This window comes from Chiroxiphia lanceolata, chromosome 5 (genome assembly GCF_009829145.1).
Source record: "Chiroxiphia lanceolata isolate bChiLan1 chromosome 5, bChiLan1.pri, whole genome shotgun sequence".
In the NCBI taxonomy this organism is placed as follows: Eukaryota; Metazoa; Chordata; class Aves; order Passeriformes; family Pipridae; genus Chiroxiphia; species Chiroxiphia lanceolata.
In genome coordinates, this window is record NC_045641.1 from 6,289,200 (window position 1) to 6,355,997 (window position 66,798).

General features: G+C 44.4%; 3 protein-coding genes across 6 annotated transcripts; 2 read left to right on the forward strand and 1 right to left on the reverse strand.

Annotated features, from left to right (window-relative positions):
* The first annotated feature begins 3,630 nt into the window (after window positions 1–3,630).
* ECHDC3 (enoyl-CoA hydratase domain containing 3) lies at window positions 3,631–13,552 on the forward strand. 3 transcript variants are annotated; one of them, XM_032687164.1, is made up of 7 exons: window positions 3,631–3,683; window positions 6,189–6,318; window positions 6,952–7,031; window positions 8,214–8,335; window positions 10,448–10,545; window positions 11,365–11,565; window positions 13,054–13,552. In XM_032687164.1, the coding sequence occupies exons 1-7, from the start codon at window positions 3,646–3,648 to the stop codon at window positions 13,381–13,383; spliced, it is 999 nt and encodes a 332-aa protein (XP_032543055.1). In that variant the 5' UTR covers window positions 3,631–3,645; the 3' UTR covers window positions 13,384–13,552. The 3 variants fall into 3 exon arrangements, with proteins under 3 accessions (XP_032543055.1, XP_032543056.1, XP_032543057.1); XM_032687165.1 differs by lacking the exons at window positions 6,189–6,318; window positions 6,952–7,031 and having other exon boundaries at window positions 13,054–13,538; XM_032687166.1 differs by lacking the exons at window positions 3,631–3,683; window positions 6,189–6,318; window positions 6,952–7,031 and adding an exon at window positions 8,003–8,121 and having other exon boundaries at window positions 13,054–13,538.
* A 15,414-nt stretch (window positions 13,553–28,966) lies between these two features.
* Window positions 28,967–41,540, reverse strand: LOC116786783. Its single transcript, XM_032687752.1, has 3 exons — window positions 41,390–41,540; window positions 32,961–33,321; window positions 28,967–29,829 (listed from the first exon to the last, which is right to left on the reverse strand). The coding sequence occupies exons 1-3, from the start codon at window positions 41,538–41,540 to the stop codon at window positions 29,595–29,597; spliced, it is 747 nt and encodes a 248-aa protein (XP_032543643.1). The 3' UTR covers window positions 28,967–29,594.
* On the forward strand, window positions 33,457–57,663 carry PROSER2 (proline and serine rich 2). 2 transcript variants are annotated; one of them, XM_032687162.1, is made up of 4 exons: window positions 33,457–33,550; window positions 42,849–43,064; window positions 52,806–53,061; window positions 53,880–57,663. In XM_032687162.1, the coding sequence occupies exons 2-4, from the start codon at window positions 42,930–42,932 to the stop codon at window positions 54,866–54,868; spliced, it is 1,380 nt and encodes a 459-aa protein (XP_032543053.1). In that variant the 5' UTR covers window positions 33,457–33,550; window positions 42,849–42,929; the 3' UTR covers window positions 54,869–57,663. The 2 variants fall into 2 exon arrangements, with proteins under 2 accessions (XP_032543053.1, XP_032543054.1); XM_032687163.1 differs by having other exon boundaries at window positions 52,806–53,058.
* Window positions 57,664–66,798: the final 9,135 nt, after the last annotated feature.

Consider the following 66,798-nt stretch of genomic DNA (forward strand, 5'->3'; position numbering starts at 1 on the left):
TGACAAGGGAGGTGGAAATTGGCTTGCACATTTCTCTTCTGCTGCCTTGTGAAACCCAAGCAAAAGTTTCTATCACAAGTGGTGTGAAAAAGTGAAAATAAAAACAAAGATAAACTAGTCAGTTGGCTGTTTAAAATAAATGGAAGTCTAAAAATTCACTAATGGGATTAGTTCATTAAAATATTCACTGGTAATTTGTAAGTCCATTGCCATGTTATGAATTTTTGCAGTACTAATTGGTTCAGCTCTCAATAAAACAGATGAATAATGATGAAAATCTCTAGGTTACTGTAGTTGTTTTTGTGCAGGAGGCTATTCATAAAAACAGCAGTGTAATTTTAAATGTAGGAGTTTAACATGATCGTGAGGGTTATTTTAGCCTGGTTTCCTGTGGAAATGTGATCAGACTGTTCCTCTCCTGCTCCATTTGACAGCAGGTTGGGGTTCTCAGTCATCTTCAGAATCCACCTCTCCTAAGAACAGTGATGGCTGGATACAAACTGGAGACCCAAATTACCACCTCGAATAAGAGAAGAGCCACAGACTTTGCTGGGCACTCAAGTGTTGTGTTCGACCTGCAAAACCCCAACCTCCCCACACCACAGCACGTGTGCTCTGTGAATGGTGGGGAGGAACGGGAGGAAGGTGGGGGAGTGAGAGGGTTGGTGACACGTGTTGTGTTAGGGGTGTAGCAACACGGGTTCTTTCTCCAATTACAGAACTAGCAAAGACTGTTTACTGCTAATTTGAATTCTGCCATGCACTGTCACAGTAACCCGAAGTTCCCCTTATATGTAATCCCTCTCTCTCAGTGTGTCTGTTTGGCACATACACAAACACCCTGTGTCTCAGCTTCCTTCCACCCCCCCATAACTCCTCTCTGAGCGAAAGGCAGGGCTGGGTCTGGCTCCAGGAGATGAGGATCGATGGACACACACGTGCTGATGGATCGGTCAGCAGGTCACACAAGAGAGATGATCCCTGAGCTTCTGCTGCAGCCTTTCCCTCAGGGTAAGCATTTGTTTCTGTCTTTTTTTCTCCTCAGCAATAATTTTTCCTGCAACCTTTAACATCTCTTCCAATCTCCTTGACAGATCTGGGGGACTGGCAGACATAATTTGCCGAAGCTTCTTTTTTCCTTCAGAAGTAAAATAATTCTTTATTATAAAAATGCCCCTTTTAATGTGTGGGTTAGCATTCCCTAAATACAGAACAATTTTCTTTCCTTGTTGTGTATTAATGTTTCCTCTGCCTGGAAACAGGAACCACAAGCACTTTGACACAGAGAGTGACAGGATGTTTCTCCACAATATGGGACAGCTGTGTTGGATCAGGCCATCGCCCCTTCCTTAGTGCCAGCACACTGTGAATTTAACATGGGTGGCCTTGATAAGATAAAAGGGCACTGGAAGAGTATCAGGGCCAGCTGCACACCCTGAGCCCAAACTGCTGCCTGCCATTTCCTACCATAAAGAAAATACACATGAGCACTTGGCAGCTTCCCTGGTGACTCCTGGTCCTGCCTCATGGCTGCCACATCTGTCACAGCACAGGGGAGATAAGATGTAAGGTGAGATAAAGTAAAATATTGAGATAGATAAGTCACTGCCAACCCATTAATGAGCGGCATTCTGGGTCAAGCCCCTTCCAAGAAATGTTTCACCTGAGGACACATGAAAGCCTCCTCCTCCTCCTCTTGTCCCAGTCTGCATGGACATGCCAGGCTTCAGCTCCTGACTGAACTAATTTTTTCTGGGACTTTGTAAACCTTTCTACCCGAGGTGGATGTTGTCTGTGTTATCCCTGTGGGCCTTCTGATGGTGATGGTGCCGCTAAGGAACTATTAACTATTAGGGTTCTGTCCTTCTCATGCAGTATTCTTATAGGATAAAAGTCCAATTTCATTGAAAAATAAATATTTTCCCCAGTTTTAATATGATGGTTGTTATGAGATGAAAAGGATTGAAAGAAAATGAAACTAGCTGAAAATTGGCCAAAGGGCAGGAAACAGGTGAACGGGAAGAGTCCAGAAAATTCAACATATTTTGCTACAGAAAAGAAGTTACTTACAGAGGGAAGGACAAGGTGGGTAGAGAGTGAGAATTGTCATTTGCAGAACGGGCTGGGAGCAAAGCCAGGCCATGATGGCTGTTCACAAGTATAGACAACTTACACCAAATTTTTGCTCTTAGCCCTAAACAGCAGCTACAATTTACCTCTTCGTTCACAGCAATGTTTTTGTCTGTAACCACAGCAGAGAGACACTGACACCTGGAAGTGAATCCTGAGATACACTTGGAGGATTGTCAGGCTGGGAGGATTCTGGCCCTCTGTCCTTCCAGTGAAGTCCCTGGGCTGAGATCAGTGTTTGTACCTTTCTGCACAAATATAACGTACAGAATGTACATTGTGGCTGAGGGGAATGCTCACATCACCTGCAAGAGGTATCTGACCCGTTTGCCTCGGCTCCCAGCTGTGCTGATTTTGGCTGGGACAGGAGTTAGTTTTCTTCGCAGTGGCCTCTATGGGGCTGTGTTTTGGATTTGTGCTGGAATCAGTGTTGATAACACAGGGATGTTTTCATTATTGCTGGACAGAGCTTACACACAGTCAAGGCCTTTACTGCTCCTCGCCCCACCAGCGAGGAGGCTGGGGGTGCACAGGGAGCTGGGAGGGGACACAGATGGGACAGCTGAGCCCAACTGACCCAAGGGATATCCCAGACCTTATGACATCATGGTTGGCACATAAATCTGGGAGAAGAAGGAAGGGGGGAATGTTCAGTGATGGTGTTTGTCTTCCCAAGCCACCATTACAAGCGTTGGAGCCCTGCTTTCCTGAGGGTGGCTGGACACCTGCCTGCCAAGGAATGAATTCCGTGTTTGATTTTTCCTTCTGCGTTTTTTGCTCTACCCATGAACTGTCTGTATCTAACACACAAGTTTCCTCACTTTTACCCCTCCGACCCTCCCCCCAGTCCTCTCGGAGGGAGGGAGCAGGAGCAGCTGCGCGGGGCTGAGTTGCCAGCGGGGGTTAAACCCCGACTCCGGTGCAATCAATAGAGAGCAGGAGAGCAGGAAGCAGCCTGGAGAGGCACCGGGAGCAGGCAGCTAATTTAGACACTCTGACCAGCCCTGCGGGGGAGAGCACGTCCCTATTGATCGTGTAGGGAGCCTTGCAGGATTAACTATCTAAATTGGGAACCTAAGGTTAGATGCTGTGAGGGCAGGAATGAATGTCACCTTTTTTCCATGCCTGTTATAGCCTCACATATAGTTTGTAATTTTGATCATTGTTCGCATCTTAAGAATCTCACAATTGGAAGGCACATACAAAAAAATCTAAAGATAACGCCAGGGAAATATAAATTGCTTTAAAAGTGAGGACAGTGAAGGATAAAAGATGAGTGCGGGGAGGATAAGAGAAAAACAGCAAATAAAGAGGAACAGGGATGGGTGTAGTGACAAAAGGGTTGTTCACCTGGTTCGCAGGCTGAAGGGAAAATAAGTAGCGTCCATTCCACGGAGCAGTGCTGCCACACAGTGACAGAGGAGCAGCATCTGCGAAGATTTGCAGCAGAATTGACACTGGGGCTTTATGTCTAATGTCGAAAGCAAACAGGACACTGGACCGTTTGCCGAAGGAATGCAAAATGTAGTGGCAGGAGGCAGCAGTACTGCCAGGTAAGGACCTCATCTGAGCCTGACTGGCAGGTGTTTAGCCTGGTTCACAGGTTACTAAAAATTCTCAGTAGCAGTCATGGAGTTAAAACTGAATTCAAATCCTTTATTTTATCAGAATAATCAATAATTTCTTTCTAAAAAAATTACTTTTTCATAGAGTACACACTAAACTTCTCTGATAGTCTCCCAGACTTTAATCCTATAACTGGTTTTTAATTACTACTTTTAGTAATTAAAGCCTTTCTAAAGAGAAGGCTGATTTATTACTTAATCTTTCTCTAACTAAAGTATAATAATATCTCTTCAAAGGAGAAAAAAACAAGGCTAGAACCCAAAGGAGGTTTGGTAGCAATGTCTTGTGAATTCCAGGTGTAGACAAAATAAAGTGCCCTTAGCTTCATGCTCTTAGAAAATGCCAGCCCAAGTGGGTATTTTCCTGAAGTTTCTGTGCTATTTCTATCCCAACACGAATACAGAAAACATAAATTGTCTCAGGACACAGTAAAAAATGTTACATGGACAGCACTCATCATGTGGTGCTGGGACTCAGCTCAGAATTCTGGCTAAATAGGAGCAAAAATGTAAAATCTTTTTTCACCTTTTCTTTAGTCAGTGCTGGAGGGTTCCACATCAGAGAGACCATGATGCACTTGTCTATCTCTTTGCTAGCAGAATTCACAAAGCAGGAAAATAAATTATTTTCCTTGGCTTGGGTGCAAGAACAGGGCCCTGCTCTCCCTGTTATCCTGGAACTACTACACACCTGACCAGAATTAAGCAGCACTTAAGTTCTAAAGGTGCTGAACCCCTCTGGCTCCCAGTGGGATTTGAATGCCTTCAGCAGTGTTGAAAAGCAGGTCACAAGATCCTCTGGGAATGCCAATGTTTCATGAGAAATAATTTGCATGAAATTCAGCTAGGGATGTGTCTGCCCATGTTCCTTAGAATAGTCCCAGTTTTTCATCATAGCACTGCAATTGATAGCTAGAAGTGTCTTTATGGATATATTTACCCATTCACATATGTGCATGTGGACATGGTTTACATTTCAGCCACATCCCAACAAGTTCCCTTTGCCCTGGGATGAGCTGCTATTTATAACAGCAGGTGCTCCTGCAAGATGCACGTCCCTTCTGGGATCATTGAAAGCCAAGGAAATAAAAACCCAATTAAATACCTGTGCTTCACAAAGAAAGGGATCCTGTATCTTTATTGTCCATGCAGGCTATTCAGCAACATTATAATGGAGATCCCAGCAGCTGAGCACATTTGAATCTCAAAACATCCTTTCCTGCACAGTGTGATACCCTCAAAGTTTCTGTAAGGATCATATCCCTCCTCATCTCCCTTTTTATTTTATATGAAGGATCAATACAGCTAAAGGTTAGAAAAGCCCTGTCTGGTACTTGCAATCCTGGCTCCTAATTGTCTCCAGTTGGAGCTGTGAGCTCAGCCATAACCACAATGCTGCTGGCAAATGCTATAAAAAGGAAATCTGCCTGAAATTGGAAAAGTTTTTTTTTCAGTACTTTCTCAGAGAAGGCAGCAGCAGGTCTGCTAAATGCGTTGGGGAAGCTGCAGCCAAAAAACAGCCTGTAATGGGGGCGGGTGTGAAAGGAAACATGAGGTTGTCAGTCAAAGTGAAAAAGAACAGAATTTCCAGGGAGCTGGAAACACTATATAAAAATAAGCTTTTTGGAGAAGACCAAAAAAATTCCTTTCCTTGGAGATGGACAGAAAAAGGACAAGCAGATGGAGAAAGAGAAGGCACTGGAAGAAAAAAAAATAAGGTTGTATTCACAAGCTTGAAAGAGATCACTGGTTGGAGTTCCAGGGGATTGGGAACTCTTCCCTGAGTGTTCTCCATGTGATGGCCTTTGCCACACCAAGCAGGGAATTTGAACACTGCTGGGATCTATTTAAGATGATCTCATTTGCTTCTAAATGGATTTTCTTTTTTTTTTTTGGCTACAGATTCCTATCACATATTAAAAGCAAATTTTGGAAAAACTTTTCAGTAACTGACCATGAGGCACGAACAACCATGAGAAAACAAAGATGGGCAAGTGGGGAAAGGCCAGAGCAGAATTAGCTCTCAAGCCTGTCAGTGTCCTTCAACACTGAAACAGGTACACAAACCTACTGTTGCTCTCACATTAGAGCCACAAAGCCCAGTGATCCGAGGGCTTGTGTTAGACAATATAAAATCAGTAAGCAGAAAGTGCATCCCCACATTAAGCTACTGTTTGTATAAGTTAATATATTATTAAACACAAAATTCAAGTGGTTCTTTTATGAGGCTCATGCTCAGAACTGAGAAGCCTCAATTGCCACTAGAGTCAGAAAAACTGCAGGGGTTCAACAGACACTGATGAAAACTGGAGACACATCTGGGAACCTACAAGCACTTGGCAAGAACTCACAAGAATAGGGAGATCAGGAAGCAGGAGCACAGATCTATATTTAAAAGGAACATATGCTGGACATATATCTATTTCATTTTAGGGTACCTGTAACTCCTGGAACAAGGCTGCTTGGTGTTTGGGCCTGTCAGCATCTCTCCTGGCAGATGAGGTTGTTCACCAGCTGCTTCACCAGCACAGCTGCTCCCTTCCCAGGAGGCTGCCTGAGCCAGGTGTGACAGGGAGGGTCATTGCTCTCGGGACTGAACAGAGAACAGAAGAATGAAAGAAATGTGAGAGGTTATATTGCAAAGTGACATTTTCTGGAAGAACTGTTTTGAGTAATTGGGGTCTGCAGAGAGTCGTGTGTTTCTCAAACTAGAAAGACTTACTATGCATCGTGCCAGCAGTTGGCAAAGGAGAGCTTTGGGTTTCAGCAGAAACACCAGTGGAGAGGGACCCACTTCCCCAGATCCAATCCTCTGGTAACCCAGGCAGGGACATCATATAACCCCTTTTAGAAGCCTCCTGAGCTTCCTATTTGTCTTCTCAGATGCAAAATGCTTCTCCTCAAGACAGCAGCCATAAATCCTTTCGTATTTGTCTTGCTGGGCTCAAGGAACAACACTCCCCTCATACCTCATAACAAAGTCTCTGTTCTGTGCTGCTTCTATTCTCTCTGTCCCTCTTTTAGCCTGGCTTCTGGAATGTGGGTGACCAGAAGCATAAGCAATAATTAAGCTGTGAATATATATCCCTAAAATACTTTGAAATTTAAAATCACATTTGAAGTTTAAAATGACCAAATCACCTCTTAAAATCAAATTTGCCTTTTTTTCTTCTTCTGCTTCTTGGATGCATCATAGGGACCACAGACTGACTCTGTGGAATCAATTAGAACACACAAGGTCTATTCCATGACCACGACTATGATGATGAGCTCCCAGTGAGTAAACTACAATCTTATTAATTCCTAAGTATATGACCCCAAGCCCCACAGAACTGAATTTCATCCCATACCAGCTACTCTTGGCCTCAAAGCGATCTTTCACAAGAAGCAGAGCATCCCCCTGTACTTGGCACTGGTGAGGCCACATGTTGAATCCTGTGTTCAGTTTTCAGCCCCTCACGACAAGAAGGACATTGAGGTGCTGGAGCGTGTCTGGAGAAGGGAACGGAGCTGGGGAAGGGTCTGGAGCACAAGTCTGAAGAGGAGCAGCTGAGGGATCTGGGGGTGTTTACCCTTAATAAGAGGAGGCTCGGCCATAAACTAAAACACAAGGAGTTCCACCTCAACATCAGGAAGAACTTCTTTCCATGGAGGGTGGCAGAGCACTGGAACAGGCTGCCCAGGGAGGTTGTGGAATCTCCCTCTCTGGAGACATTCCAAACCCACCCGGGCGTGTTCCTGTGTCAGCTGCCCCAGGTGACCCTGCCTTGGCAGGGGGGTTGGACTGGATGATCTCCAGAGGTCCCTTCCAACCCTAAAAACGCTGTGATTCTGTGAATTCTGTGATTCTGTCGCCTCATCGCTCTCTACAACTCCCTGAAGGGAGGGTGGGGGTCGGTCTCTTCTCCCAGACAACCAGCAACACAACAAGAGGACCGGGGAGGTTTAGGTTGTACATCAGGAGGAACTTCTTCACGGGAAGGGTGATTAGGCATTGGAATGGGCTGTCCGGGGGAGGTGGTGGAGTCACCGTCCCTGGAGGTATTTAAGGAAACACTGGACGCGGCCTGGCGTTTAAGGAAAGACTCGGTGCCCTGCTCTAATTCACATGACGGTGCTCGGTCATGGGGTGGACTCGATGATCCCGGAGGTCTTTTCCAACCCGGCCGCCTCTGTGCCACAGCGCGGCAGCCCCGCCCGCCCCCCTCCGCCCCGCCCGGCGCCCTCCCTCAGCCATGGCGGCCGCGCGGCTCTGCCGCCTGCGGAGGCCCCTCACGGCCGCCTTCGGCAGCGCCGCGGCCGCGGGGCCCGGGCGGGAGCCGCCGGCGGAGCCGCTGACGGTGCGGCGGCAGGCGGGGGGCGTGCGGTGAGCGGGGGCGGCGGGGGGCACCGAGCCGGCGGGGCCCGGGCGCTGTGTCTCTCCCGGTAACCCCGCTGTGTCTCTCCCGGGTTTTGCAGCACCATCGTCCTGAACAACCCGCGGCGGCGGAACGCGCTGTCCCTGCCCATGCTGCGGTGCCTGAGGCAGGACCTGCTGCACGACGTGAAGAGCCGGGAGCTCCGCGTCATCGTCATCGCGGGTACCGCGGGGCACGGGCGGGGATGGGGCGCCCAGCGGGATTTAAACGCGAACCTCCCTCGGAATTGCAGGAGACGGGACGGGAATGTATTGTGTCCCTGCCACCCCCGTGGTCTCCTGCACCCCTCAGACCTCCCCCTATATTCCTGTGTACTCCTCCCACTTCCCGCTCTCATGTACTTAATTCCTCGTTCTCGAACGCAGCATTAACAACTCGCTTGAGTTTTGTTAGGGTTTTGGTTTTAACCAACATGTCTAAGCAGAAACACGTCCCAGGATGTCCATATTTCACAGTCGGGCTGTGCATTGTGCTTACAGTTGGTGAGCTGCTTACTTTTGCAAAAACAATCAGCAGGTGAAATAATTTGTTTTAAAACTACGTCTGAAGAATACTTTAAACGGACCAAAAGCCAAACAGAACAAGAGTTCTAATAGTTACCAAAGTAAAGCAGTGACATTCCCAGATACTGGTTTTGAGCAGGAACAGGCTGAGCTGGGATGACACTTGTTGCCTTTGGTGACAGATACAGACTGGAGTAAACAGGGCTCACAAGGGTTCTGCAGACCAAGTGTTCTGTTCTCCTCAGAGCCAGGATCAGCCAAATTGTTGCCACTGGTTTGTCAGAACTATTTTTAAAACTCTCAGAGGAAGGAGAGACCATAATGTCAATACCACAGTCACTCATAACCCACGGGTGTAAAACAGTCTCTCTCAAAGCCTGTTAGAGTTTCCTTCCATTTAGGTATTAACCTGGAGAGTTCTTGAAGGTAATGGAACTTGAGCCATTCTTATGCCATCTTTCTTCCTCTGCTATTTTAAGATAACCTTCCTCTGCCCCCCCTTCCAAACATCTCAGAGAAATTGGTTATTAATTTAGGATGATGCTGTTTCCTATATATAGGGGAAAACACTTTGTGTTAGTGCACACACACAAGTGGAAGTGAGCTGACTCCACAAGGGTGAGTTTAAATGCACATATTCAGCATTTCCAACAGCAGTTACAGGTTGGGAGTACAATGCTGTGGCAGTTGGTGAGCCCAGTTGCATTTGGGTTTTTTGTTCTAGTTTAAAAAGGAATTGCATGTTCCTGTCGATTGCCAATTCCCTTGCTGAATGGCATGCAAAGGAAGAAATTTCAAGAAAATAAAAGACTTCTCAGGGAATGCTTTGGGTCTTTAATAGAGACTTTGCAGTGGATTCTTCTTCAATGAGGCATAAATGCAGATGGGATTAATTTCCAGATATATATTGCTGATCCCATGAGCTGACTGACAATAATTGTGTGTTTATTTCTGATCCTTAAGAAACAAATCCAGGTTGGGTCTTACATAGTTGTAGCTGGAAATGTCATATCCATGCAAATATCTGAGAAGTCCTGAAGGATTAAAAAGCACCACATTGGTTTATTCTCATAGCACATATCCTCATGACAAAGGAAAACTGTTGTAAGGATTGCATACCAGTAAAGGGTGTTTTGATCTTAGCAAATTCCACAAAAACCTGCTGGTTTGCTGCCCAAACCCTGAACATACTTTTTGGGAATCTCTAGATGACAGTTTTAGCAGTAAAGACACCCCAGCAATCCTTCTGGTTCTCCTCTAGTAGAACAATCTTTTTTTGTTTCTTTTTTTTCCCACTCTGACCCTGAACACCATGACACTAAAAATATTGATGCTTGTTTAGCAAACGTTAATAATTAATTCTGGGTACAATAAATAGGAACTAACTGTATTTATCAGTCTGAGAGCAGAGCACTCCAGCCTTGCTCCAGCTGACCAGTTTGTGTTGTACCAAGGAGCTGTTTTGAACAGTATCCTTACAAGAACTTGGGTTCAGAGCCTTATATATAACTGAGTTAACTGGAATGGAAGTAAAACTAGGCCTTGAAAAGTGTTTATGGGTGTTACTGTGGTTAAATGTTACATTGTGGCAATGTAAAGTTGTCACAAACCCCAGAACACAATATTTTCCAACTCTTGTGCAAAACTCCCTCCCCAAACTCCTTTTTGACCATGGACATCTCACTGACATCCCTTTAGCTGAGGCATTGATGTGCCATTGCCCCTGGTTTCTTGATTAATTCAGACTGACTTTTCCTGAAATTCTTTGCAGCTGAAGGACCTGTATTTTGTTCCGGCCATGATTTAAAGGAACTGTCAACTGAAGATGATGTGAAGCATCATTCCCAAGTGTTTGAATTATGTGCAGAGGTAAGCAGTCCTTTTTGAGTGACACTGGTTGTGTTTGGTATTTAAGAGCAAGCATTGGTGTGAGGAGGGACAGCATTGCTCACTTACTTGCTAAAGCACAGGCTTTTGCTCCAGATTCCTTGCTTTTTGCTGCTCTGCTGTTTTAATGGTGAATTTATGTTTTCCCTGGATTTCTCCACATGTAAATAAAAGGGCTGCAATGACACTATGTATGTCTCCAACAATGGGTACAGTCACAGTGTGTTCCTTAGTTTAGCCAGTGTTCCTTGCAGCTGAGTAGTTGGGCAATGTCATTCCTAGAAATCTGGGGATAAGCACCTTCAAATCACGTGTGATCCAATGTTCTTTCCCAGCATCTAGCAGGAAACTCAAGACCAGCTTAAACATCAAATAGACAGTGTTTAAATAAGATCTGACTCACAGGTTGCCCCATCAGCAGAACATAAAGGTTCTTGTTACAAAGACACAGTCCTGGAGGCTGAGATATTAAAGTGAATCCTGGAGCCTTTGGAGGGAATGGCAAACCCCCCTTTGATTGTGACAGCGCTAGAATTTGATCCCTAATCCTGCTCAGTGTGACAGCAGAAAGTACTTTGAAACCCTTTGTTCTAGTTCCTGCAGTAATAATGATCTCTGTACACGTTGCCAAACCCCTACTTCAGGAATGCTGTAAAAGCCATGTGTGACAGCTACAGCTGAAGGAGCCAAGATCCAACAGTTCTGGGGTTTTTTTTGGTCAGTAGAGAGAGAAAGGTACTTTTGAGGGCTTCCAAAACAGGATTGTGTCTTCAATACTGATCTCTTTCTTTGTACATGCAGGTTATGACTTTAATCCAGAAGCTTCCAGTGCCAGTGATTGCCAAAGTAAATGGCTTGGCCACAGCAGCAGGCTGTCAGCTTGTGGCAAGCTGTGACATCGCGGTGGCAAGTGAGAAATCCAAGTTTGCTACTCCTGGGGTAAACATTGGGCTGTTTTGCTCCACACCAGCTGTGGCCTTGGGCAGATCTCTTCCTAGAAAGGTAGGCTGCCTTCCGAGACATTCTTTGTAATTTTGCAAGAAGTAGGTCCCCATGTCAGGAGTTTTAGTTCCATTGCCTGAACTTTATTTTCCTGCAGTACAACATTCAAAATACTCTATTGCAAAAGGCATCTCCATAACTCTTTGGAGTGGGAAAAATAATAAAGGGATGAACTCAGTTTAGGGAAAGCAGTTTCCCACTGATGCAATTCCAGCCAGCACGAGCTCATCCCAGCAGCACAACAGCTCAGTGATCCCTTTCCTTCCCAACAGACAGCTCTGTGCTTTAGCCCATGATGTTCTCCCCTGAGGAGGAAACCCCTGCAAGTTCAGGATAACAATCCCACCAAGGTATCAATTCTCACCAGGCAGTGACATTTCACTGCCAGCATGATCTGCCTGGCTGTAGATCAAGATGCTCTAAATAGCATCTGAAACCCTCCTGTACTGTCTTCCTGTTTTATGTCCTACTGATTGTGGCTACACATCTCTCACTGCATAAAAAATGGTACGATCTGTAAAGCTTCCGTAACTGAGAACAGGAATTTTAAGTTCTGATCCAACTGGATTTATGCAGACAGACTCTCCAAGCCCAGCAGGGCTCTGCTGAGATGCAGCACAAATCCCATTGCTGGATAAGAGCTTCAGCTTGAAATTTCCCATCTGTAAGGCCATCCTGTTCAAATACAGTGCATAGGGTTTTTTCCAAGTGTGCTGTAGTGTACAGTTGTAACTATTTCTGAATTAGCATTTCTTGGGGGGGTGATTACCTCTTTAAAATGTGTGGGGTATACTTTTCTCTGTGCCACTTTTCAAAGTAGCAAGAGCATTCCCTGCAGTTCCCAGGATTGCCAATTTTACCTTTTAACAAGTGAAATGTTGCCATTGCTTCAAAGATACTAATGAGGATAATCAGCTCTTATGATTCAGGTATTTGCATGAGGAGTCATGGAAAAAAATCCTTATTGATATATAACATTGGACAGTCGCTGAGTATTTGAGGGATTTTTTAATTTGAAACCTCGAGTACCAGATGCTGGAAGCAGCAGGAGACTGAAGTAGCTGTGGCTATGTGAAGTGCATATTTAAAACCATCCAAACCAAACTTAAAACTAAGGCAGGTGATTTCAAAAACTGCACATATGCCCAGCTTAAAATACCAAGTTCAGTCATTTGACATTGTAGATGACCCACATGTCTCTTAATTCCTGGAGCAGTCAGTAGAGATCATGGGCTTTTGAAGAGAAAGCCAGAGGTGTCAGCCTAGGACAGCTGGGCAGGTTTAAAGAGACTAGCTTTAGACTCAGTCCTTCTCTTTGCTGAACCCTCTTAACGTGTCCTTGGCAGTTTAAGAGGCCAGAAGATTTAAATCTTAATGTTTGTTAAAAGAGTGACTTGTACTTGGAGGAGGAGGAGGCTGAAATTCCCCAAACAAAGCAAAGCAGTAAGGCCATTGGATTGACTTAACACAAAATTTTTCCTTGTTCAGGTGGCACTGGAGATGCTTTTCACGGGTGAACCTCTCTCTGCCCACGAAGCACTAATGCACGGGCTCGTCAGCAAGGTGGTACCAGAAGACAAGCTGGAAGAAGAGACCATGAAAATCTCTCACAAGATCTGTGAAAGCAGCAAGTCCGTCCTGGCCCTGGGGAAAGCCACCTTTTACAGACAGATAACCCAGGACCTGGACACTGCTTACAAACTGACTACTCAGGTCATGGTAGACAATCTGACTTTGAGGGATGGGCAGGAGGGGATCGAAGCCTTTATCCAGAAGCGCAGACCAGTCTGGACACACTCTCAGGAAGAGAAGAAATGAGTCCTGTCTCTTAACTAACCTTAGCTGTGCTTTATGATTCTTCACGCAGTTGCCTTTGGGAATTATATTTTTGTTCTTACTGAAAGTTAAATTTGTCTTCTTGCATATGCCAGACACAATAAATTTATTCTAAGTATGTAATAAATGTTAAGAAACATCAAAGAAAAAATGGGTTTTCTCAGCAGTGAATTTAATCTGTGGTTTTAGAAGGAACTCTGTGCTGCAAAAATCAGTTTAAGATGTCCCAGGTTACTTAGGGAGTCACAGGGACTGAGAGAGAGCTCAGATCGTCCTGTTCAGTACTTCTCCCCATAGTTCTGGATGAGAATTTCCATTTATTAATAGAGAATTAAAGGGCTTGGACACATTCCAGAGATGATGGTAGTACATATCATACTGGGTTCCAGGACTGTTTGGGTGTTACAGACAGAAGCCTGTAACAGTGATCCATTGCTCCTTATGGATATATCTGCTTATGTACTGTATGTATCCCACAGCAAATTCTGATTTTCTACTATCAGTTCAAGCACTTCTCCCAGCTCTAGAGAATTTTGCTGTTGACTCCAGGGAGGATGAGCATGGCTTGGGGCAAAAGCCACCCCATGGGCTTCAGCAGAGATCCTCACCTGGCAGTGACTTGACCCAGCTGTAATTTTCAGGCTGTACATCTTCAGTTTATCACAGAATCTTGGATGTATTAGTTGGCAAGTCCATCTTTGTTCTCAGAGCTGGGCTTTTACCAGCACTGGAGCAGTTCAGCTGTGGATTTACGGCCTTGACAACCTCCTACAACAGGGATTCAGGTAATCTCTTACAGTGCTCTGCAACCCTCCTGGTGAAATATTTTTTGTTAATGTCCAGTCTGAGCCTTGAAGCAGAATTTTTTTGTTCATTGCCCCTGGTTACATTATCTGACATTGTTGAGAAAACTCCAACTCCATTATCTGTGTAACTGTCTTCAAGCAGTCACAGGCTGCACTTACACCACACTGATGCTCCTGTGTGCCAGACTGAACAAGCCCTGCTTCCTCCACCCTCCTTGTAGGTCAGGTTCTCTAGGTAACCAGCTTGGCAGCCCTGCAGTGGACCAGTTCCAGTTTCTCCACATCCCTTTTTACTGGTTGTGCCAAAACTGGACTGTAGTCTAAATATGGCCTCACCAGTGCTGAGCAAAGAACAAAATATGCCCTCCATGTGCTGGCCAGTGAGTCCTGCTCAGGGTGCATTTTGTCTGGTCTGGGATGAGAGGGCACTGCTGGCTCTGCTGCAGCCATTCATCCACTGTGAGCCCAGTTCCAGCAGGACTGTGCTCTGCCAGTCCTCTCCTCACCTGTACTGGTGCTGGGGTTATTCTTCCCAGGTGCAGAAACTCACATTTCTCCTTAGATTATGTTTTTGGGGATTGAAGCCAGGCCCTTCAGTGTGTCAGTCACTGCTTCAATTCCATATCACCTGCAAACTTGCTGAGGATCTGTTACCGGTGGTGATACTGAGTGATACAAGTCTTGATATCAATCCACGGTGATCAACATGGGATAGCCTCCCAGCAAAGGCAGTTTTTCTGAAGTTCCACATAGCCAAATCATGAGGCTCATCCATCTCATCCTTAAATAGACATCTAAGCAAGATCAGGTGAATCACTGTATGAATGGACCTTCTATTCTTTGTTGACAGTAAAAGTAGCCCAAAGTGCTAAGCAGTAGATGACTTCAGTTAGATCAAATTAATCCTGCCTATGGCTACTAAAACTCCAAATGTGGAAGCATCATGAATCAGGAAGGATTTTTTAAGGTATGTTGGACCCACATCCTTGGTTCCCTGTCTGTCTGAATGTTAGTTCATTCCTCAGTTCTCCACTGGAGTGAATCAGATCCCCAGTAAAGTTCCAGGACTGTCCCCATAGGCCTTTCATTGAAACCAGTGACATAAATACTTTTACCATTTACACATATCCAGCCCCACAAAGCAATTCTCTTTCCCATCTACAGGTTGCAATGAAAGAAATTTTCAGTTCTGTTGCAATTTTTACTTTGAGGAATGGAAACTTAAACTTGAATTCACCACTGAACATAGTTTGTTTCTATGGAAAAGAGAAAAAAGGGGTATATTGGGACTAGTTGTTTTAAAAATATAAATTTTTATTGTTACCACCAGTAAAGATGGGTAAGTTTATTAAAAACAACTCACACAGTTAATGTAAGTTAGGAACTGTTATGAGCAATTAAGAGATAGAAGAGTTAAATCTGGAGCCCAATAACCTTCATCATGTCCTTTTCAATGCAGTAAGATGCTGCACTTAGACTCTGTTCCCACATGCTGCTCTAAAAGCATTAGGAAAGAGTAAATTGTTTTAAAAAATATTTATATTTAATGGCTATCTTGCAACTACTCAGCAAATCTTAACTGGCTCTTATGTTCCAGGCTTTTAGAAATAAGTACATTATCTGATTTTTGCAGAACAGTGCTCTTTCCAACTAACTGCAGTAATAAAATGGTTTCACTGGCCATCTTCAAGCATAAGTGACAGTTTAGATGAGCACATTCTTTCAGATATTTAGAAATTATTCTACAGCTAATTGCCATCTACACGGGGTGGGGTTTGGCATTATTATTATTATTATTATTATTATTATTATTATTATTATTATTATTATTATTAACTCATGCTTGCAATTTTTGAAGGAAAAAAAATGCATTTTAAAAGAATAATTACTTCATTTGAAATAGTTGTACCACAGTGGAATCAGATTATTCCTGCACATGGATTCATTCAGTTTGAATGGCCTTGTAGGACACTAATATTCCACAGACACATAGGTGTCCTCAGGCTTTTCACTGTGAGCAGAAGTTAATGGAAGTGCTGTGTAAAGTTAAGAACAGGCACACTTGAGCAAGACAAAGTGATGTTGGGAGGGGAAGTTAACTATCAGAAATGGTGTCCTGGTTGGTTATGTGCTAGGGAAAGGTTAGGACTGTTACCTTTATCCTTGGCTTTCCCTGTAGAAGACCGAGCACCATAATGTCTTGAGCTCCTTCACAGTTCAAATCTGTGGAAGCTGAGAAAGTACAGTGCTCTGGGCAACTGAGTTCAGATCCTAAAGAACACTTCTTTTCAAGGCTCGTGGTATTTTTCAGTCTAATTCACAGGTATGACAAATGTTTGTCTTGCACTTTCGGATCTTGAATAGAAAAAATATGTTTTAATTCAGTTTTCACTATATTTGTACTATTTAATGCAATAAAGCAATTATGTAATTATAGAATCATAGAATCATCATAGAATGGTTTGGGCTCGAAGAGACCTTAAAGATCATCTTGTTCCAAGCCCCCTGCCATGGGCAGGGACACCTTCCACTAGACCAGGTTGCTCCAAGCCCCGTCCAACCTGGCCTTGAACACTTCCAAGGATGGGGCAGCCACAGCTTTTCTGAGCAACCTGTGCCAGGGCCTCACCACCCTCACAGTAGAGAATTTCTTCCAGTATCTAATCCAAACCTACTGTCTTTCAGTTTAAAACCATTCCTACTTTTCCTGTCACTACATGCCCTTTTAATTAGTAATCATCAGTTCCACAAATGGTGGCATCCACAGGAGCATTTCTCTCTTGCTTGAACCACTAGACAGAAAAACTTCAGCAGGTTTTATAACATTCCTGCACCGGCCCCTGAAGACTGACAACACAATTTTTCATTTCGGACTTGCGTGGGTTTTTTACTTTTGCCCACATCTGCCTTTATTGTTTAATTTAATGGACTTACAAGCTATTCCTGGGAAACAGAGCAGCTCCAGAATTGTTAAATAAGTTCTACAGCCAAGAAACAGCAAACCAAATGATGGATTGGGAGCCTTACCACCATGGTTATCTGCTGCCTGAGGGAAGAGTTCGTCCCAAAATAGCAAGGAGCCTCTTCCTTGTCACCCCATTCATTTTTATTAAAGGATCTCTCTGCAACAATGTCTGCCAGGTAATTAGCCCAGTTTCAAGTGACCCTAATAGCATGTGGCACACACTTAGCCTTCTCTGGAAACTAAGCACAACCCCATCTTCATACAGCCTCTGGGATGCAGCTTATCCCTGGAAATGTCCCACAGGGACATGTTTTCTGTTCATATGCACAGGAGCAGCTGGAATGGAAACCAGTCAAGAAAATGCAGGCAAGGAATTGCAGGTATGAATGGACTGAACTACCTCAGAGTGCATGGAGGCATTAGAAGAATGGCTCTGAGCCTTTACCAGGAAATCTTAGAAAAGATATATACAGGCAAAATCTAGAGGATATGGTCATGTCACTTGTGATGTAGCTTCAGGCTCCCCTCATGAGCAAGGCAAACCTAAAGCCAGGGACCAGAGACAAGGAGAGTAACACTCAGCACAAGGTTGTTCCTAATTCATGGACCAGGCAATGACCTGCCTCACCACATCACCTGGGGAATATATGCTGAAGACAAACAGAGGACTTGTGTGACGAGCAAGGTATTTGTTCCACAGAGCCAAAGGACAGTTTATCTAAGCTTTTATATGAACTCCATGCAGTTTCCTTAAGGCTGCCCAACCCCAGGATTCATCAACCTGGGTAAGAATTAGTTTCACGTCAGTTTTAAGTAATCTCCTGTAGCTGTGGAGGAGAGAGCTTGAAAATATGAACCACAAAGGCCCCAAAAGCGGGACACAGTCAATATTAAAAATGCCTGACTACCTCACTGGCAGGAGGCAGCATCCGAGTTCTCCCCGTCTAGCTCATGATTCCTGAGCATTTGGATGGCAACACCGTGTCCTTCACAGAAATGCCTCTGGGTAATTCCTGTATTGTCATTCCTGTATTGCAGATGGAGAAATTGAGGCCAAATGAGCTGTGCCTGAGGTCTCACGGTGAGCCCGTGGCACTGGAACAGGGGCACTTGGAATGCTGACACCTGCTCCCTGTAATTCTTCAGCAACAAAGTTTTTGGTAAAATCAGCAGAAATGCAGGGTGACTGTGTGCCCTGAAGTGACTGCAAAGGCTTCTGAACAGGAATTATGAGCCACTGCATCAAAGGCCCCTTGCTTGACATTTATTGGCTTTTTGATGAATGTTGGGGTAATTCTACTGTCAACAGTTTCTCATTAGGAGCCTGGCAATGTACTTTCTGACCATTATCTTGCTCAATATCACACTCGGCTGCTACAAAGAGCAGGGATTTTATGTAAAACCCATCTATCTCTGTAGCTGCAAACTTTTCTAATAATCCTACATTTAAATAATCTCATGGAAATGCTGGCTGCCTTCTCTAAGCAATAAGGAGAAGAGACAAATGGTTAAATTTCCATGAAGACCTAAAGCTATAGGACAAATCTCATACTGCAACGAGTAGGATTCATTTGTCTTGATTCCACTGGCACTGCACCTCAATTATATTAATTCTGAATTTCACTACTGAATAATGCATCCCCATCCTGTTTTACACTCACAAAGGAAGGAAAAATCCATCAGAGATGTACCCTTCTCACTCTCCATAGTATAATGTACCATCTCCTGGCTGCTTGTTGTCAATACTAGCAATTATTTTTGTCAAATCCATAGCTTTTCTAAAAAGAAAATAGCAGACATGTACCCATAATACCACTGTGTATTTGGAAAGGGGAAAAATAGTTTGTTCAACTTCGATGTGGCCAACTGTGGTAATTTTCACACTATGAGTTTTAAAACATTAATACTTATTTTAAATATTTGTATCCTGAAGTCGTGATAAACGGGAGCGTCACAGGGTTATTGTATATTTTATTGATCATGTTAAGAGAAAAAAATTGAAAACAAAACCAGGTGATAAAATAACTAACTGAATTTGTACTACTAAAATTTAAGCCAGATCTATAGGTTTGATTCATGATTATTGTTCCTAGCTGCTTAATATGAGAGACTTTAATCTTCCCTCCAAGTTCACTGAAAATAAACATTCCTGCAGCCTAGGTAAAAACAAAACCAACTCTTTAAAGTAACTTGCACAGCAGTGCAAGTTATCCTGTTGGACTTAACATGGATATAGGTATTGATCTCATCCACTGATTGTGCTGAAGGAACGTCCCCTCCTGCAAAGGTGGAATAGGTATGGATGGCAACATTTTGGCTCCTTTAGAGCCACCTGTCAGGAAGTCTGATGTAATGGGCCATGTCTCGGGGAGTGGAAGCTCCAGCCATAACCTGCTTTCTGAAGGAGCTTTTAAGGACAAATTAACTGCAGTAAGAGAATGTTGACATTCAGGCTGCCTCAGCTGCTGATGACAGAGAAGGCGTCAGGCCTTCCGAAGTGGCACTCGGGTTTTATTCCAGACCTGTCCTCCTATAAACAATTACAGTGGATGAAATCATGTTTGGAAAGATGAGTGATGTTTTCCCTGTCATCTCTGCCCTGTCAGCATCAAGGATAATGTGATAGATATACCTGTTTCCGTCTTCTCCACTTCCTGGCCCAAAATCATTCTCAGGGTAGACATTGAGCGATGCTTCTGGAAGGAAACAATAAAGAATTAGGGAACTGTAGAGAGAACATGGGGGAAAGGAAAAAGCAAGTGAACACGTGAAGTCATCCTCCTAATGTGTTCTTCAGTCCAGAAATTAATATTTTGCTCCCTGTACCTGTTTAATGAAATACAGCTTTCACGCTATTAAAACTTTATCATCTGTTGTTTAAAGGAGTTAATCATGTAACAAAATCCTCAGTTCTGAGTGTTAGGACAGTCTATAAATACAGACATGGTGAATACTTCTCAGCTGATCTCCCTTCTCTTTCAAGACCTCACTAGATTAGGTTATACATATTTTAAATTAGTGTGCTTTTTCTTTTTTTTTTTATTTGTTTGCTGTTGTTGTTGGTTTTGATGGAATTCTTATTCTGCTTTTTCCCTCCCTCCTTGGGGCATGATTTTAATTTTTTTTTTTTTTTAACAAATGCCAAGATTTTTCTACAAGTACACAAATTTGTAAAGCTGTACGAAACACCACATCATACTTTAAAACCTGGTAGCACTGCCATAAATACTGCTGTGGGGGAAAACATCAGGTTTTAATGCAAAACCTGTAAGAAATGAAAGAGATGTAACAGATGAAAGAGCAGAGCAGTGAGAGAATTTGGATCTCTGAAAGGAGGCCCCTCAGGGGAAACACCGAGGTGCTCTCCAGAGCACCCACACAGAGGAGTGGAAAACTGACCTAATTTACCCCTTTTTCATTGGGACCAGCAAGAATATCCATGCAAGGACAGTCAGCCCCTTATTCATTAGCCTGAGGTAATTATTAACTATCAACACTATTATTGTTGCTATTATTCTTGCTATAATCTACTTAATGCAGTGACACCACTACAATTCAGGAATTTAGATTTTGATGTCTCCTCCCCATAGCTGGGCTTGGAAACTGATTTTAACTGCTGAAATCAGAAGCCTTTGCTGCTTGAGTGGGGGAATAGCATTTGTCTGGCAGCAAGAGAAGACTTTCATCCTTTTACAGAGCCTGTGAAAACACACTTAGTCCTTACCACATACTCAGCATGGTAAAATGGAAGTTACCAAAGATAAAAGTCCTTTTTCTTTGCTGTCTGTGGATATTCCTGTAAGCTTTTAGTCTTTTTCCACATGAGCATTTATTCAGAGCAGACAACCCAGGAATATTTCCATGGACAGCCTGAAATCTTTATGAGGCACTGGATGGTTGAAATGCAACACCAATTTATTCAGCACTCACAAGGACCAAACCAGCAGAACCCAAAGAGTAAATTTACCACAGGAAAAGTCCTGGTAAAGAGTTCAATGGCAGTTCATTGGCTGAAAAAACACTTGTCAAAATGTCCTAGACCTTCCCGTCCCATTTCTCACTATAATATTTAATTAAAGATATTCCTATAGCCATTTGTTAGATAATTCTGAAATGTAAATAAGTGGAAAACACATTTTAAGGCCATGGACAAAAAAACCCCCCCAAATAACAAGAAACCAAACCAAACAAAAAACCCCATTGCTGGTTCACTTTCTGGCTTTCTCACATAACTCCACTGTGACCTCGGACAAACTGACAGAGGCAGAAATGTGACTGTCCAGTCCAACCTCCTATTAATCATAGGTCATTGCTTCCTGGCCTGTTCTACCCCTCAAACAGCATTTGAATTTCAGCTTTGGTTGACCTAAGGAGCTACCTATCATTGTGAAGAAAAAAGTTTAAAAGGAAAAAAGAAGATGCAAAGGGTGTGATCTGTTCTCCTTGCAGTCAGGGCTTTTAGTTTATTTCTGCTTTGAATTCATCTGACTTCCAGGCAGGGCACCAGAGCTGTCTTTTTTGGGCTCAGCTGGACCTTTCAGCATCTCAGTGACTTACATGTAAAATGGGGCTGATCATTTTTTTCCCCCTATGCTTTATCTGTGTTGTCCCTCTACACCACAAGGACTCCAGAGGAAACTTGGGTCTCACTGTGTGCACTCCATGTCTTGCACAACAGCTTACACTGGGCTTGTCTTTGATGTGTGATTGATCGATTGATGTGTAGCATATGAGTTACAACAGTGAGAAAGGACAGAAAAAAAATCAAGCACTAAACCCCAAAAATCTCTGTCTGAGGGAGGTTCCTTGAGTTTACTGCTGATCCTCAGAAATCCTTGTTTGCTCTAGACCAGAGAACACTCGGTTTTACGGTGATGGCCCCATACACCAAACTGTCAGCAGAGGGCAATGACAGCTCACAGCTTGAAGCGGCTCCCGGGTAATGTGTCCGGCCGGTTCTGCCAGCCTTGTTTTTCTACTTCAGTGCTCCCCGGGAATGAGCCCCTGGTCTATTCGGGCAGCTCTCTGAGCAGCGCATGTGAGAAAATACTCCTGGAAGCCCTGCGAGTCAGGGGTCTGAACTATCTTCTCCCACTTTCCCTGCAGCCCCTGCCTGTGCATCCTCACTTGGAGGACCAGTTGCAATCTGATTCAAGACAAGTGACTCAGTACCAAATTCTGGGAAGGTCTTTGGAAGCAAGAGGAGATCCTGTTCTGCTTTAAGAAACACACCTGTGAGAAATACAGCTGTGTCTGGGGACCTGGACAGTTCAGCAGAACACAGTTTGGGAAAGCCTGGCTGTTCTGGCTTTCCTAGGGAGTCTTAGTTTTAGATCCAGATGAGTCTGTGTAGATTAGTAAGAGGTTCTGGAGGGAACAAATTATTCAGAAAGGCCTTCCTAGTAGACTGCATCACAAGCCAGGCAGAAGAGGTGAGAGGAGTGTGACAATTATGCCTTCATGCCCCAGATTTTCAGGAGCAATCCAGAGGATAGGTCTCCTAGCCAGAGTTCAGCCAGCCAGGATCTCAGTGTCCCCTCTTCCACCCTCCTTAAGAGGTGAACTAAGGTGAACTAAGTGGCACCATCTCTTCTCTCCATGACTCAGTTTCCCCACCTGTAAAGGAAGTTCTAAAGTTCTGTGTGACACACATTAAAGCAGTGAATGATAAAAACTAATCAACTGTGCTACTCACAGCTCGGTGATGAACTAATGTGCTTGTCACTGCTGGGCCAGACTCTGCTGGGCAGAGAAAAAACTGCTGAAGGTGTCAGTCCAGATGGACTGTAAAAGCCAAGGTACAGCAGGAGCTGCTGAAAAATAAAAATATTCTCTCAAGTCCTCTCCCAGCAGGAACAGTATTCCAATTGCAATGCAGATATCCTGCAGAGTCATTCCATCCCTCTGGGCAGGTGAACACTTTGCAGGAGCCTGCGAAGACAATCATTACACTATTGTAAATATGAACAAATATAAATGCCAGGTGTCTCTTTATCTGAGCTTCAGCTTTACTCCTGGCTTCATGAAAAGTAAGAGAGCATGGCCACCTATGATGATACCATTAATAATATTTGGAATTTCAGGGAATCAGCTGATTCTCCCCAAATTCCCGTACTGTAGAAGAAGGATGGGGAGCACATACGTTGTTCAAAGCCACGGTGATGGAAGGCTACAACTCCAAACAACAAAAGAGTCAGAACATGGGGCTGTGCTGAAGCTGCAGAAGAATTCAAACAAACAACATCCAACGACCAGCTCTGGAATGCAGGGAACACAGCCAGGTCAACAAGCAATCCGATAAGCAGCAAGGTGGCAAGTGGGGTCCAGCCCAGGCCAGACCTGCAGGAGCAAAGGGGTAGAGGTTATGTCAGCTTTGTGCCCGGCAGCTTCTGGACAACTCTCACCAGCAGACTGGGTGGAAGATGTAATTTAAGTGCTTTGCCAGTTTTCACTACAAAGGCTCCACTCAGGCCAGAGTCATCCCTGTCAGTCGTGATTCAGCACCTTTTCCACCAGACAGCCTCGATCCCCCTGTCCAGGCTCCCACACAGCCCAGGCAGAGCTGACCTGTGCCCTCGGGTTTGTTTTCCCCTCTGCCACTTTTGATCTTTCCCTGACTCGGAGAAGCTGGTTCAGGCAGGAGCCATGTCAGACTCTGGCCATCTGTAACCAGATATTGAGCCACCACCAGTAACATCCCTGAAAGCAAACACCTGAAACTTTTGGAACAAAAAGCAAACGTTACCTCAGAGCAATAAGCAGCAATAATAGCAGACCTGGCAAGACAGTACTTTAAGCCAAAAACGTGCTAAATAAATACTTTTGCAATGTTTCTTTGAATCTTTTCTTCAAAGAAGCTAAAGTGTTGGCTTTAGGAAAAAGGTACAGAACGTCAAGTTTTAAGCAAAGTTTTTTTTTTTCTTCTTAATTATAAGTTTAAATTTTAAAGGGTTTAAGCAAAAGTTTAAGCAAGCATTTCCATATAGATTAAAAACAAACAAAAAAAACCCAAACCAAAACAAAAGACTTTCATGTGGACAGAGAGTTCCTGTTAAGGCAGTGGTTGGTTGCATGGAGGGTACAAAAATAGCTGGTAAGTATATACGGGATGCCATTAAGAAACCAGGTGCTAATGAGACTGCTCAGGACTGAATCACGACTGCCTGTGGCTATTCCATGACAGCTCTTCCAGGAGGTGTCTCCAGCTGCCATGAGTCAGATCCCTGCCTCTGTGTCAGTGCAGGAAACTCCCTACAGAGAAGCTGGCAGGTAAATCCTTAAAGGCAAAGGAACCAGGGGCTTCCCACGCTTTAGCTCTTCCGACTGCAAGAACAGGTCACAGAGGCAGCTTGGAGTGAGCACAGATAAAAGCAGCCTGGGAAGTCTCTCTACACTGGCACAGGCAGGAACCAGCAGCATTGTAAAGGTACAACAGATGACTGTGAGCCAGGTGTGTTCCTGTTGGTCCTTGAATTGATGTGGGCTCTGCCACTCTTGTGATCTTGAACATAGGCCTAGAGGACAGACTTGCCACTGCCTGAATTAAAATCCTGCCCTCGGTTACCCTAGGCAAGGTTAATGACTATAATTTATTAAAAGGTCTATAATGACTTGTTAAATGATGTTGAAAATGGTAGTTGCATGAAAACAAGTTACAAAGTGTCCTGACAAACAAAATGTTTTCACTGTACTGCCTTTCAAATGGAACATAACAGTCAAAAGTCATCCTTTTGTCCCTTTTTTGGGGCCAAGAACAGTGCACTAACTACATATATTTGTATCTACCATACACATACAGGTGCCCTATACTGTACTGTTTGTTGATGCCTCGAATGCAACTGTGTGATGCTTTTCTTTCCATCATCTGCACTCCATGGACTGGCAGAGTCTGCATGGAAAGCAATAAGTGAACCACCTCTCCTGTTGCTGTCTCCCTCTGCAGTGTGGTCTCGGTGAGGCAGCACCCTTCCTTGTGAGAACCAGGAAAGCATCCACAGGCATTACCTCCCAAGAGGCAGGGCTGGCAAGAGAGGAAGGGATTAGTGCACAGGTTACCTCACCTGCTCTGTTTGTACTGATGTTATTCATAAAACACTTTCATAGCTATTAAAGAAAAACTTGATATTACACACTGGCAACGTTACTTTGGTATTTAGCATTTGCAAGAGACCCTGCATGGCTGGAACTCAAAAAAAGCCTCCAGCATCCAAACTATTTTCTCCTGTTCCCAGGGTCGTATTCTCCCACTAGCCTATTGCAAATCTTCTGATATCCAGTGTCCAGAGCTCAGGGCCCCAGCCAAAAATGCCATCCAAGCCCAGAGCTAATTGCCTAAGCTCCTTCTGTAGTTATAAAGAGAAATAAAAGCTTCAAAAGATCAAAACACCCGAAATGCTGGGAGGTACAGAGCTGCCTACCACTAGCTGGTAGGAAATGGTTGCCTTGGAGCACCTGACCTTTACCAGGGAACTTCTTGGGAACCAGAATCCGACACATTGTCCTGAGCATAGGAATATTTTCAAGAGTAGAACAGAGGACACTGCTGAAATCTACAGAAGTTTTTATAATAATATTTTTAAATGTTATTTGCACTTGTATATAGTGACATTGCACTTACTTAAAGGCCTGGAAATTGCTCTTAGCTTGATATAAAGCTTATTTATGTAATTATTTTTTTTTCAGTTGGGAAGGCCTCTCCCATTCCAGCTTGAGAGGTACATGTGGTAGCAGTGTCCTGCCCTCAGAAACTGGCCTGTTAGTGCAAGATCTGGTACTAGTTGTCACACTGCCTCTTCCATCTGTCTTTGCACAGCACCAAGGGGAAAAGGAAAAAAAAAATCCCAGCAGTAACAAATGTGCTTTCATTCCTCACTTTCAAGTGTGAGTTTTCCCTTTAATGGGGAGATTTCTCAAATTATTTACTATTGGAGCCTGATATCTTTAATGGTAACTTGTTTCACCAAGAGAACAAATTATTCTGTAAAAAAGCCAGTTCTTTGCCACTGCCAGCTGCATGCAAGTACAAAATTACAAAGCACTCACTTAGATGAACTGAATACTTCATTAAACAATTAAGCAATAAGGCAGAACAAAGGCTGTGGTTTCCAGGCCTTGTTCTGTAATTGTATCCTAGAGCATTAGGAGAACCAATGCTCAAGCATAGGGCTGCAATTTAGGCTAGGATTATCCTCTAATAGCCTTGTCCCTGGGATTAGGGGATTGCCACCACGGGGAATTATTTTATCCATCGACGGCAATGTAAAATACATGATTTGTCCCTGAAGGTCTGGAGGTGAGGATTTCCATCCCTCTTTCCTCCTTCCATCTTCTTGCTGGAACGCCTTGATTAGAAGTTTTTATCTCTGCTTTCACTTTCTGAACCATGAAGGGAACCCACCAGCCCAGTGTTTATGAAGGTCCAGTCATAGAAACCCAGTTCATGAGTAAAAACCCCTGAGTGTCCCCAGACACACTGTGGCCACTCTGAGCCTGAGGGACATTGAGGATGGAAAATGTCTGAGCCACGATGCTGGACAAGGTTAAGTTTGTGCTGAAATTTCCTGTTCCCCTCATGCAGCACGTGCGGCTGGTGAACCTTCCTGACCAACTAGAGGCACTGGCAGAGATAAGGCAGGAGCGGGTTTCGACGGCCGATAAGCAGAGACTGTTTGGATTGCAGACGAAATTTGAATGTCCAAAGTCCATCTACATTCTGCTACAGAGGCCTAAACCCCTTCCCTCATCTAGTAAAGGCCTGATTCAGCTCCTAATGAAATTACCAGGATTTGTTCCACTGACTTGAAGTTGACCCTGGGCAGAGCCCACAGCCCTACCAGCATCCCTTTCCAGAAGTTACAGAACATCCTGGGTGACAGTGGCAAGTCCTTCCCTCAAACATGATCTATAAGGAATCCCTCCACCCTGCTCTCCTCCCCCATAAACCATTCAGTTCTGCTGGAACAGAAAATACAGCTCCGATGCAAAATACAGCTCGCTGTATCACAGGACACTCTGTCCTTGGGAACTGGAATTAAGATCATCCAGGCACATATCATGGGCCAATGGAAGACCATTAGAAGAATTAACTTTCAGTTCTAACAGGAATCAAACCAGAAATGAAAAAAAAAAACCCAACCAAAAAACCCCAAAAACTAAGAAAGAAAAAGAAAAAAAAGAAATTTAAAAAAAAAAAAAAAGAGAGAGAGAAAAAACCAAAACACAAAAATCTACAGCATTTTAAAAAGATATGTATATCTGAGTATATGTATTTTATGCTCTCTTGGAATAAATAATTTTCTATATTTCTTTTATTCTAGTTGCACTTCTCCCCTTTGGAAATACTACTATTAATATTTAATGCAATTCAGTGACATATGTCTCTATTCCCCACAGGAAAATAAGTTGCATTAATTTCAAACTCACTGACACTGGAAAATAACCAGCTGTTTATACACACTGGGATGTATGGGAGAACAAACTATTATTAAATGTCAGAAAACATATGTTTTAGATAATAGAAGCCAAGGAACAACTGTTAAAATCAGGCCACTCTTAACTAACTGCTGCAACCCCAGTAAAAGGCATCCCACCCCTCTCAAAACAGACAACACATGGGAAAAGTGAAGCATTTGCTTTCAGAACAGGGTCTGCTGAAATAAGAGATGTAAGACTAGATCCAACAGAGGATTTAGGAGCCAAAACTAGAATTTAAATGAAACTGAGGTACTGCATTTCAAAAATACAGCCCAGCTCCCCTTTCTCTGCACCCCCAGCCAAACTGCAGACAAAGCCTGAAGGCAGCACAACTCATTAGGTAACTTCTTTCACTGCAGAGTTTTCCTTATACCTGCAAATCTTGTCTCACCAGTGAGGTGCACTAACACCAGAAGTAAGGAGAGGAGAGAAATTAGTTTCAGCTTCCTAGACAACTCACTAGTGTGCCTATCAGATCAGGCTCTTGGAGCTGCCAGAAAGGAATGCATGGCTGGATGGACTGAGAAGGCAGGAGAAACCACAAGGGCAATGAGAAGAATTCTGGGGAACAAGGGTACATCGAGAAGCACGGGTGGGGTGGGGATGGTGTGGAAGGAGGCAAAAGGAATGGCTTGAGGATGGTGAGCTGGCCTCTGCAGTGCAGGCAGGAGATAAGAGAGAAGGGGGCAGCAGTGAATCTGTGTATCCAGAGGGCGAAAGGAAGACTGTGAAGGCTGGCTGGAGAGAAGTTAATAACCACAGCTCCCGATGCCTCCAGCTCTGCTTCTATACTGGGACAGAACAGCACTGCCCACAGCAGCTTCAGGGCTATTTCTCAATTAATTTATAATGTAACCTGGAAATCAGATATTCTTCTGGCTTAATCACAAATAGGACTAAATGCTAAAGGCATTCCTAGAGAGTACCAGATACAGCCTGCCTCTGCTCTCCACAGATCCTATCTCGGCCATTTTTTACAGCAAGCGATGGTATCTCAAGTGCTTGTCTAGGAAGTATCCATCTGGGAGAATCCATTGTCTCTCAACCACCAGACTGTTCAAACTCATCTCTCACTTTCCACAGATGTACCCTCATCACCCAGGGGAGGAATGGAAGTTGCTCTCTGCAGCTTTATCTTCCTCAACCTAAGTTTTGGGTTTGTCCCATGATACTGCAAACCAAATGCAAAAACATCTGGGCAAAGAAAAGATATAAGCTCCTTCCAAAAGTGTTCATAGGATCACAGAACAGCCCAGGATGGAGGGGACCTCAAAAGACCACCTGGTCCAGCCTTCCATGGGGAAGGGAGCCTACATGAGATTATCCAGCACCCTGCCCAGTCACACCTTGAAAACCTCCAGCTCTACCCAGTTCCCTGGAAGGTCGTTCCAGTGAGTGACTGTTCTCATCATAAAAAATGTGTTTCTTACATAAAGATGAAACTTCTCCTGGAGCAACTTGTACCCATTGCCACTTGCCTACTCCATGTGGCTCCTTGTGAAGACAGAGCATCCACCCTCTTTACAGCAGCCCTTTAAATACTGGAATGCTGGGATGAGGGTCCCCCCAAAGTCTTCTACAGGGAGAACAGACTTAACTCCTCTGTCTTTCCTCAGAGAGCAGATTCTCCAGACCTTTGATGATTTTGGTGGCCCTCCTCTGGACCCTCTCCAGTCTGTCTGTGCCTTACCTGAATGGCAGAGACCAGGACTGAACACAGTACTCCAAGTGTGGCCTGGCCCCTAATGGGTTATTGGGTTATGTTGTCCCAGAAGCAGGACCTTGCATTTGTCTGCGTTAAACTTCATACAGTTCTCGGTATCCCACTATTCCAGCCCATCCAGGTGTCTCTGTAAGGAGGCTGTCACTTCTGACACATCCACCTCACCGCCCAGTTTAGTGTCACCAGCAAACTCGGGGAGGGAGCTTTCAATCTTGCCTTGTTTGTTTTAATCTACACAAACCTGAATGGCCACAAAATAAAAGCCACTGAGTTGGCACGAGAGAGGCAGCAGTGACATCTGGGCTGGGATATCTGCCTGCTGCTGAGTCACAGGCAAACCCCAAAGTTTTGGTTCCTGTAAGTTTATCGCGCTGCTTGGAAATTCCTTCTGCCAGCTGGGCACTGAAAAGCAAGGAGTGCTGTGACACCAAAGCCTCCCTTTGGCTCTGGCTGTGAGTGCCCTGCCAAAAAAAAGGACACGGTCAATCACAAGGAAAAGGTGTCTGAATCAGTCATGAAGCACATCTCGTGTGGGATTACTGGCTGCAAACAATAACAGTGACTGTGCACTACCTGCTGTTGGAACAGGACTTTGTGCAACAAGCCACAGTCTTGTCTGGAGGTTTCCTATGGCCACTCTTATCCAAATAACAAGTCGTGATAACACCGTGTTTATCACAACACTAAGACAACCACAATGACTGTAATGTAACCCAACCTTCACTGTGACTAAACCCTGTTTCTTTCATGGTTATCTCATATCTCAGTGCATATTTATTACCTATTTTGTCTGTCTGTTGCTTTGTGTTCAAGCTGTAAACTACCAGCTTTCTAAAACAGGATTATCCTTTTACTTTACACACACTGCCCTTGCACGAGGGGCACTGAATTTTAACTGTGGGGCTTTCAAAGCCTACTGAAAGGCAAGTCAATAACAGATAGCTTTCCGTCAGTCTGTGTTTTCTTTCTGAGTTCTCAGTTCTACCAATTCTTACCAAACCCAGGCCACATACAGAGAAAAAAAAAAAAAAAAAAGACAGATCCAAAATGAAAACTATTCGCGAAGTCCAAACCAGGTGAATAAGATCCTCTTTGATCGCAGTTGCTTAGTTCAATGTGTCTATTCTCAGCTATTTGCAGTAGTAAATACAATAAGCACATTCTGTGAGAAGAAACTTGAATTTTGGCCTGTAACACAAGGGAAAGGAGTCAGATTGGCAAGAGGAGTTTTGCAAACACGGGCCTGTTCTCGTGGCTCTGGATTGGGCAGCATTTCCAGAGGGGCTGCAGAATGGGCTTCCCACAGGCAGGACTGTGCTGACACTGACAGCTGGATGTGTCAGACTCCGCTGATGTTGGAGTGAGATAGAAGAAACTGGAAACACACACAAAATACTGTTTTGCTACATTAAGTGGCAACCAGAAATGTCAGTATCACATGTTAATTAATGATTAATGTTAGGGGAAGGAGATGCATACCTCACATATTTTTAAACTGGTATAACGAGTTTTCACAGAGCAGAGGAGGCAAGTTCTCTATAATACATAGTAATGGGCTGTCTACTTGGAACTGTGCTCCATAAATTTCCCCACCTTCAGGACAGAATGTGTCAACACACAGTTGCTCTCCTAGAATAAAGTCAGTACTGGGATTATCAGAAATGTTGAGGAACGAGGAAAGAAGAAAAAAAACCACACAATTGATGATCAAAAGGACAAAAAACTCTTTTGGACGCACCTGGGGGAGAAAAATGTCAACAGAGCACATTTTTAATGGGGGACTACACCTGATATTACAAGGTGATGAGAGCAAATGAAGAAATAAAGAAAATAACACTGTAGAGCTGACAAAACCCTAGAAGTCTAGTATCTTCCTCAAGGTGATGTCCTACTTAGCAAGGAGAGCTGTAGCTCAGGCAGGGTGAGTTAGCATATAACACATTGTAAAAATAATACACTGAAGTTATCTAACATTCTACACTGTTGAATCTCAAAGCCCTTTGCATCTGTGTATTGATGTTTCCACACTGGAAATCAGTAAAGTACCTGCTTGCCTTTAAGTATATTCTTCAATTAAATGTTTCCAGAACAGTTGTCCTTAACCAGGGTGTCCATGCTATCTATATACAGTAGATACCACTCCCATTTTGCTCCTTGATGAAATAAGGCACCTTCCTGTCCCGTGCTGTTGTGTGACAGGTGTTACATGGGACAGTCATATGATCCTGTACCAAGTTGTTGGCAGAGACAAGAATAAAAGATAAAGGTGGGATTCATTTAGGCTAACATTAGCAAGCTCTAAACTGGCCCTCCAGTCCAGAGAGACATGTAAAACACTGGTCAGGCTTCACCACTCTACAGCCACTGGAGACGTGTTTCCTCACAACATGATTTGTCCAACCTCTCTTAAGCCGGTGGAAATAACCTCTCTCTCTTGGCTGCACTATGACCAAACAGCTAAGATTAGACATCAGCTTTAACATAACCAAAAATTACCCAAGGTAAGTCTCTTTTTGGAATCTCAGTCATTCACTTTCCTCCTGGACACTGCTCCTGTATCTCTGGAGAACTCTTAAGAGAAAGCTACAGATTGAGGGTAGTCTAATCTTGTCCCGTTCTCACTGACCCACATTGCACTGCTCTCTCTTCCCAGTCCTGTTAGGCCATTTATTTTGGGTAGAATCACATCTTTTTGAAATATCTCCATCTTACATACTTTGAGGTACTTCCTTCTCGAGGAATATTTCAGCCACAACAGCATGGATAAAAAACAATGATTTCTGAAAGCAGCTTGAAATTTTAAGAGCATAAGTCAAACTGTTAATTTGATGGCTGCTAGGGCCTTGCACAATGAAGGAGGGAGAGAACACCATCACCTGATAAATACCTGAGAGTATGACGATATATTAGCAATAAATAAGAGTACAAATAGGTGATATTTGTTATTGAGCTGTTAAATATATGGGCGGCACAGATTAACAAGGCACACAAACCTCTTTTTCCCATTGAGGACACAGCCTCAGATGGTTGGGACAGTCATTTTCTACCATCTCTTACCCTCACCATTTCCCAGTAGCTTCCCTTAGCAGAGGGACAAATGCCTCAGACACCAGCTCCAACACAATTTATCCTCATAGAATCATAAAATGGTTTGGGTTGGAAGGGGACCTTGAAGTTCATCTCATTCCAACCCCCCTGCCACGGGCAGGGACACCTTCCACTAGACCAGGTTGCTCCAAGCCCCGTCCAACCTGGCCTTGAACACTTCCAGGGATGGAACAGCAACAACTTTTCTGGGCATGACTGGGGCTGGGCAGGGTTTTACCTCAGGGTTCTCTGAGGGAGCCAAAGGTGCCACTGTCCCCCCGACTGTGCCCACCACGGCACCCAGCTCTCCTCCTTCACAGGGGGGCAAAGAATCACAGAATGCGTCAGGCTGGAAAGGAGCACAGTGGGTCATGTGGTTCAACCTCAAGAAGGATCATTCCAGAGCACATAGCACAGGACTGTGACCAGACGGTTCTGGAATATCTGCAGTGAGGGAGACTCCACACCCTCCCTGGGCAACCTGTTCCAGTGCACTGTCACTTACACAATAAAGAAGTTCTTCATCATGTTCAGGTGGAACTTTCTGGGCATCAGTTTCTGCCAGTTGCCTGTTGATCTACTGGCTGGGCTGGGCACCAACAAGCAGAGCCTGGATCCATCCTCTTGCCACCCACCCTTTACATACTTATATACATTAATGAGGTCTCTCAGTCGCCTCTTCTCGAGGCCGATCAGGCCGAGCTCCCCCAGCCTCTCCTCGTAAGAGAGATGCTCCAGAGCCCTGATCGCCTCCGTATCTGTCAGACACCAGGGTCCCCTCGGGCAGCGCTCTGAGGGTGCTGTGGCAGCGCAGCCCCTCACGCCGCGCAGCGCCCGCCGCCCCCTCCGGAGGGCGGAATCGCTCCCTCACGCCCTGCCCCGAGCGCCGGGACAAAGGCGGCGGGGCCGCCCGGGCGAGGCGGGGCCCCGGCGGGCGCCGCTCCCACCCCGGGCCGGGCTGAGGCACCGCCCGGCCGCTTTATCCGCCCGCCGCGGGTGGCGGCCGGCGCAGTGCGCAGGAGAGCGGGGCGGCTGCTCGGCCGAGCCCCGGCACCTGCCCGCCCTTCGCCGGGAGCGGCGCGGGCCCCGCCGCCGGTGAGTGCCGCCCCCCCTCAGGGAGCTCCCCTCGCCCCGCCGGAGCCCCCGGCTCAGCGGATCTTCCCTCCCGTCCCCGGCTCCCGCGCTTGTCTCCCCTCGGGACTGGGATCCGCTGGCGATCTCTCCCCGCTCCGCCTGCCCCCGGCTCGGTGTCCCCTCGGCGGGAGGCCGCGGAGCTCCGCGCCCCTGTTAGCCCGCGACTGGGGAATGGTCCGGCGTCGCTCTTATTACTCACTAATGGATTTTTAATTATCCTTCCCTCCTGTTCCCAGAGCAGCGGCGGGTGCTCCGTGCGCTGCTCCGTGCGGGCTCTGGGCGGGACCGGCGACAGCCCCGGAGAGCAGCTTTGGGCTTGGGTTAGTTTTGGTTCAGCGAACTGCTGCCCTGCTCTGTGTGAGGCTTGGTTTCCCACCGCTGAGCTGTTCAGAATTCCCCCTCTCCCAACCCCCCGCCACGGGTTTCTTGTTCTTCCCTGTGATAACTTAAAAACAATTTGCTTGTGCTAATTGGCAGCTTAAAGAAAATATGTTTAAGTAAAGGTTTTGTACCCGTTCGCTGTTAAACTTTGGATGTGTGGTGTACCTGACGGACTGAGAGTGATGGGAAGCACCTGCCTTGTGCCTCCTCTTGGCTTTCTGACTCTCTGGAATTACACGTTACCACTGGAAAAGATGTTGGTGTAAACAGTAGCAGATTCTAGTTCAAAATACTTTTTTTTTCCCCCTCCCTTCCCCCGTCAGGTGCTTTTTCCGTCTGGAGGTGGTAAGCATGAGATGGCTGGTGCTCCTTAAGATCTTAATCTTAGGTGGTTCGGGCGAGGTCTAGTACGTGCAAAGAGAAAGCACAGCCTTAAAAACACTCTCGGGATTTTCAGTAATCCAGGATCTCAAGGGCATGTTTCCTGAATAGTTTTTGTTTTAGTGTGGCAGCGAGAGGAGGTTGCTGGAAGTGGAGCTCTGTTGTGCTTGGTCCTGTGCATGGGTGTAGCAGGAGATGATTCCTGCGGTAACAAGCATGCAGATGAAATGGGAAAGAGATTTGGGGGAGGCTGTCTTATCTTTCCGAAGATTTTGCAAGTACTTTAAACCATAACAAGTATCAGATATGTAATAGCTATTTCCTTTCCCCTTCCTTTTATGAAAGGCATAGAAGGAAAAGACTTTTTTCCAAACCCTTAAGCTTAAGTCTTAGCTTTAAAAGCTTTTGCAATTTCTGGCTTAGGCTAATAAAAAGGTCTTATTTTAAGACTTTGCCACAGATCCTTGACTAATGCAGCATTGCAGATGGACTTCCTTGTACAGGTACTACTTTAAAGAATGATTGTGGTTTTTCTCCTTCCTTTGCAGTAATTACTGTTGTATAAGGGGGGAGCTGGTGTTTAAACAGTAAAAGGGGGGGAAAAGTGTTGCTCGCTTGGATTTCCAGGAAGCGAAGATATTAATTATTTCTCAGAAATGGAATGGATTTTCCAGCAGTGTCTTTCTTATCAAGGATTTGTTTGGGGGTTTTGCTACGGAAAGTGAATGAGTAAAATGAAGTTTCATGACTAGAAGTGCAGTAATGCCTGGCATTGGAAAGGAACAGGGAGATTCTATATTGTGTCTCTGTTTTGTCAGTAGTAAAACTCCTCTCCTCTGCTAGTCATAGCTGGTTTTTTTTCTGCGTGCCTCCGAGAGAAATATTAACCAAGAATGTTGGCAGAGGGGTTGCCGGTTGGATATAGTAACTGGAACAACTTAACTCCTGAGCAGTTGACAAGTCTCAGGCTGACTGACCTTCTAAAATACTGGAGCATGAAAATAAATGAGCATATGAATGTGGCTTTCAAAGCCAGCTAGACAGGCTGTTACTGTTAGCAAGTCCTCCCTCCTCTGTTTTTTTTTTTTTTAATTAAAAAAATAAAAGCAAGTAATTTTAATTTCCAGTATAACTAACTGCTTAAATATATCCTTTTCAATTGGGTGTGCATGGATTAAACCTGTACCAAGTAAAGTCCAGGGCAAGACTTTACTGCTCTGTTTTGCCAGTGCTTTTTTCAGCTCTGTTTATTTTGGGCAGGCAGACCTTTATGTACTTACATAGGAATGAAATGTCCATACATTAGTTGATTTTTAAAGTAAACACCTCTGCTTTGTGCTTCAGATGACGTCTGCCTTCCTTCTTATAGCAGCACAGCAGTCACGAAAAGAAACATAAGAAAGCAGCCTGAAATCCAGCTGTGACAGTGACACAGCCATACTGGGGCTGAAAATTATCTTGCTGTCTTAAATGCTCTGTAAAACAGGATTTGGCTCACCATTGCTATGACTGTAGCAGTAGTTACATAATGAAACCCTAAACCCCAGCGATGCTGCACCTGTAGCAAGACAGAAGTTGGCTAATTACAGAGGCGTCTCTGCCTGAAATTGTTTATGTACACTTGATGTCTCTAAAGTGTTGGCTGTCACAGATAGCACCACCCTGATGTTAACAGGGGAGATTTGAAAGGAGTAACTTTAAAAGAATGGGACGCTTTCCTTGTTGAAATTTGCATAAGGGCATTTGAAGTCGGAGGAGAGCTCAGCCATCACCTGGATGTGTTTAAAGCCCCGCACGATCCTGGACTAGAGAGCTCTGGGTATCACATGCAGTTCTCCCACTGAGCAGCTACTGGTCATCAAATCTCAGCTGGAGAGGACCAGTGAGAGCCTTAGGGTTGTCCTTGGGTCAGACCTTAATCTGAGGAAAGGTAACTACTTGTCACTGGCTGTAGTTTTATTTCTGCTTGGGGCAGGAAGGGATTCTGTTGGTGTGGGAAATGTGAGCACTTCAGGGATCTTTGGTGGTTTAATCCACAATGCTGTATATGAACCTTTGCCACTGGCCTTTGCTTTGGGCAACAGGATTCAGTGAAGCTGTGGGGATGTAGTAAACTGAGAACAGAGTTTACTTGCAAGGGAAAAGGCAAAGACATGTGAAAACATGCTTCACAGTTGCTTTTTTTCCCCAGATGAATTGTCTTGAGGGTGGACCAGCACTCTTAGCATCATCAAATCCTGCACTGGTATTCCACTGTCTGCTTTAAAAGAAGCAGCGTTTCCCAAACGCTGCAGAGAGAAGGATGAAGTACTGATGATCTAGGCCCTTGTGATGGCTTGGTTGTCTTCAGCAGGTAACAAAGTTTCTAAAATATAGGGTTTCAAAAAAAGTAAAAAAGCTGTTCTTGAAAATCTAGAAAGACCAGTTAAGAATGCAGCATGGTATGGAATCCTCTTTTTCTGATATCTTGAGGCTTGGATTAAGGTGGTCAAAGGTGTGACCTTAGGCATTGTTTCTGAGCAAAGCATGATTTGGAGAATTCAGTGAAGTAATTGAATTATTACTTGGGCAATGAAAATGTTGTTTTGTGATCGTTTCCTTTCTTTTTAAGTGGTTGCTACTAATTTGAGATCCAATTCTCTGAACCATTTAAGCGTGTGATGAAATGTCCCAGTGAAGTCAGACAGATTTAAGTTTTACTGAATTGGTGCCTTGCCCATCTAGTTCTTTTAAAAACCTGTGTACACAGGATTAATTATTTCACTGTTGGCAGCTCTCACAAATTCTAGTGCAAGTTTTATGAATGACATTCAGTGTGTTTCTTGAGGCTCCAGCTTCCAGATTTAGAGGACTGAGAGAATCTTTGTTTTTTAGCTTTAAAACTAACGGATTTTGTAGCTCTCCAGCCCGAAGAGGAAAGTTTGAATTGTCACAAGAGCACCACAGAAACCAGAAAGTTTAAAACAAAATATCAGTGTTGCATGCATTGAATTCTGGGAGTCTTATGTGGTTGTTATCACTCTAATTCCTCTGGAAGCATTTGCATGCCTTGTCACGGGCTACCATGAGAGCACCTTGAGTTCATACTTGACTAAACGTTTTTCCATCTTACTTGTCACCTATTCTGAAAATATCAATCAGCACTGATGTCTAAGGAAGTGTCTATAAAAGTGCTGTTGGCCTGGCTTTCATTTAGAGGACCATACTGTCATAGTCTGTGTGTGTGTATTTTTTTTTTCTTTTTTTTATTAATGGTCAGCATTTCTGTTTGTCTGACCATGCTGTAATGGCATTCCCTCTCTAAACAAGGGCAGGAACATTTCCTGGTTACTGGATGTTAAATGGCCATGACTGCTTCAGGCAGATAGGATTTTTCATGAGGAGATAAAATGTGAATCATAGTAAAACAGCACATTTTCATAAGCTTCCACACTTATGATATGGAGAAGAAAAGTCAGAATTTAACCATGTTGGACAACCCTGGTTCCTAAACATCAAGTGATGTCAGTTGTTACTTAAGTGTTGTTTTGACTCTTTCTATAGGAACAAATTTACTGTCTGATTCTGGGTTTCATGTGCTCAGCAAAACCTCTTTGGCCATCCTTTGTGCTCCTGGAGTTTGCAAGGTTTGGCCTTTGTAGGCAGTTGCTTAGTCTGTTCTTCTGCTGGAAAGCTTAAATATTATATATCACGAGAGTAGGACGTGGGTCACCTCTACAGCTCAAGGATTTACTCTGTATTTCATATACTGAGGAAGGTAGGAGGAATTCAGTTGCTGATAGCTCTGAAGGAGGAAATGTGTCCACCATAACTATAACTAACCATCAGTTAGTTTTGAGGAGTTTGGAACAGCAGTGGCTCAGTGAAGACATGTCGTGGACCAGCTGGTTTTGTTTAGCCCTGGTCTTGTACAGCAGGTTCAAAGGTATGTTGCAGGAGCACTTAATACAAGGAAAAATTCATGAGGTTATTCGACACAAATACCTGGCCTGTTTTGGGAAGCCCTGTGGTCTCCTGGCCACAACACGCAGGAATCTGAATGAATTCCTGCTCTCCTTTGCCTTGTTTTACGTGCTCTGCTGCCAACTGTCAGAGGCTGATAGAGATACAGGTCTCTAGTCTGGCCCTGTACCATCAGTTTTATAAACATCCCATGTTAACACATCAGATGACCACAGAGTATTTCCAGATGTTTTTTCCAGATGCTTAACTCTCCAAACTCCACCACCACCTCAGAGTGCAAGATGAGTGACAGTGTGCACAGAGCTGAGTGTGGCATTGCTGTGTCTGTTTACAGCTGACACATCAAACCAACCTTGAAGTTCAGTGACCAGTTCCTCTATTTCAGTTGTATCACTGAGGAACAACTGCTTAAGAACAGGCAAGGTGTATGTGATGCTCAGAGTATGGTTGAGGCTTAGAAATCTATCTTGAGAAACATTTCATGCAAAGAGTGTTCTAGAAATTGTGTGTATGGTGAAGGGGACAGACTAGTCTTGTGCCCTTTTAAAAATGTATGATAATTTTGTAAATTTTGTCAACTCACCTTAAATCTATTTTGCAGTTAATGGCATGATGCTCTCTGCTGGCTCTTGGCTTATGTAGCAGTTGATTTTTTTTTTTAGCATCTAAATGTCTTGCACTTTTGTGGGATTCATCTCTTTGCCTGTGAAGCTCGTCTTCAAACAGGATAGTTAATAAACAATTTTTTCAATCTCCTGCTACTATAGAAACAGTCCCTTGTAAATGCTAACAGTGAGCTTCAGCAAAGGAGTGATCTTAGTCAGCAAAACTATAAAAATATCCTTTTTGGAAGGACAGACCTCACCTTATCTTTGATGGCAACTTAATACATTCTGTTTGAATTATGTGCCTGTGTCAAAGCAAAATTAAATCTTTGGAGGTGAAATTCAGTGCTAACTTCAGAATCTTTCAATTTCCTCCTGATATCCTCTGACAAACATGCATGATATGTGACTTATTGTTTTAAATATCTCATGAAGGCTACCTCCAGTGTAAGCAAGAAGTGATTACTTCGGCTGATAAAATCACATCTGCCCTAAGATAGCTTTTTGGTTTAATATTTGGGATCATCTCTCCAAATAGCATTGTTCCTGTCACACTTCTGCACTCCTGTCACGGTCTGGTATTTTTTTATTATTAATCCCCAGTGGTACAGGCACACATCTCTTAAACCAAGCTAAAAAAATCCCCACTACAATGACTGAACAACAAATCCCATTGCGACCAGCTTTCATATTTAATGCATCTCCGAAGGTCAGGAGGAACAGCCGCCTGTCATCCTGCTGTTCCTGCTCTCTCTGAGCACAGCTACCTTAGTTTTGAACCCTTTCTTGTTACCTTGGCAATCCTACTGAAACAGGCAGTGGGGTCTGGAAAATCATTAGATTCTTGACTGTTTCTATCTTAAATATATAAAGTCGTTCACATAATAACAGGGGACATAGAAAGGGTGAAGGGACTTCAGTGTTAGGAATGGTTAGGAGGGGAATTTGTCTGTAAAGCAAATGCTGTATGCATTGCAGCAATGCCAGTCAGCCTCACGTCAGCTTGAGCTGTGCTAGACAGTGTACAAAGGTGTAGGAGTTTCTTAAAGCACAAAAAAAAAAATGGGAAGGGAAGAAGAAATAACGTACATGAATGGGTTATGATCTTAATGACATGTACCCTTGAAGTGTTGAAGATGATGTGAGAGATAAAAAGGAAAAAAGCTCTTCCCCCACACCCTTTCTGCAGGCTCATGGGCTATTGCACTGCTCCCAAGCTCTTCTGAAATGAGTAAAACCCCCAAAGAAGCCACAGCTTCCAACACAAAAGCAGGGCTGGTGCTGTAGTTCCCAATACTGGCTCTTGTGTGGGCAGCTCTCTGAACCAGTCGCTCTCCCTGCCTTTAGTCATTGTTCAGGAGCTTCATGAAACATCTGAGCTGGAGCTCCAGGATGAATAAGGGGAGCTTGCTGGGAGCAGAGTTTTTCGTTGTTATTTAGAACTTGTGACTTTAAAGTTTATTATTACTGAACGTGGGTGTTCCTGCTGTCCTGGATGCAGATAGCCCAGCATGAAACTCCGTCCTGGTTATACAAGGTCTTGCTGTGGAAAAAGAACAATACTCTTAAATACTTCTCCCTCAAAGTTTGGGCCTGTTGACTGGTTTCTTAGTAACTTGGATTAATATCTTCATGTGGTTAGTCTTTAAATGTGGATCTTCTCTATGATATCTATTGTAATCTGCAGCTATGACCTCATAATGTGGTCTATAAAATGTTCACAGTTTTGAGTATAAATCTAGAAATCTAGTAGTCCATAACACATCACTGAGGGACTGAACAAACATGGTATGTTCAGGTTATATGGGGGACACTTGGATAAAAATGGGTGCTGCAGCTTAAAAGTGCTGATGAGAAATAAATAATGTTTGCCTTATGATGGATGTCAGTAGGAGTACTTGCTCCTTTTCCATCTGAACATCACCTTGAAAGTCATAGGATGAAATCTGAAGTCAGTGGGAGTTTTCTGTGAATTTCAGAGGTGTCTAGATTTCTTCTGATAGTCTTCCCTTCTAAAAATTATATATATTTGTGTGTGTTTGTGTAGGATTTCAGAGGGGTCAGGATTTTCACTGATAATGTTGGCTTCTAAAAATGACGTATTTTCTTGTGTGGGTGTGTTTGTGTGTGCCTGTTCAGCACCACAGGGTTTGTTGTAGATGGAGCTGCTGTTGCAGAATGTGTTCTAGGCTTGGGCTGCTCTTTTCCCATTTATCCTTCTGCCTGGGTATGCAGCAGCCAGAGGTGCAGCAGCTGCCTCAGTGCTCCCGTGTCTGTCTGTCCTGCAGGTCTGAAAACCAGGACCACGAGCGTGTTTCTACCTCTGTGTCATCACTTAAAGCCCATCATGAGGGTGCTTTGTATCTATTTATAGCTGATGTTATTAATAGAGGGAAGGAAGAATGTTGCTTTTGTGCAAAAGCACGGCTAACTCTTGATCATTAGACCTAATGTTCCTAAGAAAGGCTACCCGATACTTTTGTTGTGGCAATCCAGCGCTCTGGATTGTGGCTGTGCTTCCAAGACTCGCTGGACTGCAGCCCAGCTACATTGTGTGGGAGCTTTCCCACAGGACACACGTTGGTGCTGCGGCGTAGGCGACGCACCTCTGGTAATGTCATAGCCCTCTCCTGGGAGGAGGCGATCAGCGGGATGGAATTGTTGCTCACTATTGGCAGATGTTATCTCACTGCTATGAAACACTAATCAGCTTACCAGAAGGCTCTGGTTTCCCAGCCCTCAGCCCACAGCGGTGGGGAGCCAGGAGGAGTAATCCGATTGAATTGGAAATGCAGGCTTGACTCTGCTTCTCATGTCGCCTCTCGAACCATAATAAAGGGAGAAGCACTTGGGAAGCAGGACCATCTCATTTCATTGTGCAGTGTCAGGGTGATGGTATCCAGTTCCCAGCTGGCTGCGTATAACGTGGTACCAGCTGTTTTGAGGAACGTGTCACTGCTGTTCACGGGTCACAGGCAGGGCGGGGGAGAAGATGGATTGCTAAAAAACAAGGCCATTTCTTGGTGCAAAGGATGTCTTAATGTATTGGAGCGAGAAATGAGCTGGGTTCTACTTTTTGCTTACCCCCTTTTCATGCTGTTAGTGCACTGAGACGACTTTTGTCTTTGTGTCCTTGAGAGTAGAGGAAAAAGTTCTGCCAGAGTGTTTTGGGAGATGACAACAATTCGGAGCAGTATTACAGAACTGGGCACTGGGATAGCTTAAAAAACTGGGGGCTTTTGCTCCAGTGAGTGCTGGTGCATTTGTCTGTTCCAGTAAGTGTCTTCCAAATGTACAAGTACTGTTTCTTCATGGCTGAGTGAAATAAAAGCTCTTTAAGGTTTAAAATGCAGTTTGTAACACGTTGGTGCAAAAGCGGCACCAAGTTCTGCTCGTGGATCTTTCACCAGATGTAGGTGGCATAGAGCTGCTTCAGTAACATGTGAGTTATCTGCAGCAGTCTTAGGAAATGAACCAGGTTCTGTTTCCCTTGTGTGATCCAATAAATAGAATTCTTGTGTAAAAGCTAATAAAGCTACTTGAGCTGGGCCAGTTGATGTCTCAGCCAATGGGATTTTATTACTGTTAATGATGTGTCAGACTGGAAAACACAAACTGAATCTATAGAAAGATGTATGCAGGGTCCGTGCTTGTAGCTACCTATATACATCTGGTTTGGAAGCACACCAGATGGGGTACAGAACCTTTCTTTCTATCCTTTTTTTCCTTTCTGTGGATTTTTCAAAGTCACCCTTTGGAATAAAACCATTTTTTAAAAAGGTGCCCATAAGTGGTAGATGTGCTCCAGAGCATTAAAGATATGCCCTTTATTAACTTGTGTGGGATCATTCTTTACCACTTGTTTTCTGTTCCTTTTTGAGTATTTTAACAAGCAGATTTAAATGTACCACATTGTTCTCTGTTTCCAGACATGAGCAAAGCCACCAGCCCCACGTAACACGCTGACGGCTTTCTGTGCTACATCGGGACTGATAAGCCAAGGAAGTGTGATGCCTAGAAATCTCCTCTTGGATTCTCCTGAAATGGCATCCCAAATCTCTCCAGAGCACGCACATGGGAGCATGGAGAGGGCTGGCAGTGTGGAGAATCATGGCAGCCAAGCCAGGTGCAGAAATCTTGCCTTGGTAAGTGTTTAATGAGCCCTGTGCTTGGTGGTACAGATTACATTAGAAGCTCTGTTCACATCACAGGATTTTTGTTTTATCAAGAGTGATTTTTCCCGTTTCTGGTCCTGAGTGGTTGCTTGTGGTCTTGGTTGTTTAGCTCAAAGGCCAGAAATGACTTCTGCACTTTGTTAAAAGAGCTTGTTGTTCTGGTCTGATTGTCTCTGAGAGCTTGGAGAGTGCTCCTCTCCAGCCCTTCCTCCCTGAGAGCCGGGAATGATGGTAAGGAGCAGGCATTACACTGGGCTGCTCGGTGTAATCACCCTCACTGGGGCACAGTTTGGTGCACAACTCTGCCCTTGCTTTGTTAAGTAGCTTGTAAAGGAACTCGAGCATAGTGTTGGTTCTACACACTGTTTTTTGCTTAAGCTCTTTGTTGACATTCGTGAATAAAGGTCTCGGCTTATTCCACCTTAATTAGATGAGTAACAAATGCATCACCACAAACAAAGCTGTCTTCACATCAGTGAGTATGAGTGTGTGGCCATTTAAATTGTGTGTGAGTAACTGAGGGAGTAGGATGCACTTCTGCATTTTTCCCAATTAGCAGGGTGAATCAGGCACTGAACTCAACAGTAGTCTTTGTACTGTGACAGGCTAAGCCTAGAAAGCAGGTATGGTTCCTTCCAGATTTTTTTTTTTTTTATCATCCTAACCATTTGAAAAGCATCCCTTTTTAATTGAGGAAAGAGCACTCTGGTAAACATACCTTCCCTAAATGGAAATCTAAATCTCTGTCTTGCCTTAAACATGGATTTAGGCTTTCCACCTCATTCCCTCTGCCCTCCCTGCCTTTTAATGTAGTGGTTTTCTGTGCAGAAGAGTAAGTGAAGAAAATAAGTTGGCAAATTGGCACCTCTGTTTATCTATGTACCTCAGAAATGCTCAGTGGTTTTGTGCTACTTTGTGAACTTTTTGGCAGCTGGAGGTAACTCTAAAGCTGTTCCCTCTTGGTTGTTTCTACTGAAAATACAGCTCTGTTAATATGATGCTGTATCCTTCAGCTTGTGTTGCTGGTTAAAACACAAAACAAGTATTATGAAATTTAGTTCCTTAACTGTTTCTGATCTGCTCTAGAAAACATTTGTGAAGGGTCAGGGTGGGGGAGGTCAAGAGCCAAGTACACCATTTGGACTTGGGTAGTTAGTGTATGTTGTTTATTATATGAAAACTGGTTGAATCTTAGAGAATTACAGTGTGAGTGGTACTTTGTTAAAGAATTATAACTTCATTTTATGCAGAATTGCAAGTTAATTTTGTTCATTACTCTAACATTAGGTTCCCAGGTTATCACACTAGTAGCCAATCATATTTCCATGGGGTTTATTCTTAGCTGCAGGAAGCAGGCATGAGGCTGGACATCTGACAAAATCAGTATTGAATAGCAATGCTGTGTATAAATCAGTCTGTTTGTACAGTCTCATCCTGGGTCTGCTGTGTCAGAAAATGACGTAGATTCCCTTAATCCAACTGGATCTTGCCATGTGATAACCCATATGATGATGCATCAGCTGGAATTGGAATCTCTTCCTGCTCTGTAATGCACTAATTTATAGATGGAGTAAAAGTGGGCTGCAGATTTAGGCAATTCCCATCAGATCTGTGTGTTAGCAGAAGTTGTTCCAGGAGCCTTTAGTTTGTCTTGTTTGAGTTTGTGCATGAAGAAGGTGGAGCTGTACTGACAAGTTAATTCTGGTGCCACAGGTCCCCTTCTGTGGTTGTTCTTCCAGCAGTGTAGTAGGTGGCATGTCCAAAAAGGATGACAGCTAGCATGTGTGGAATAACAGGTTGGGGAGTGCAAACTCTCTTCTATATAGGCAGAATTTCAGTTTCTGAGTTTGAAAAGGGGTCTGTGTTGAACTGAATGTTAAGGAAATATTGCCTAATTGCTGGAACATGCTCCCAGAGACGTTAACTTCTTGCCTCTGTAGTTTTGTTATAAAAGTTCAGAACTTGCAGAAGTTCTGGTGGCCTAATGAGAAGAGGGGGATAGATAACTTTGTGTAGACAAATAATTTCTTACTACACCAATTCTGAGAAAGGAAGGGGTGTATTTTCAGGCACACCAGACTTTCATAGCCCTGAAACAGAAGCAACTACAGACTTATCTGCCTCTTCATTTATCACTTTCCTGGGTCTGTTCACCTAGAGACACAGCAAGGAAGGTCAGGGTCGACTTTGATTTGTTTTGTTTGTTTTTTTGTAATGGCCTTGGAAAGGAACAGGGTAGCAGTGCTTCTTATGTCAGGCCTGTACTGCTGTGGGTTTCTTCCTACTTGATTATAAAAAAACCAAGCTCTTCTCAGTGTCAAACTGCATTAGTCACTAAATATAACCTTTGTATTGCATCTGTGGAAGTCAAACAAACCCAGAGATGAGATAATGGGGACAAACATTTGGACTGGCCTGAGCCTACACTGACTGCTCAGAGCTGGTTTGGCTCTTGGCTGGTTGTGCATCCTGTGCATCCCATGTCTGTGCTGGCATTGCTTGCTGTGGAACTGGTTGTCAGTTTGGGAATGACTAGGACATGGACATCAATTGCCATGTGCTGAAAAGGTCTTAAAATTCTGTCTGCATGATTCTTCCCTGTTGTCACATCAGTTTAATTTTGCTGGATTTCTCAGCTGCTTTTTTACCTAGGCCATGGTGCTTTCAGCTGACCTTAGGCAGTTGCAGGCCTTCAAGCCAAATTTATTTTTTTTTAAATGAAAAACAAGGTGCTGATGTCCTGCCTTGATTGCAGGATAATTTTCATAGAAATGATGGATGTGTGGATCTGGATTTATGCTGCCATATCTAACACAGCAGATGGACACTGTTTTTAGACGGGAGGAATGTTTGCCTTGATACTTTCATCTCACACCAACGTTTATAACCATAAAGGCTGTTATACATGAGGACATGAATTTGCACGTATGTTCTGGTTTCTTTCTGACAAAGGTGGTTTCCATACATCTGCTTGGCAAAAGCATGAGAGAAGTGTACCTTCTCAGTACATGGAATTGGTTGCACTATCCAAGGGAGAGGGTAAACAAAAACACTCTGTTCTTGGCAATTCTGGCTTCCAAACCCCATTCTTGAATGACACTCCCTGACATGTGGTATAAGAATTAACTTGCCATGAAATACAGTTGCAGCAATTTAGGGACACTTAATTCAGGGGTAAAACTAGGTCTTGGCTTTTTTTGAAGCAATTTGTCTTGTTCCATTGACTGAATAGGCACAGATTGACTTCTTAAGAGCCAATCCTTCTCTTTCAGTGCTTCCCTCTGGTAATGGGACTGGGTATCTATTCTCAGCCATGAGTAACTACTTTAGTTTCTAGGTGGGGATAACATGCTGGGACAATGGTGTTACCTGTGAAAATCATGGCAGAGGTGCTGGTCGTGCCTGAAGGGAGCTGTGCTAATTGGAACTGCACTAATAATAAGCTGTGTCAGTGCCTTGGATCTGCTGCTGCTACTTCAGTACTTTCTGTATCTGGACATGCCTTACTGAGTGATAGGCTTGAAGGATAGTGAGTTCTCATTATTCTCAATGGTCACACTCTTGAGTTTTTCATTTCATCTCATTTTCGCCTTTGAGTTAGACAGATCCTCAGTCAGTGCCACCACCACTCTTTTTGGGGCAGTGGTGACCTCCACAGTTTGGTCAAGTGACTGTTTCACTTGGTCACTAACCAAGTGGCTTAAACTGGCTGATGGCCATGATTCCAAAATATGGTTTGCTTATTCTGTTTGTTATTTCTTCAGATGAGGTTCCTCTGTGGCTCTAACAAGACTTGGTACCCAGTCACTGGAGCTGGTTTGTCACTTGTATCGTACAGGTGACATTTTGAATGTTGGTTACATAGACATGAGGAACAAGTATCTTCTGAGTAGTCTGAGCTGGTTCAGTGTCTTGTTTCACACACTCAGCATTTAACTCAGGGCTGACCTGGTTATTTTGTAGTTATGATGTCTCTTGTAGCCTAAAAATTAGTTGTTACGGCCTTTATCCTTTTTGGATCAGTACAGATAATTTAAATACACCAGACCTGGCTTTCTAAGTGCACCACGTTACTATCTCTTTGTCCCAGCCTCTCTGAAGGGGTCCAGGGATTCCAGTGTGGTTTTAGGGCTTTTGGAAGAGGACAGATTGTGTGTCTGTTAGCCCACTGCTGCGTTGTTCTCTCACAATTTGAGTGTGCAGAATCCTGTCATGCTGAGATGCACTTCATGTATGTTCAAGGGAAAGTGCTGAGAAAGATGCCTTTCATAAAAGGAACGTGTTTTTCCCTCTTGACACTGATACTCTACAGGGTTTGCTGTACTATGAGACCTTTCAGCATGTCCAAGTACTTTGCCAAATAACAATACACAAAAAATGAGAAGAATTTGATGTGTTGTGTGGATACAGCTGTAATGGGGCAGGTGGAACCCATTCCTTACAGGGTGTGGACAGAGCTATGCTGTGCTTTATCCACTTGAAACTCATGTTAGTGTGACCTGGAAGCTGAATGCCTTGGAAAAATAAGAGCCTGACTCCTAGCAAGGAATGACCTTGCTGTAAAATGTGCTAGTGAGAATATAGATCCTGAAGGCAATTTGTGCTCTATGCAGGAACTGCATCATTCTGCTTCAAAGCAGGATCTGGTAGATAAAGGTTATTTCAGCAGGTGGGCAAGTCTACTCTTTAACCCACACTGATAGGCATTCCTGAACTTCCAAAGTGGTTTCTTTGTGCTCTACTACTTTTCCTGGAATACTTGGATTAGAGTTTCTGTCATGTGAAAGCCAACTTCCACTTGTCTCGCCTTCAGCGCATGTAGGGAAAATTTGTTGTCTGTGATAAGGGTGGTCAGCTTTTTATATATTAAATTAAACACAGGGCTGCCTCTGCCCACCACCCATTCATTCTTCCCTGTTTAAATAAAACATGCTCCATTATTTCAGCCATCCTGTGCATCTAAACTCTCAGCACTCCTTGCTTTGCTTTGGACCCAGTCCAGCTTGGCTGCATCCTTTCCAAAGTTCAGCAGCTGAAGCTGAACTCTGTGTTCTCATTGAGGATGTGCTGTCATGTCATCACCCTGGTTAATATATCCCAGGATGGGCTCTGCATACCTGAACGGCACCTTTTTCCCTCTTTATGGCACTTAAACTGAGAGAATCACAGATTACACAGGTACCTTGCAGTAGCTTCATCTCAGCATAGCTTCCTTATTCATCTGGGAGTGCATTTTTGAGGCCATTTCATAAAATCTGGGTATATGACATCTCGTGCTTATACCTGTCAGCCAAGTCAATAACCACCTCAGGAGAAGTGAAATTGGTGTGAAGTTATTTGATTTTTGCAAAAATTATGTAGCGGCTTTTGCCTGAAATTTCTCCCCATTTTTCTGAATGTTGTTCTAACATAGAAATTAAAGGGAAAAAGAAATTACAAGCTGATCAGCCTAACTTTATCAAAGAGATGCTTTCAGAGTTTAAGCAGATCTTCAGCTTGCTTTTTTAAAAGTAGGTTAGAAGTAATTTAGTCAATTTATGACTTTGGTTCATCTAGTTTGTCTTTTAAATACTGGTAGATAATTTGTTTCCTCACTTAGGACCTATTGATTATATGGTTTGCTACCTATTATGAAGCACATGGGTACAATTATGCTCATAAACTGAAGAAAACAACATTCAGTATTATAGTCTTCTTCACCAAATGAAATGGTATTATCAAAATCATCAGCTAGTGGGTTGTAGAGGAAGCACTTTTTGACACAGCACACAATTACAGTGTGGAACTCCCTGCCACAGAATGCTGTGAATGCCAGTCATTTCCATGGGCTCAAACAGTAAGACAAATTTGTGCTAGAAAAGCTCATTAAGTACACAGATGCATCTGGGAAGTCCTTAAGCCATGCATTGCTGGAAACTGGAAGGATGGAGGGGAGAAAAATATAAATCCATCCAACCTACAGCAATGCTCTTCCCCCTGCAGCCCCACTGCCCTGTGCTGTGTGTCCCTGGCTGCTGAAGGATGCTGAGCTAAAAGGACTTTTTGGTCTGATCCTGTATTATAGTTCATGTTATCTGTAATGCACTTGCTTCCAACTCAAGTGTAATCCATTCTGTCTCCCCTTTCTGTAAATCTAGTCAGAGGTACTTGCCTTCTGTGTTTTGGACCTGTTCTGATACTGTTCCTGCACACAGGGCTTTCCTTTGCACCCCTTTTTTCTAACAAGTAGAACTGCCTTGTCATTAACAGGCTGTGGCCCAAGTGGTGCTACATCAGCCTTTCTACTGCATATTACAATTGTTTGCTCCCTTCATGTTTTTTGTTGTTTTGTTTTGGTTTTTTGAGAAGCATCCAATCATTTCTCTCCCATGGAATTGTGCCTGTTAATTCTTTGGCGCTGCCAGCTGATTGATAAATCAGTTGAACCTGGTGTTCTGTTATTTTGCTAATTTGAAGTTTAGTTCTTTAGCAGTTCTCAGAAGAGTGGGGTGTTTTTCTTTTTTTAAGCACTGCAGTTGTCTTGGGATTTCCTGTGCTATTCTCTTCCTGTCAAAGCTGTGCTGGTTTTAGGATTATAGGTCTAGATTTGATGTTCTGAAATTTCTCCAAATGCATGTCAAAAATTGTGGGCCTCTGATATTAAGTTACTGTTTTGGACAGGTAGGAAAGGGATCTTTTCTATGAAACAGATCCTATTCTTTTATTTTCTCTTGCTTTCTTATTTCTTTTTTTTTCTCTTTTATACCAGACATTATCATAACAGACTCTTTCCTATTTGGTGTAAGCAGGAAATGTTTGGCTGCACAGACAGCTAAAATATTAATGCCAGCTGAGCATACTCAGCTATTTCAGCTGCTTGCATCCCAAATTTCTTCTGTCCAAACAATCTTTTTAATCCTCCTAATTTAATTTAATTTGAAGCTGAGGCAGAATTTTCAAGTTTCAAATTTAGACTGTCTTTTGACAGGAGTTTTAAAGTCTGTAGTGTTAGGTGTAGGTGAAATTTAGTTCTGGAAGGTGTGTTTGTGTATCAAGAGTAGGGAGTATATGGAAAGTATGAGATGAATAACTCAAGTAGCTGAAAAGACTTTTCTTTGGCTACTAAAAAAACCCAGATTCATCAAGGAGAAGGGAGGCCTGGAAAACCAGCCTGGAAAGAATATTAACTGTTCCAGTACTTGGAATATATGAAAAATGAACTAATTGCAAATAGACTTGGTAACCTTAATTAAAACTGGCACCTGTTAACTACCAAAAAAAAATTCCTCCCATCCCTCTGAAAGCTTCACTATAATACAAGTAATACAAGTGGGAATTCTGTAATACAGCCCTTTTCTCAGACCAGTGGTAAATCAAGTCACTGCTTGCTTTGCGTCTCTGAGGTCCTTCAGTTTGACCAGCTTGAGGAGGTTTTTTTCACTGTGCCTGTGTGTCTAAAATGGGATTGTTTCCTTGTCTGGCAAACTGAAACATGCCTTGCCCGAGGGAGTTTCTAGCCAGACTGGATGCCTTGCACCTCAGTACAGCGACCTGACCTAACACTGCCTGTTCTCCTGAGCTGGTGTCTCTTTTTTGCTGATGAAATGTGCCATTGGTCATCTTGAAGGGAAGCTGCACGAGGGAAGAGATGGAAGTGCTGACAGAGACGGCGTTGGCCTTTCACAGCTTGGTGTGCCACTTACTACGGATGTGTTCCCAAAGGGGTGGTTACTCATTTCACATCCTTCACCTAAAGGGACGCTGCTCATTTCAGCAAGATCTGTGAGGATGGTAAGTCAGGTGGAGCTCTCCTGCAAATCTTGCCTGGCATGGAAAAGTGCTCAGTCTTGCAGCATAGAAAAGGATGGAAGGAAGGGCTTCTGGCAGTCTTTGCTTCTCTTCACATACTGTTTTGCTCAGCTCTTGATCAAGTGAATTAAGCTCATGTGGGAGCAGTTTTTTTTTTTTTTAAATGCACAGTGTGGTGCAGTAATTCCTGTACTGTGACACGCTCTGGATCTGCTGCCACTGGGAATTTCTTAAACATAACCCCCTCTTCTTTCCTTTGCCTGTGGAAGTCTGGCTCTTGCAATGAGCTCACCCTCCACAAAAGGTTCTTGGAGTCCTGTTCAGCTCCAGCTTGGGCCTACCTAACAAGGGCTCCTTTCCTGTCATTCTCTCGCCTACTAGACATAGCAGCCCTATGAGTATTTGGGTGGGGAAGGAAGGAGATTGCAACATGCATTAAGGGGGAAAAAAAAAAAAAGAAAAAAAGGAAGGCTTGTCTGTCTCTTGCTTTTCAAGTGCAGCTGTAAAACTTTCCTTGGCCTTTGAAAGCTCTGACATGTGGTGGGTGCGAGCTGCAGAATACGTCAGCCTTTGAAGTTCATCCCCTTTAAATAGGCATTGGCAAAGGGCATCCAAATTCTAGCTTTTGTAGCAGTTTTGCTGCAGTTTTGGTACAAATTCTGGTACAATGCAGCACGTTATAGTTCTTCATCTGCAGGCGTTACTTTCCTACAGAGGTTCGTTTTTCTTATTTTTAATGCTGAGGATGGGGATAAAAGCTTTGTTTGTGCAGGGAGTTAACAGGTAGAGCTGCACTCAGTTTTTTTTAGTCTAATCTACTGTAAGGTGATCTGAACAGGCTTGGTGAGTTTGAAGCAAGTTGTGCTGCCCTAGCAAGAACGTGGCTCCTCTTGGATATTTGTACTGCATACCTTTATGTATTTACCTAAATTCTCCCAGCCCTCCATTGAGAAGTAGCCTTTTTACCTTGCCTGCACATGCAATCAGGTGTCCTTGGAGAATTGAAAAGTAGAGATGAGAAAGGATACAAAGTCTTGTATTGCTTTGCTGGTGCTTCTTGTGAAGTTACTGATGGTAAAGTTTCCAGTATATGCCTGGCAGGGGGGAAATTCAATCCAGAAAAGGGAAAACCTCACTTACATTTCAACAATACTTACTTGCATTCCAGAACTTACACAGTTCTCTTGGGAAATGTCTTTCCTGTATCCATTGTCTTCATGTAGTGCTTTTCTTAATCATTCTTTGTCATCTCCAAGCTTCTGGAAAAGTGAGTGTTTCCCAGGGTGGAGGGAATAGAGTTAGGGCACTGCTGCCCAGCTTCTCGTAGTGATACTATGTTAATCAAGTTAATCAAGAGCAGTGACTCAGAGAAAATGAAGACTGGATAATCCAGGTGATTATTTCTCACTTCTGTGGTCTACAGGATCATTTCCTGCTAAAGAAAATAGCCCAAGGCACTGTACTTCCAGGGAGCACATGGAGCACATCCTCATATTTAGTCTTAATTTTTCCTTTCTATAACTCAAAGGTAATATCTTTAGAAACCCTCTCCCTCCTTACTATTACTTCTTTGTAATCTACTACATAACTCTGGATAACTCATGGTTTGTAGTGGTAGAGGCACTTCTCAGCTCCAGCTCTGCCTCTAGAAGCCAATCCCATTTTGGACTGCATCAAAGTGGGAATCAGCCCATTTGTTGGAGTGTCCTGAGTGCACCCTTTCCCCCCCAGTGCTGCTCCCCAAGCCTTGTCCCTTGAATCTGACACAAAACTGATTGGGTATTTTAAAGGACATAATACCAGTTGCTGCTCTTTTGGTTTTTTAATATTTTTTTTTGTCCTCTTGCATTGTAGTGCCTCGATGCCTCTTTGGGAAGACATTAATCTTTCTGGTTTGGTTTTTTTCTTTTTTTCCCCCCATAGGATGATGAGAGTCTGAAATACTTAACTCACGAGGAACAGGATGTTCTTATGTTCTTTGAGGAAACCATAGATGCCTTAGAAGATGACTTGGAGGAGATGGCTCTACGTGACAGTGGCATCCACTGCCAGTCTCCAAGGTCGACAGAAGAAAACGTGTCCAGTCACTCAGAGACTGAAGATATCATCGACTTAATGCAGTCAACACCTGAGAGTAGTGACCATGAAGGCCCTTCTAGCAGAGATACAGAGCCAGGTAGTTGTATTTCTTGTAAGGGTGGGTTTCCCTTTGATCTATCCCTGACCTATTCCAGTTCTCATTGGAAACAGCTAAAGTAATTCTGTACCTTCCTTACTACCTCAGGATGAATTTGTTGCACATCAGGAGCTCTAAGGACTGTGATTTTCATTTGCCCTGGGGTTTCTGAAATTCTTGCTGTTAGTATAACATTTTTTTTTTCATTTTCTCTCATGGAGGTCATGCATATAATGAAGTTTTTGGACTGTGATCTCAGTCCTCTGCCTGGTGACTGAGTTGTCACCGTTGTGCACAGTCATTCAGCAAGGCAGACAGTATTTACCAACCTGTTCATGCTCTGCTTTTCTCTAAGACCTCTTAAGACTTTCTCTAAGAGCTTTAAGGTGGCAGATTGTTTGCAGTGTTACTTTGTGTGGGACTGAAAGGCAGGTGATCCTATCAATGTTTGCACCAAGACACTGTATCAGCTAGTACATCCAGTGGGATGTAATGCATCCTCTCCTGGCTCTTGTGATAAAAAATAAGAACTGCAAAACTCTTGCAGAAGAGCAGCCATTGAAACCCAGTGAAGCAACATGCAGAGTGTGAGTGACAGGCAGAAAGAGGGCTGCCAGTGACTGCATTTTAAGTGTGGTGACCTGAGCTATAGTGTGGCCTACAAGATGCCATTGCTGGTTCAGTTATTGTTTCTGCTGGCAATGTGGGCTGAGTTTGAGTTGGAAAGTTTCTGGGGGAGGGGAGAAATGATGCTGAAAGAAAGCCTTGCATTCTGCTGTGTGTGAAGACTTAATGGCATCACTGGTGCTTTGTGTTTTTAGTGTTGGATGCTCCCTGGAGAGCCGAGAGCCCCAAGCCAGCTGTACCTGCTGACCTTCCCCCGTATCCCCCTGCACCACCACCAGTGTCTGAGGCACTTCCTCTTCCTCCTCCACCCCCTCCTCCAGTGCAGCACCCAAAATTGCTCCGCTCTGTGCCCACTCCCCTCATCATGGCCCAGCAGATGTGTGAGCAGCAGGCGGAGAGCAGGGCGCGCTTCCCCGGCGCCCTCAAGGACGGGAATTCGGACAGGAAGAAAACCCCGGTGGCCAATGGGGATCATTTCGCGGCACCGAAACACCCTCCTGCCCCTGCACCCAAACTGCACCGGTTCCCCAGCAACATCAACATAACGAATGTCAGTGGCAAAGAGTTCAACGAGACGATTTCCAAAGCCGCCGTGAACGTCCAGGAGCGGCGAGCCCAGGTGCTGGCCAACATCAATGGAGGAGCTTTGCTGGCAGCTGAGCTGGAGGAGAAGCTGCACAGAAGTGATTTCTTGTCACGTAACAGAAGTTCTTCCTTACGGGATCTCTCTTCCGAGCAAACACGATACGAGGCCCTGACGAAACTCGGCCTAGTTAAGGGAAAGCCAGCTCAGGACCAAGTGGACCATGCCCCAAGCACTCAGCAGGTTGATGTGCAGCCCAAACAGGCAGATGCTGTTACCAATGGATATAAAAACATCCACGAGGCTTTAAAAAGCGAGCCCAGCCCTTTCCTTCCTATGGGCAAAACTGTAACAATCAAACCAGAGGTCGCTCTTGCCACTAACAAGGTCATCAGCGCACAGCAGAACCCAGAGAAGAGCTGTAATGATTACAAACAGCCTGCTGTAAGCCTGGACATGAGGAGGAGATCAGGATCGCTGCCTAGACCTTCAGGATTTCGATCCCAAGGGATAACGGTGAAGTTTTCTGGCCGTGGCTCAACAGAAGAAGCTCGGAGAGAGGCCCTTCGGAAACTGGGACTACTGAAAGAGACTGCGTAACGTGGATGGGAGTGTTGTGGCAGTGGGAGGGAAGTCATGGCATTGCTTGGTGCTGGAATAGTCCCAACAGAATGGGGACCAGATGGATTGGAAGAAAAAAGGGAAAGTTCTCTGTTTCAGGCAAGCTGGGGAGGTACCAGATGCTGTGGAATGACCACTTGTGTTCATCCCGGGACTGGCACCACGTATGGTCATGTACAGCAGTGGGGTCTGGCTCTCCTTCCTGCAGAGATACTGAGCTGTTGCTCTTTGTGACTAAGAGGAATTTTATTTAATTAATGCTGGACTGTGTCAGGCAGCATCTCATTAATGAAGTGTACAGTGCAGTATTGTTGTACATAATGAACTGAGCAGCGACTCTTCCTTCTGCTCTTTCTGACGCCAAAACCAAGAGCTCCGTTTGTCTTGCCCACGTGTCTGTCTGTCTGTGGGAGCTCGAGATAATGTCCACGCTGAAATTTCTGAGCAGTGTGACACCCTTCCATGACTTTTTTTTGTTGTCTGTGTTATCTGGCTTGGCTTCGTTCCCTCCCAGTAGTTGGAGTCTTCTGCTCCCTCGCTCTGCGTGCGCTTCCCTCCAGACTGTGCACAGGGTGGCTTCTGCTTTGACCTTCTCCTGGACAGAGCAGCCCAAGCTCTGAATGGGTGACTGCACCACTCTGCTGCTGCCCCTGAAGTCTTGCCTTTCTTCCCAGCCACCTGCTTCTTGGTCATGCTTGACCAACCCACGTGTCCAGTGAAAGGCTCCAGAAAAGCCTCAAGGATATGCACCGGTTTTCACACTGACAGCCAAAGAGTCTCCTGACAATCTGTGACCCCAACTGTTCTGTACCAGGGATGGTCTCACAGCAGAGAAGCCATAGGAACAAGTTAACTTTGTACCAAATGCAAGACCCTGATGTCAAAAGTCTTGCCTTTTAAGTTGGGGTTCTGGGAAGGAACTGTTACTTTTTGAACAGTAGCTGTACTACACTGAGTAATTGTAAGTTCTTTTACTTCTAAAACTGTCATATGATCTTCCTCTAGTCAGAATCCTTTGTTCACAGCCTTATTTGATTCTGCCCTTGCCAATAGCAAGTTACAGCCAAAATTCGTGCAGGCTAAGTGGAGTTACAGGAGGGCTGTGTGTAAGAGCACGTCATTCCTGAATGGTCCAAGCTGATGGTATTTTGCCTTTGTTCAACAGACATGCTTTTAAAGATGGTCCCAAAAGATATTTGTGTGTTGGTATGATTTTTTTTTTTTTTAATATGGAAAGCTGCTCTTCCATGTTAAAACTCCTTTCCTTTTTATATACCTGAAAGCATCCAGAATATCCACTTCAAAATCAAATGCCAAACTCCAAACCCTCTCAGTTTTGTTGTTATTCCTCGATGTTTGAGTTTTTGGTGTTTGCTTGTTGTCTAAAGGGAAAAACTGACTTATTCTCTGCACTTTCTAAAGCCTCAAGCAACCCACTCCTTTTCCCAAGGAGCTGAGCAATAAACCTTGGAGAAGAGGAGGGGAGTGGCTATAGCAGAAACCGACACACCCTTTGATCAGGAGCTCTGCCATAACTGTGATAAACAAGTTTGGAGTTCTTGTGATAAAGTATTTCAAACTTGCTGAGCTTTACTTGTAAATGAAGCTGTCGTGAAGGAAAAACCTTTGTGTTATTCTCAACCTGCCTCATAAGTTTTTTTGCCTTTTTGTGTTGTTTTTTTTTTTTTTTTTAAATTATCTGCTCGCTGCTTTAATTTTTAATCGTGTTGTTACGGTATCTGGCTGGTTGTGTCATGCAGTTATTCTTTTCAGCCTTTTCACTGGGGAAGTGATCGTGTTCCTCACTGTGAGAGGCTTACTATACACAAGCAATCAGTAATTAAAATATGTGGCCATCCCTGGGCTGGCAGAGCACTTAGGCGTGCATAACTGAACGTGAGACGTGCTGCTGGAACAAAAAAGGCTGCTTGGATGCTGTGAGCACAGCACATGCTTGTTCTGCTGGGCTCTGAGGCTCTAGTCCTAAATCAGAAAGACAGGGGAGCACATAAAATACATCCAAGCACGGGCTTCACTGCAGGCTGGCATGGAGTCCTACATGTGGATGATGAATCATAATTTATTAACATAACCTGCTAAGTAAATTTAAATGTTTCATGACCTTTGTGCTTTTCAGTCCTGGTAAAGCAAATTCTTCATTATGGATGTGAAGTGCGTACAAAGCAATCTTCACATCTAATCATCCCTTGCCAGCTCCTCTTTGAGTTGTTTACAGCTGGGAGTCCATGCTGAGCAGATGGGGGGTGGAGGGGGAACCCTGACACTACTTCATTGAAATTCAGTCCAGTTCAATAACTCTGTAATGTAACCCTATTTTAAAAAAAAAAATTAGGTGTTTAATATCTAAATTATAAAGCTGCCTATGCTGAATTAGCTGGATCATGTTCTTTCATCCTTTGTGCAGGGCTGTGTCCTCAACTGGTGGGAAGTGAGAGTTAGATCTTCATTAGGTAAAGCAGTTTCTGCCCAGGGAGGACTTGGAACGAGGTATTCATTGTGGCCCTTCATTATAGCAAATATCCTACTGATAAATTCTTCTCTGTGCCTAAAACTGTAGTAAGTAAAGCCATGTACTAAATGAAGTTAAGTCTAGCTGCTAATAACCTGTATATAAATTTAGCTCTATTTTGTGTATCTTGTTTTGTGTGTATATGTTGCTGTGATTTTACTTTTTTCCCTTTGTGTTAGAGGTAACTGTCTTGCACAAATCTGATAAATCATCCATTAAACTGGGATAAACCCAATGAAACGATGGCTGATGGGAGGTGGCGTTTTGGTTCTTGTTCTTGGAGGAGGGAGGTGACTTAATGACTAATACTGATTTAATAACCTTAATAACTTTTCTTTTTGTAACTGTGGATGTGTGTGAGCCAGAGCTGAACCCTGGGACAACAGGGAGGGGGGACAACAACAACAACAAAAAAGGATTGTGTCTAACAAGAGATGTGGATTCTCACTGCTGGGCAGCTGGAGCTGTGACCAGGGTCCTTGCAGGAATGAAGTTCATCCCAAACAGTGTTTGGCTTAGAAAAAAGCCCCTATCTCACAATGTTTGCATTATTAAAATGGCTTTTCCAAGAGGAATGTTGTATCTGTGAAAGAAGAGTAGCACATCTTTGTTTCCAAGGCTGTTACCATATGAGAGTTGGATCCTACTGAATGTTGAAGTGTTTCTTGTTGCACAGGTCAAAGTTCCCTGTTGGAGAATATTCCCATCCCTCCCTTCTGAGCAGGTGTATCTGTGTTTGCTGCCTTTCTGACTTTGAAGAAGGATTTCTTTATAAGTATACAGGTGTTGAACGTTTGTCCAAATATCAGGTATCATAAGAAACAGAATAGAAATCGCTCTAGGAAAAAAAATTACTTCCCATTTGCTTGAGCCACTTTTTTATCCCTGAGGTTGGATGTTGGTGGTAGCCAAAAAGCAGCAGCAGGTGTAGCAGTCTGTCTCTGAGCTTTCCAGGGCTGCCTCAGGGCTCAGGTACATGTCTCAACCAGGTCAGGGCAGGTGGCCTCTTGTAATTGTGTCCAACTCCAGCCTGGAGCCAGAGAGAGAGAATTTAACTTGGCTCAATCTGTAATGAAACTTAAACCAGGTTACAGAGCCTCACCTGTGCTGAAGGTAAAGCCTTTCAAGTGGCTGCAGCTTTGGGAAGAAGCTTTTGGTATTTTGACTCCTGAGCTTGTTTTATACACACAAGCTAAATTTGGGGCCTCCCATAAAAATAAACAACTTCAGAAAGTGTTGTCCACAAACGGGTCAGGGAAGGCAGGAGGTTGAAGGCACGTGGTAGTTTTAGCCCAGCAAGTTTTCAGTCCTGTTTGTGTGGGAGACAGTGTCAAAGGCTTTGCTGAAGTCCAGGTAGACACATCCACAGCCTTTCCCTCATCCACCAAGCAGGTCACCTTGTGATAGCAGGAGATCAGCTTGGTCAGGCAGGACCTGCCTGTCCCAAACCCAGGCTGGCTGGGCCTGATCCCCTGCTTGTCCTGCACGTGCTGTATGATGGCACTTAGGATGATCTACTCCTTCACCTTCCCTGGCACTGACAGGCCTGTAGTTCCATGGATCCTCCTTCTGGCCCTTCCTGTAGATGAGTGTCACATTTGCCAGTTGGGGCCTCCCTGCTGAGCCAGGATTGCTGATAAATGATGGAAAGTGGCTCCAGCTCCCACAGCAACCTTGAGTGGATCCCATCAGTCCCCTGGACCTGTGTGCGTGTAAGTGCTATAGCAGCTCACTGACCATTTCCCCTTGGATTACAGGGGCTTCAATCTGCTCCCCATCCCTCTCTTCCAGCTCAGGAGGCTGATACCCAGAGAACAACTGGTCTTGCTATCACAGACTGAGGCTAAAAGGTCATTAAGTACCTCAGCCTTTCCCTCATCCTTTGTCACTTGGTTTCCTTCTGCATCCAGTAAAGGATGGAGATTCTCTTCAGCCCTCCCGTTGTTGCTGATGTATTTATAGAAACTTTTTTTTTGGCTTTTATGGAGTAGCCAGATTAAGTTGTAGTTAAGCTTTAGCTCTGCATAACCTCACCACATCCTTGTAGTCCTCCTGAGTTACCTCCCTTTCTTCTGCAGGTCATACACTCTCCTTTTTGACCTGAGTTTCCGAGCCAAAGCTCCCTGTTCAGCCAGGCTGGTGTACTTCCTTGGCTGTTCCTGCACCTTTAAAATTCATTCTCAAAACACATCCAGCCTTCCTGGACTCCTTTGCCCTTCAGGATTGCCTCCCAAGGGACTCTGTCAGCCAGTTCATCCTCCCTCCACTTGCACTGGCTCTTGCTTTCAGATAATCCCTGCACCATGGAGAGGCAAAGGCAGATGAGTCCATCCCAGCATTGACTCCCAAACTATAAATATCTTTTCCTCTGAGGTAAGGAGGGTCCATAGACTGGATGGAGCCAAGCCCTTCCCAGGGACCACACCCTTTTTTTGTTTGGTTTTGGTTTTGTTTGGTCTTTTTTCTTCCCCTCAAAACAGAGTTTCTCTTCCCATTTGAGGTGACTCCTCCCAGATGAGGAAATGCCTTCCCTGAAAAGCCATCGGTGCATCCCTGACTACATCACCAAACGGTCAGATGTGTTCTTACCTCAGGGGAACTGCGAGGAAAGATTATTTTTGTTAATAGGATTTTTCCACTGGGCCATAATTACCTGCTGTTACTTGCAACTGGCCAAAAAAAGAAAACCAGGAGAGGCTTCAGTACCTTCAGGATTAACCTGAACAGGCACAAGGATCGGTAGATAAACCAGCTGGCAGGCTTGAAGGAGCAACTCAGCTTCAATTTCTCTTTTGTTCATGGGTCTTTGCACCTGCCCCTGAGCTTTAATGAATGTTTCACAGAGCCCCAGGAACCACAAACTAATTCTGAGTGGTTCCCAAAGCTGCTGAGGCAATTCCTACCCAGGACCATTATTTTCTCCTCAGATGGGTGTCTCTGCCTCATAAAGAGATGCAGCTGCTGCAGTGTCCTCACCTCAGGGGCAAACAAAGACCAACTGCTTTGGGTTTGAGAGTTTTTCCCTCCCCATCATTAAAAAATAAAAAGTATGCTGACCATTTGAATTTAAAATAAAATAAATACATTAAATCCTTTGCTTGACCCTTGAGTCAGGGAGCAGCTCCAGTTCCCAAAGCCTGTGCTACAGCCATCCATAGGACACTGTTGAGCTGCTGCCCAGGGTCTGTCATAGACTTTGGCTTTAGTCCTTCCACTGGCATTGCTGACCCAGGGCCGTGTCCCCCACTGATCCTGCAGTGGTGTCACTGTGTCTGCCCTCTCAAACTCGCCCTTCCCACCAGCTCAGCCCCTGCCATGTGCCACAGCAGTCACCTGAGCAGTGGAACACTGCACTGGGCAGGAGGAAATGGTTGTCTTGCCTTATCTATCGTGGAATTCTCCTGGTTTGTTCACTATCAGCCCCTTGTGGAGCTCTGAGGCACCTGGAGCAGGTGGGGTTGGGAAGTGTGGCCAACCAGTGCCTTTCATCACATTGAAAGTGCCTCTCCCTTCCCAGAGTGCTGCTGTAGCAGAGGAGCCAGGACATCCTTCCGCTCCCTTTCCCGGTTTACAAACAGAGGATTACAGGAGTTACTGGAAAAGCCTCTGACCCACAGACTAAGGACACAGGGGTGGGGCAGGCAAGGGATGCTTTGTCCAGAGAGCAGCCAGACCTGGGGGGAAGAGCAGCTTAGTGGTTACTGAGCATCACATTTCTCTTGGTGAGGTGATGCACAGAACCTCTCCCAGTAAGAGCACATCCACCTCCCCTTGTCCCCATGCTCCCTGCCAAAGCCCCACAGGGACCCCAGGGCAGGTCCTTGAGCCACGGCTTGTTCAGCCCTGGAGCGACTCGGCAGCTCAGTGCAGCTGTGAGACAGGGCCTGAGCCTCCTCCCCAAACCCAGGGAGCCAGCACAGAGCTGCAGGGAGCCTTGGAGACCCCAGCTCCTGCTGGGCACAGCCACACTCCTGCTCCATCACAGCATCCCCCTCTCACCACTGACAGAGCCTTCCCGTGCAAGTCACTTCCCTGTCTGATTCAGCCTCGGAGATCTCTGTTCTAACGGGATTGCTCATTTCCTCACCGGGCTGGGGAGGTCAAACTTCACCATCAAACCTTCATGATGTGTTTTTTTCCCAGCATTTCAAAGGAAGCTCTCAGCTCTCCCAGCTTCTGTTACTGCCAGCATCAGAAAACGGTGTAATTTTTTTATCTGTCCCCTGCTTGCTTATCCATTCCCACAAGGAAGGGCAAGGGCTGCGTTTTCCAGCTGGGAAACAAGGGCAATGATGTTAAACCAAGGAATAAGACCAGAGACGAGCTTGACCTTTGGGTTTCCAGGCTGATGCCCTAATGCTGAATCACCCTTCCTCTCCCACCACCACACCTACCACTTTGGTAGCATTAAATTATCTTGTCAGCCCAGGAGAAAATTCATCAGCCCAGAAGCTCAGACTCACATGTGCCGTGAGTTGTTCATACTCTGATTAACAAAGATAAGCCACCCCTTGTACTGATGTTCAGAGGGTGGAATGACACCAGAAGGAAAACAGTAATTCCTACAAGCTGTTGTGGCAGGAGGGAGGTCATTTCTTCATATTTAAACATCTATTAGGAGACAGTTGTCAGCACATTTCTATTTCCAGTATCCAACCCTGCACAAGGGTAGAGGATCAACAGGGTCTTCAGGCTTCACGACACAAAACTTCATTACCATGGAACATTTCCTGCCTCCTAAATGGATTTTTGTTTGCCTGATTAGGTTTAATTTTTGTTTATGGCATGAGATTTCCAGTGTGCTCCAGCCCAGGAAATGGGCACTGTGTGCCCAGCACAGCCATTCCTGGTGCATCCCATAATAAACCCCACGGCTCTGTGCCAAGAGCGGAGACTTTCCTCTGCAGTGTCACCCTGCAGGCAGCACTGAGGCTTCCTCTGAACCCCAAAGCTGCTCTGGTTTTACGTCAGGTAAAGCCTCACAGCCAGGAATAAACTCCTGCTTTCACAGGCGTGGGATTTGGGACCTGCCTGAAAAATAAACCACAATTACACCTCTTGGGCATTACAGAGGGTTAGACTGTGTAAGTCCTGCTGCTGTATGCAACTGTACACTGGAGAAAAAAGTCTGCCACAGGAGGGATGAGGAACCAGTGTCTGCCTGGAACAGCTGGGCTGAATTCCCGGAGAGAAGTGGACTGAAGCTGTGCCTTCCTCCCAGGAAAGGGCCCTTCCTGCCCTGAGCCCGAGGAGGAAACTGCAGCCTGCACCTCCACATGAAAAGCTTCTCAGAGCAGAGATAATAGAAGCCAAAGCTGCCTCTCAGATCCCTCTCTCTACCTTTTTATATTCATTTCCATCGCTCCAGGGATGCAGCTTCCAGCAAATTGTAGCAATTTAATAACCACTTACTGGATTAGCACAGTGGAGACCAAACCTCCCTTCAGGTGGGTTATGAAAGCCTTCCTGACTTGTTCAAGTCTTGCTTCCCAGGAGAGAACTTCTGATCTTTTGCTCACCGTGAACAGATCTACAAGAGATGTGTGTGTGTATATTTATAATATATGCCCCATATATAATTTAAAAAATGGGATACTGGCACAGCAAGGAGGACTCAGCAGAGGTGGTCACAGTCAGCCAGTCACTGCTCTTCCATGGCAGTGCTGTTTTCAACCAGGAGCTGCCCAAGAGGAGAGCCAAGGGTTCAGAACAGTAGAAAGGCTTGGGTTGGAAGGGACCTTAAAGAAGAAAATTCATGTCTATCTCCGAAATGAGGATATGTGGTTTGATTCAACCAAATTAACCAGAGAAGGGACTTTTACAGGACTAATTAGCAGCTGTAAGTCCCAGGAGGTAGGATCAGCAGGTGGGAAAACAGAGTCCTGAGCAGCCTCCTTGGGTACTCAGTGACTGACACCAAAGGGATGGAGCAGAGTGTGCAGGCAGGTACCTACTGCAACCATGGCACCCAAAATATGGCACCTCCTGCCTTTCTCCAGAGCTGGGAGGTACCTGGAGTGAGAGGAGCATCACCAGCATCCGGGATCACTTCCAGGTCCCTCTTGTGAGCATTAGGGCTGTGAAACACATTTAAGACACTGTGACAGGGGTGTCCTTCCCAAGGCAACCCTAAGGTAGAACCAAAATATTGCAAAAGACGGCCCCAAAACAATTAAGGGTGAAATAAAACAAAGTTTTCAAGCTCCTGGGCTTTCAAGTCTGACTTGTTCCCAGCAGGAAACGTCGCTCCCCTTTATCCCTCGCACAACAGAAACTTTTTGTCCTGCAGGTAAATGTCAAAGAACAAATAAACATCAGCAATATCTAAATGTCTGCCTTCTTTTTAAGGGTCTCAACCATTTTTTTTATTTGCCTGATGGCTTGGATCCAGGTAATGGAGGGAAGGAAGGAAGGAAGGAGGGAGAGAGGCTTTTTTACAGCACACTGTTTGTTCTTCTAACAAGGATCATAAACACCAAGTGTTTCAATGGCACAATCATAACCCGACAATAATAACTTAAAAGCAAAGTTTATAGTTCAAACAATACAAGTAAATATTTTGACATTTGCTCATTTGTTTGATTCTTGTTCAAATAGTTTCCTACTTGCAGTACACTGGGATCTCCTTAGGAGTGGTTGGAAAGAAACCTATTTATAGTGGAGTTCTGCAAAGAGAGAACAAAGTGTCATCTCAGAGGAGCATCTTCAGCAGGGCAGAGCAGCTGAGGAAAACCTCAGTGCGGAACAAATTAGTGATGAAGCTCAAAAGAGGGGGAAAACAATAAAAGATTGATGTATTTACCAGGGGGCAACAGCAGGCTCATGGCAACGTTATTGATGGATTTATTAGGAAAACATTCACTCTCCTGGCGAGGACGTGTGGTCCTAATACTACAGCACCACTTTTGGGAGATAATAGTAACTAGTGAGTTTGTTTACTCACTTTTTCATCTACTGACCTTCATTCACACCTCCCACCCCGCTGTGGTCCCACCAAGCCGCTTTTCCCAGCTGTGCCAGAGGTTTTTTGGGTCAAACACACACGGATTGTTCATTGCTTGCCCTTGGCCCCGGTGCCGATGTGGATGAGCTGTCCGGGCTGGGAAAGTCATGGTGCTGGCCCACAGAGCCCATCCAGGGCTGCTTCCCAAGTCAGCACTTTCCAAGCACCACATTTACTTCAGTCAAACACATTCCATGTAAAGCAGAGACGGCTGTGTCAGCAAAGTGCCGGAGCTGGACACGGCAGCTCCTCGCAGCTCCAGTGCCAAGGACACAATCACTGCCCTGCTGGAACAGGCCAATGGAAAATGCTGAGAATGTAAGGAAATCAGGCAGAGTCCTCCATACAGAGGTGGTTTTTCTAAGCCTCAATATACATAAATCTGCATTATGTGTGTGCTGTGGCATTGATGTGCTTATATGCAGTATTTTTATGCACATAACAGAAACAGCAGCACAACAAAATTCTTTCAGTGAAGGCCTGGGAAGTTGAAATTATAGCAAGTCCGGAAACTCAGCAATTCATGAAAAGAAAGAAAAAAGACTTACCTTTCCTTTTTTTGTCCCGTTACATCACTGCAGGAGAGACATCCGATAGCACCAGCTGGGGTTCAAGGTGCTGCCTGCTAGTACTGACATTCCTGGACCAATTTCCAGTTTCAGAGCTTCCCAGCCACCTTGGCTCCATCCCAGAGCAAGGGCTAACACAGCACCTCAGCTCCAACAGGCTTTCAAGTGATGTGCCATAATTATAGAATGGTTTGGGTTAGAAGGGACCTTAAAGATCATCTCATTCCATCCCCTGCCATGGGCAGGAACACTTTTCCCCAGACCAGGTTGCTCCAAGCCCCGTCCAACCTGGTCTTGAACACTTCCAGGGATGGGGCAGCCACAGCTTCTCTGGGCAACCTGTGCCAGTGTCTCACCACCCTCACAGGAAATAATTTCTTCCCTACATCCAACCTAAACCTACCCTCTTCCAGTTCCAAACCATTGCCCCTTGTCCTGTCACTACAGACCCTGCTAAGGAGTCTCTCTCTCTCCATCTTTCTTTAAGCCCCTTCTAAGTATTGAAAGGCTGCTCCAAGGTCTCCCTGAAGCCTTCTCTTTTCCAGGTGGAACCAATCCAGCTCTCAAGGCTTTCCTCACAGGAGAGTTGCTCCAGCCTCTGGGATGCCCTCAGGGCCATCTTGTCAGGTTCCCATGGACTTAACACGTGGTTCAGGTTCCTCAGATGGTCAAGAACTTGTCTCCTACAATGGGAAGGACTTAATTCCACCAGTCCCTGCCTGAAGCTTTAGGGGCTTGAGAGGTGTGGGAAGAGAAATTTCCATGGAAAACCGAGGCACAAAAACTGTTGCATACTTTGTGTCTGTCAGCGAGGCAGCTCGAGGAGCCTCATGTCAGTGAAGACAACTCCAGGGCCTGACTCGAGTCCAAATTCTTTCCACAGAACGATAACTGGGATCTTTTACGCAATCAAGGACATAATTTCTCCTTCACCTACATATGTTTTCCAAGACTTAACTCCTTCCATGCAGGCTCAGGAACTCTGCTGCAGAAGTGCTCTTGGCAAGAGCACCTTCCACCAGCATCCCGGGAGAATTGCTCCCCAAGGAACGTCCTCTGCCCCATCAGACGGTGCCACAGGCGGAACTGGGGATGATTTCCCCAGTGCCCTGGTGCACCTGTGGGTCACTGCACTGGAGGGAAAGAGAAGCAATGACATTAAACATGATTTCATTAATTAAAATAAACATCCTGCAGCAACATCCATAGATAACAGACACTGATCAAAGTATAGGTTATTCCCCTATTCCTGTATTAATCCCAGGCTGCAAACCCCATCGTTTTAATTAAACGCTCCTTAAAGGAAGACAAAGGATTCTAATGACACGAGAGGGAACCACGCAATCCCTGCAGCAACAACCTGCACGTGGATCAAGGGGTGAAACTGCTCTTCCTTATATTTAATATAAATCAACCCTCTTTTAGTTTAAACCATCAGCCTTTGTCCTGTTGCAGCAGGCCCTGCTAAAAGGTCTGTCCTCGTGTGTTCAACCCTGTCTCACTCACAACGGTCTTCGAGGTTTTATTCAGCACGACGTGAGAATAATTAATTTTAAAACTGAACTTCAAAAGGTTTCACTGAATTGTTTTTTGATTTCAGTCTGAAGTCAAGGAAATCCCCAGCTGACCACAAACTATTTTTAGCGAATAATTTTATAAAGGTATTTCCATTGATCCCAATTCCATCCAAGGCATTGGATCGACACAAAACGAACAGAGCTAATGTTTTATTTTTATGCAGTTCTTCAATCTGGATAAATTAAATGCTTTTGAAACTAAAGCAGCACGTTGAGAAAAGGAAGTTGAC

What these genes read in the sequence shown, in the direction of transcription:
- ECHDC3 (XM_032687164.1), top strand. Translation starts at nt 3,646, where the DNA reads ATGCAAAATGTAGTGGCAGGAGGCAGCAGTACTGCCAG. An exon ending in CAGGAGGCTGCCTGAGCCAG is followed by an intron (nt 6,319 to 6,951) that starts GTGTGACAGGGA and finishes GATGCATCATAG; the next exon opens with GGACCACAGACTGACTCTGT. An exon ending in GCAGATCTCTTCCTAGAAAG is followed by an intron (nt 11,566 to 13,053) that starts GTAGGCTGCCTT and finishes TTCCTTGTTCAG; the next exon opens with GTGGCACTGGAGATGCTTTT.
- LOC116786783 (XM_032687752.1), bottom strand. Translation starts at nt 41,540, where the DNA reads ATGACATTACCAGAGGTGCGTCGCCTACGCCGCAGCACCAACGTGTGT. An exon ending in TGCCACAACAAAAGTATCGG is followed by an intron (nt 33,322 to 41,389) that starts GTAGCCTTTCTT and finishes GCAGGGCGTGAG; the next exon opens with GGAGCGATTCCGCCCTCCGG. An exon ending in ATGAAGAACTTCTTTATTGT is followed by an intron (nt 29,830 to 32,960) that starts GTAAGTGACAGT and finishes TTTTTTTGGCAG; the next exon opens with GGCACTCACAGCCAGAGCCA.
- PROSER2 (XM_032687162.1), top strand. Translation starts at nt 42,930, where the DNA reads ATGCCTAGAAATCTCCTCTTGGATTCTCCTGAAATGGCATCCCAAATC. An exon ending in GGTGCAGAAATCTTGCCTTG is followed by an intron (nt 43,065 to 52,805) that starts GTAAGTGTTTAA and finishes TTCCCCCCATAG; the next exon opens with GATGATGAGAGTCTGAAATA. An exon ending in CAGAGATACAGAGCCAGGTA is followed by an intron (nt 53,062 to 53,879) that starts GTTGTATTTCTT and finishes TTGTGTTTTTAG; the next exon opens with TGTTGGATGCTCCCTGGAGA.